At 31.9% G+C, this 72,089-nt stretch overlaps 2 protein-coding genes across 2 annotated transcripts; one reads left to right on the top strand and one right to left on the bottom strand.

The window, feature by feature from the left end:
• Window positions 1–1,992: 1,992 nt before the first annotated feature.
• On the bottom strand, window positions 1,993–54,116 carry LOC132735701 (phosphoribosylformylglycinamidine synthase-like). Its single transcript, XM_060722682.1, has 23 exons — window positions 54,013–54,116; window positions 50,580–50,728; window positions 49,505–49,631; window positions 47,587–47,882; window positions 46,253–46,361; window positions 44,478–44,618; window positions 37,361–37,488; window positions 36,725–36,853; window positions 32,837–33,097; window positions 29,408–29,638; window positions 27,950–28,173; window positions 27,135–27,524; window positions 24,374–24,505; window positions 23,579–23,809; window positions 22,663–22,843; window positions 15,927–16,010; window positions 15,028–15,183; window positions 12,092–12,202; window positions 10,958–11,112; window positions 6,040–6,274; window positions 4,389–4,529; window positions 3,739–3,897; window positions 1,993–2,829 (listed from the first exon to the last, which is right to left on the bottom strand). Exons 2-23 carry the CDS (start codon window positions 50,722–50,724, stop codon window positions 2,501–2,503), a joined length of 4,095 nt encoding a protein of 1,364 aa, XP_060578665.1. The 5' UTR covers window positions 50,725–50,728; window positions 54,013–54,116; the 3' UTR covers window positions 1,993–2,500.
• A 6,259-nt stretch (window positions 54,117–60,375) lies between these two features.
• LOC132735700 (Krueppel-like factor 5) lies at window positions 60,376–64,893 on the top strand. The gene is made up of 3 exons (XM_060722681.1): window positions 60,376–60,660; window positions 61,699–62,836; window positions 63,270–64,893. Exons 1-3 carry the CDS (start codon window positions 60,544–60,546, stop codon window positions 63,521–63,523), a joined length of 1,509 nt encoding a protein of 502 aa, XP_060578664.1. The 5' UTR covers window positions 60,376–60,543; the 3' UTR covers window positions 63,524–64,893.
• Window positions 64,894–72,089: the final 7,196 nt, after the last annotated feature.

Consider the following 72,089-nt stretch of genomic DNA (forward strand, 5'->3'; position numbering starts at 1 on the left):
CCAAAACTTCAGATGCCACACAATACACATGATATAGATAGCAAATTTGTACTTTCATGTATCAACTGATTTAAAATTGTCTTGTTTTTGTGACTGATTTAGTGCCTTAAAACAAAAATCTATTTTTTTGAAACAAAATAATGATGCAATAATTAAAACTAGCAAGAATATTCAGTTATACATGTATGTTCAAAGAAATATGTGTAAATCTTTTAAAGATGTGAAATTTTCTAGCACATTATTAGCAGACAATGTCATTATACAACTAAAACTGTATAAGCCGGATTCTATTATGTCCTTGTACATTATCCAAATTGCACCTACCGTAATATCAACTAAATAGATGTTATCCGGAACTCAGCAAATGTTGTTTTTTTTAAGCTAATCTCCCAATACAAACAAACTTTTAGCGTTATAGCTTCAAGATGCACTACTGGTCACAATAGAAAAGCCAACCTGTTTTGCTTATTTTTGAAGCTGTAACAGTAAAAGTTTGTTTGCACCTACTGGTTAGTTGGGAAAATCCCAAATATTCATAATTCCAGAGTTAGTCTGTTAAAGTTGTTTTTTCTCAAAGTTCACTGTCTCACAGTGTAATCAATCTTCGGCACAAACTTGTATGTTAATATCACCACTCTGTCTCAGATCCATGGCAAAAAATCCTCAAATATTGTACTGTGCTTGAGGTTTTAGAATGTTAAAAGTTCAAATTTACTAATAAATTGGTGTTTACTGGGGTAATTATCCTGTATTGTATGTAGAACATGGCAACAAAATTATTATCATTATATTAACTTTAAAAAAAATAAATAAAAAAAATAACAGATTTTATTCAGTTATGCTTGGTAATGTTATGTAACCTGGTATCTCCATCTTAAAGAATCAGTATTTTACCTTTTGTTTCACCTAGCAGTGCTAGGTCTATGCAATGGTTTTGTTTTAGCACCAAAATAGTGAGGGGATATGTCGCAACATCTAATTCAAGGATTGATATTCTAGAAGTCAGGTCCCCGGCATTCCCCAGTATTGGGGGAGGCAGGGGTTACATTTACCTATACGAAGTTTATTACTGGAAAAAAAAAAGAAAAACTAATAAATTTCATATTACTACAGCTTTGATATTTTCTGCTAATTCTTACAATACATCAATCACGTTCTTCAACAAAACAAACTATAATAGTGCACTTCACTTCAATGCACGACAGTTCATGTAAATGTCAACAAAATACATGATAATATATTAAACTTTACTTGATGATTTTTGTAGGATATTACTAGCACTTAAGGATGGAAATATTAATTCAAAGATCTAGAATTTTTATATTGAGCAAACAATGAAAGATCTGCACATCAGCATGGACATACAAGCTGTCCCCACTCTATTCTAGTAGCACAGACATGATTGTAATCATTGCAGCTAGCATTGAGAGAGAACATTTACTACCCAGTAAATCAGTTAATGACAAAAAACTTCAGTATTCAATAAACACAAGTTCATCAAGGTATATCTAACATTGTAATCAAGTTTTGGTTTCCATAATATACAATATGTGAGCTAATGGAAGATCAGTGTTTGTATTTAAGTGCCAAAATTCATTAAAAGGACTCCACTGTTTTTTTTTTACATGAAATAAAAATTTTCGGGATGTTACATTTGATGTAAATCTAGACAAATAACCTACAAACATAATTTTTCATCATTTGCTCACTCCATTTGCAAGAAAAATATTCTACTTGTGAAAAATGACCCAAAATTGAAATGCGACCTCAGTGGAATTCTTTTAAATATTCATAAGCAATTTGTCTTCCTCCATCAGTTATAGCAGTTGAAACACCATCATTACAACCCTTACACTGTTAGTGCAAGTCCCATCACTTCTTAAAGGAAATATGGAAATAAATAATAACACATTAGTAGATATTCATTATAAAACATTTTAATATAATTTTCTTGTCAAAAACATTGAGAAGAACTAATATTTTTTTTATTTTCTTCAAAATCATAGACAGAATACCACATGAAAAATAACAATAAGAAAACAACATAGTTCTATTTTTGAAACTTAATATTATATAATTATTTTATGTAACATAATACTAATATTATGTAAACGAAAGAGTTACATCTGGAAGAATGTGTTTGTAGAATAACAGCGGAAACAAAATTGGAAAACAATAAGTAAGTACCAAAATGTCAAGAACAAATTTCATCAAATTGAAAATAAAGAACGAGTATTAACAAGAAATGAGATCAATGATATCAGCAAAAGCTCTCAAAAAATGGCATTTGCTTTACACATATAGAATTGTTCATCATGCAAAAACATACATGTATAACAAAATAGTTAGTAGATCTTAGAAAATGTTTTGTTTGTAAACACATCTTCACTGCTTGAACATTGTTGACACAGCCAGGAACATAGTACATTAAAATGTTAACTAACAACCAAGAATTTTTGTTTTGTATTATTTTTTTTAACAATTAAACTCTAATTAAAGTTTATATCTCAGCTGATTCATTAATGACTTGTACACTCCAATCAAATGCATTCTGGAACATTTTCATCCACGGTGATACATCAAGAGACTGTCTATGTTCTACAGGCATCCAGGGGCATTGCCAGGGCAGAAAACACCGCTCCGGGTGAGGCATAATGGCCAGGTGGCGGCCATCTTCTGAACAAAGGGCAGCAACTCCATCAGGAGAACCATTTGGGTTAAAAGGATAGTTTGTAGTAGCCTCCCCTTCATCATTTACATATCTTACTGGAATCAATTTGTTTGTCTTCAGGTTCTCATAAATTGTGTTATTTTTGAAAACCATTTTACCTGAAAATGTATGGATATCATAAATTTTCAAAAATGTAATTTCTTAAAAAAATATCTACAATAGAAAGCCTGTCACTATGACAACTTTCAATTTCTCTAATTGATCTATTCATTTTTGATATTAAGAAAACATCAAGTCCACTTTTACAGCAGCCTTCAGCTTTAATATTCTGTTGGATCAACAATTCAGTGTTGTTTCAAACTAAGTATTTTGGAAAAGTGCATCATATCATTGTTAAGCCTTCTTTAAAAACAGTGTCCTGAGAGCTATTTATAACTTGTCAGTGATGTTCGTTTTTAAAAATAGAAGATTGAGAATCGACCACTTTACTTATTTGAATATAGAGAGCGGACTGGTAGATTAGAGTTATCAAGGAGTTTCATTATTGTTTATTTATCATATTATAGGCAGATTTCATTTTTCACCTTAATTCCTGATTTGCCAATTATATGAAATGATTTATTTTTAACCTATAGAAAATCTGAAGGCCGCTTTATTAAGATTAGCATAAATCATCATTTCAAATTCATGATATTAATCTCATTTTCAATTTTATATTTTAGTTCAGCTATTGCATTCACATTTTATATACAATGTATAGCTTTTGTACAGTCCCTTTAAAAGGGACATAACTGTGTCAAAATTCATGACAAGAGTTATATACTGTCTACGATTAGAGTTGATGGTCACAAACACGTAGTTTTCTTTCCCTGAAGATTGAAGGTAATTTGTCATTGAGATGGGTGAAAAGTGGGAATGTACGAAAAATTTAGTATGGGACATGACACTAAGGCACAGGTGAAGACAATAGTTCTTAGTCTTTGAACAGTCAAGTTAACAAAATTTCTATACTTTCATCAAATGTTGTTTGATGGAGTTTTATCATAAGTGTAGAAGTTGTGAATTACCTTCTCCATGAGCACTCCACATACCAAAGACCGTCTCCTCCATTCCACGCAACATTATAGATGGACTATCGTATATCTTTACAGTGACAAATCTACACTCAAATCTCTCTGACTCATTGTGATCAAGAAACAATCCTTGACTTGTACTGCCAGTGTTTCCTGGAAAAATAATGATGAAGCAATTTCCTAGAAGGAATGGAACTGCTAATGTTTATCAAGAAAGGTGTTTAATAAATTTGGTAAAGAGCGTGCATATCAAATATATTCTCAATAACAAAATGTTCGTCAACAATGGCAATCAGTCCAAAAGCATTGATTTTGGTATTACATTTACACAATTTAAGTTCCTTTTTTTTTCTAAAAGAACTTGTTTTCAATACAAAACTACATTGTTCACGTATCATATAGACCATTATGTGGGGAAACCCAGCCTAATATATCATATATACCATTATTTATTTCATATATACCATTATCTGGTGATACCTAGCCTAATATAATTATCATAAATACCATTATCTTGGATACCCAGTCTGAATTATCATATATACCATTATCTATATCATATATACCCTTAACTGGGGATACCCAGCCTAATATATCATAAATATCATTAACTTGGGATACCCAACCTAACATATCATATATACCATTATCTGGGGATACCCAGCCCAATAATCCCATCAGCTGGCATCCATTACAAACACCGAAGCTAAAAGTATCTTCCCGCTGTCTGAATGCTGCAAACTGATCTCTGATACTTGGATTGAACAAAGCTGTAGCTGCCCAACCTAAATATAACACAGAAATATATCAGTAAAATATGAATATTCAAAGTTGTGTTGAAGTTTTAAACTGACTTGTCCATTAAAAAGTTATGAAGGTATGAAATGAAGCACTGAACTACAAGAATGCAAAGAATGTCATAAACTAAGTCTGATAGATGTAATTGTTAAAGGAGTTCCACTATAGTCAAAAAGCCTAAAAGACATAAAATTTGAAATTTTTACAGGTATATATATCAATTGAAGCGCTTCGAATCGAAAAATAAAGATATACATATACTCATGTTAATTATTTTTGAGTAATTTTGCACAATAAAAATTTTTATACAGGAAAGATCAGAGTAAAGGAATATCTAAAAATTTGCATAAAAGTTACTGGATCAGACCTTCATCAAATGGTACCCAAATCTCGGAAAAATATTTCCAGTCCAGTTACGTCAAAAAAACTCATTAAACACTTTAAACGCTGGATCATAAAAATTTCTGATGATCTGATGATAAGCAAACAAATGTTGACTTGTTCATCTTTGTATACATTGTATTGCTAAAATATTAATCAGGAAGAAAATCCTACTCTCTTATTTTTTTCTGACATTTTATTGCAAGAATTTTCCTACATCCATATATATTTTATCTAAATCCTCAACTTGGCGGAAAAATTACAATTCCAGGATGAATTATCATAAATCTATTGCTCTGCTTTTTGCAACTGTGAATAAAAGACTATGCTTCTGTGAAACATATTTCAAAGGCAATATCATGATGTTGACTAACTGATTGACAAACAGACTGACCGGCAAGCTGACTCCTATATACTCCCCAAAATTTCGTTTGTAGGGGTATGATCACTGGTACGACATTTGCATATATTAATAAAATATAGTCAACACAGCAGTAGAATATCTGAACTATAAAACATATCTAGATCCATTTCATTTGAGATGGACATGCCAGATTCAGTGTTTCAAATTTACTATGTAAGAGTAGAGCTGTCATTGATATCAAGAATATATCGATATCGGATGACAAATATCAAATGATACATCAATATATAGATAATTACCATAATTACTTATCTGTCATTCACTTTCATACCTGTTTAAATGATTTCAGTAAAATTCATGTTCTGTTCAGTGTCTTTATAGATGGCAATTGCATGATTTTTTTTTCCTAACCATTTATTTTGTCATAATTGTTATGAAATATTTCCATTATGTAACAACAACATAGTGTTAGACATGGACACCTGCTTCTGTATATTTTTAGGGTGAATTTTCATAATTTCTAGACATTAAGTTTATTGGTCAAAATTATCTATTTTTATAAATGTGAACTGATTAATGATCATTAACAAATATATCAACAATTTAATGATATTGTTTATATCGATGGCAGCTCTACATAAGATGTTAAAAAATACATGTATGTATAAATATAAAAGAGACAAACATGTTTTGAATGATATGAAATGTATAAAAAGTTTCCTGTTTTTGTAATTGGTATGAAATCAGGATACCTTTAGCAGAACCAAGAACATCTGCATAGCTAAAACCTCCAACAAAAGCAACACCATGGAAACGGTCCAATGTAATACTACCAGAGCACAGGTCTTGCATGTTCACGTCCCAAACCTCAAACCCTCCCATCTTTAGTGCAGCCGCCATCTCCCTGTCACTGTTGCTACCTTCTTCACGAAGTACCGCCACACGGGGACACTTCTTGCCTGCAAAACCTAATAGTGTCAAGTCATTCTGTCATAATTGCCTAAAATTAAATTCTAGGACTTTAAATTTGTCAGAACAAATAAGTCTTTACAATTATGTAAGAAAAAATTAATACACTTCTGTGAATAAGGATTGTAGATCTTACCATTTACCTATTGCATTTATGAACAGTAATTGCCAATCTTTGAATTTGGTATAGGCAATTCAAAGATTAAGAGATTTCAGAATCAAATTACAACAAGAGCACTTGAGGCAGAGTTAACATTTGTCTGCCAAAGGGCCTCCACTGAGTTTTTTTTGACAGGACAGGATGTGAAATATTTTTCTTGATATGTGTACCACCATATGAAGGTCAGGACATTAACTTCTGTGAAAATTTTAAGGTAAATTCCTTATCCTGTTTTTCCAAAATATCCAAAAAATGAAGTGTTGCAATGTTTCTCACACTAATGCAGTTAAGAATCACACAAAATTTTGCGTGTATTTTAGGGAGAAAATTTATAGGTATATAATAATGACCGATATTAAAGTGTTTGCATGAGTCCATCACCCTGTAATAATAGAAGCTCAACCTTTTTCTTCAAAACAGATGAATATTCAGACTTTAGCAAAGGCTAATCACTGGAGGTTCAACAGGTTTAATGCTAAAATATTTATTGAAAATAAGAAATTAAAAAAAAAAATCTTGTCTTTTTATCATTGACAACTTCTGTGGACTGGTATAAAAATGTGTGAATGTCGATATAAACCCATTCTTAACATTCCTTTCCCAATCACTTTCTTATTAAGGTCAAAAAAAAAAACATTGCTTTGTTTAACATTATTGAAGGCAGTTCAAGTCCAGATTAACAAACGTCATACAACATAACATGAGTTAGCTAAAGAGACATCAGCGAACAGGTTTTATAGTACAGCTAGATCTACTGTCACACAATGTCAAAATAAAAGCGACATATAAAGTTATGAAAGCCAAAACTAAACATGAGTATTAGAATTCAGACAAACTCATGAACCTTTTCTTTTATCTTACAAAATATTATAAAAATTATAATAGACAATGTACATGCTTATTGATCAATGAACAAATTTTGGACCGAAAAATTACCCTGAAGCTTAAGGTACATTAATGTATATTCTAATTTTTGACTGAGTCACTAAACAAGCCCCTTTAAAAAAGGAATTACAATTTTCTTACATGTACTGCAGGTTTGAAACAAGACTACTGGTAAAACTGATGAATGCCCTACTAAAATGCCAATTTCTTCAAGCTGAATACACTGCTCTTCTTTCAAGATAAAACAATGACCTTATCAACTTGACGCACATATAAAGTGGCCCATGTCAAACTTATATAAGATCTTTAATCAATAAAATTTTAATGTAGGTGCTGTAAGAAACTGCAAGTAGGACAAAGGAAAACATGAAGGACGGAAAAGTTTGCATAACATAAAAAATACTACCAATATCTCGTACAATGTCAGATTTGTTTGTAGAATTGTCTTTAAAGTTTGTTCCATATAGGGACATAAAAGAAAAGCATTTTGTGGTATAATGGTTAGATGGGCATATTTAGCACTTTCACTGACATGTATGAATTCCAGACTGTGTCTATAAGCTTATAGCTTGCTACAAAATTGAACTAAATAAAACTTCTGCATGAAATAGTTACATGAATTAAAAATTAAAAACTATGGAAAGTTGACTGGCAGTGGTCGCTAAAGGACTAAACAAACCATGTAACTATTTCAGATATGTAGCATACTTCAAAAGACATGAGATTTTATAAATTCCACAAATTTTTTTGCTAAAGAGAAACTCTAATGATCAAATTTATTATCTCAAAGGCTATTTTCCACAAGTTAAAAGGAAACTTATCCAATTGTGAAGTGAAAGAAAAGTTCCCAATCAATTTTATCTATTTCAATATTGCCCTTTTTATACTTAAAATTTAGATGTGTTGTTCTTCCTCCTTTATTTACTTAAATGTAGTTGAAAAATTTAGAAATGAAAAAGAATTTTTTAATAATATTAAATTGTATACCCAGAAATAAATGCAAGGATTGCTGTATACTAGTGTTTTTTTTATTTCTAGTTTTTGTTTTACCAAACATTCCAGTGACACAAGTCATGATATATTTATCCAAATTAGAAAACTCTATGTAAACTGTCTACAGTAAATTTAGATGGGCAACTTTAATAATTTTATGTTATTTTTAGATATGGTAATTTAAAAATTCAAACCTTAACTTAAAGAGACTCAAATGAGTATATTTTGACATGAAGGGATTGTTAATAATTTTTCAGATTAATGTTAAATTTGATTAAGGCTTGAATAAGTAACTTGTTTGCAAAATTTCATATCATTCCCTTCCTCTGTTTTTTCCAGGATAATTATTATACTTGTACACCGATTTTCACTTAAACGAGGCTAAGAATGGCACAAAAAATATCAACACTAAATTCATTTCCAAGTGTACATTTTAATTATCTTCTGCAAATCTTTCTGATGAAAGTGCCCCAGCAGATCTATGTAAGAAACTCAAAATTTATGGGTTTTTTTTATGTTTCTAGTTTTTGGACTTCAGAAGAGTTCCTTTAACCTCCTGTAACCTAGTGATTAGCCTTTAAGCCACTAGTCTGCACATCATTAAAGTATGACCAAGCTCTATACTACTGAAACACGTTGCTCAATTTTCATATTTTGATAATGAAATCCCTTACACTTGAAATGGACTGTTCCAAATTCAAAGCTGGTCAAATTCAACACACACATTCAGGAGGTTCAGGGTTTAAGCCATTTCAAATTTCAAACTATGCTCACAATGTTCACCCTATATAATCTCTAGGAATAAACTGTGTACATGTCAAAACATTGAACTAAGATGGTATGAAACAAACAAAATGATTACATAAAAAGTGCTAACATTCAGTCATTAACACAATTTTTTATTTGCGTAAAACATTATTAACACAATAAATGATGAATCATACTCATAAATTAATATATCAGTTTACAAGTTAGAAAACTGAGAAAATTTTAATATTGAATTTCATCCTGAACTATTCACTTGCTAAAATTGATTAACAGTTCCTAATTTTCTATAGACCAAGGCTATGATATTCTTGAAGGATTTAATAAAGGTCACTTAGTAAACAAGGAATAAAATTGCTGTTGGTTAAACAAAGATCATAAAATCACTTTATGTGGAATGTATCTGAGAAACACTTTAATATCTCTGCTTTAATATAAAATCTTAAACATGTAATATACTTGAGGTAGTAGAGGACAAAGAGAAACCACACGTCACCACCTAATAGGTTAAAATACTTTATTATAGTCTACTAGTTTCGATCAAACATGATCTTCATCAGGACATAATATACTTGTGCATTTGTCACAGAGTAAAAAAAACACAACAACCTACAGGCTTCGTTTGTTGATTGAGTTTTATGTCACAGCAACACAGTACAGGTCATTATGGCAACGTTCTAGCTTTACTGGTGGAGGAAAACCTCAGGTGCCCTTCCATGCATTATTTCAGGCACAAATTGGCATCTAAGTAGAACCACCGACTTTCTGTAAGCTGCAAGTCAGACCATGACTCTAACACAAGACCTTCATAATGTTGTTTTGCAGCAAAACAAACTGAGCTATATGGCAGCTTACATTTTCTTCCCTAATGTGACAGATGGACAAACACTTTTGCCAGTATGTTTATGTAACATTAAACCTTTAAGTACTATTGACTGCTGACAATGACAAACCATCCCCACCAATATACCATCAGGCCAGCCTGCAAACTAATACAACCTGACCAGATATCATCTGCTCAATTTGAAATTCCTAAAACTCCAAATTCAAAGAAGTGCTTATCCATTATATATCTTTTCCATTTTATATCCTTTTCAGGGTGTTAGGGCTTTATATAACAGTATTAAATCATTCCTCAAGCCTCAGAAATTCAAGTATGCTGAAACTTTGTATTAGATAAAGTAATATCTAAGTTTCCACTGAAAAAGCTTAATCTATATCCAAAACACAAACAAATTGCTATCTAAAATTATTGTTTAAAATTTTGCATCACCACTTAAGGGGAGCACTGGCTCAGTGTTTAAGGTGTCTCCCTTTCAAGCCAGGGTTTATTGGTTCGAGATGTACTGCAGTCACAGTACTGGTAAGTTTTTGAGTGGTTCTAAAAGGCTAAAAGATTGGATCACAATCCAGCTTTTATTTTCATTTTAACAGCCAGAACTGTTTTAACAAAAGTGACATGAAGTCTGTTTTAACCTTTATAGCCTCTAAAATCCTCAAAGAGCATTGGTAATTAAAATAATATTAAATCAATCCTTGTATTTAATTTAGTCAGCTGAAAAGACGTAATCAATGCAATGTGCAATGCCACATAACCCTTACCACACTAAATATCATAAGTGGGCATGGCCATCTTGCAATCGGGACAAAACCATTCATCATTTTTAGGGAATGTTTCATAATAAGTGTTGACTAAAGAGTGAACAGTGCAGACCATGATAAGTCAGCAGGGAAATGCCCACTCTTGGTCTGCACAGGTCACATGGGAATATTCAGAGGCAACCATCAGACTAAAGTTTAAATCCCTTGATCACAGTTTACGACATTTTACAATCGTCAATAGAAAATTATAATTATGGCATAATAAGAATCAGAAAAGGGAATAAGAAGTCTTATACCATAGAGTCTGGGCCACCTTTCAGAGAGTGGCCAATCAAATTGCAAGAAATATTCTCTGCAGTGAATGCCTCAGCCACATACTGAGCATCTGCTTCTTTAACTTCCAAAACTAATCCAAGTTCTTCATGGAACAGAGCTTCTATAAAACTTCCATCTGTAAAATAATGTCATAAGAAAACTTACACAAAACATGGATCATACAAAATTCTTACTTGAAAATTCAAGGGATTTAAAAGGATTTGCAAAGCCAAGGTTAATGAAAAATTGATCCACATTATACATTTAAATATCTTCCAATTCAAAATTGGCCGGGTAAAAAATTTTCCTATTAAAAAATTTCTGACCACAATTATTCTTAGCATAGTTCAAAATTCCTACTATGTTTAAATTCTCAAAGGTAAATTACTTTTCGTGCAATCAAAACAGGAATTCATTCATTATCTCTTTGTCAGAAAAGATACTAAGACACACCTTACACCTACATAAATTTGCTATCTTAATGAAAGTGTTGAAAGTATTAAGTGGTGGAAGGAAATAATATAGCAATCATATTTGCACATATCATTTCTCATATTTTTTGTCCACAATGATACTAAGCCATATGAATATGGTAAAGTCAAAGTTTCAAGCAAAGTCTGTTGCCAAAAAACACATCATTTTCTAGATGTCAAGATAAATGATAATAATAGCCGTATCATGACAAAACCAACATAATGGGTTTGTGACCAGCATGGATCCAGACCAGCCTGCGCCTCTGCGCAGTCTGATCAGGATCCATGCTGTTCGCTTACAAACCCTATAACAAGTAGAGAAACTGATAGCGAACAGCATGGATCCTGATCAGACTGCGTGGATGCGCAGGCTGGTCTGGATCCTTACTGGTAGCAAACCCACTATGTTGGTTTTGTCGTGACACGGCTCATATATAATAATAGGACACATCTCTGTCAAGGCTACAATTCTCAGGCAATCATGTATCTAGTATTCTTTCATAAACATGCATCATTTGAGGTAAATCTTTCATAAAAAATTAAATCTTGATGCTGCAGACAAATGATGAAACATTTTTATGTAAAAAAAAACATAAAGTCAAGCTAAGTTTGGAAGAAAAAAAAACACACAAAAAATCTTACATTCAAATGACATATCAATGTCAAGGCCACAGTTTCCAGCAAATGCCATCTCTAGTATACATGTTATCAATCCACCATCACTTATATCATGACCAGATACAATCTTTCTCTCTGAAAACATACAAAGCATTGTCAAAATACCATCTACTACTTTACTATCATTATAACATATATATCTCACAAAACTACATGTACAACACACAAAAAAAACAGAATTGACTACATACAGTCAGAATTGAGCTATACTTTTGTCAATTGTGGAGATGAAAAAAAACGAAACTTAGAAAACACCTTATTTCAATCGAGCACTATTATTTGTTTGAATATCAGTTGCATTAATGGATGTTCTGTTATTCTGCCCTGACAGAGCTAAAATCAAAATATTACACACTTTAAATGGCATTTACATCATTACAGTGATTTTTTTGTTGTTGATTTTGACCCCGAAATAAGGCCTCTTCACAATGCCAAAAACACATCAAAAATTCACAAAAATGTGTAAAAAATTCACAATTGGCAGGATTACTTTCAGTACCAAACAAAATAATGAACTGACAAATGGAACTGACAAATGACAATCTTGAGAATTTGATTGATATATTTGAGGGAATAAAAAGAAGAAAGCTTAAACTATGAACATAATTATTAAATGTATGAATAAAGTGACTACAGGTGATGATTTATTCTGATTCATTTTTTCTCAATTTGACAGATTATCGCACTAAAAATTCACAATTTCAGGGCTATGGGTTGTGAAAAAAGTTTTAAAAAATCACTGCATTAAACTCTGTACTGAACATGTATGTTTTGACAGTCAACAAAGAATACTAAAATTTTATAACATGAAACAATGTAAACAAATTTTTATGGTAACTAAAAATAGAATTTAATATGATCTATTACATTTGCATAAAAATTGGTTATTGACAAAAACAAAATTTTAAAGTTCATTACATAACCACGAAAACAGAAAACATGTTTACTATTCATTTGAGATTTACTTTCAACTTGTTAATAAACAATCACACATTTTTCATTACACACTGCAGCTTTGGTAGTAAACAAAATTATATAACCTAAGTATATTTCTACATACATGTAGGTTCTTTTAAAAAAAATATATTATATTACGTATTTTAATACAAAACAATGCTGCAACAGATATCAGGATGAGGGTCAATGACAAATGTCCTCCTACCATTTTGCTCTAGCCTTCTCATTTTCTCTTACCACTGAGCAGCAAATATGTTGCCCTATTTCTAAGTATTGGGCTTATAAGATATTGTACATTTATTTTTTATGGAAAATGGCCATTCCCATCAAAACCTTTTAATTCACTTTCACCAAGTAACACTTGTTACCTCTAAATATAGCGCATTTAGTCATTCAAGATTTTTAACTGATAGGGCATCTCCTCCTTGCATAAAACATCGAGGCATAATTCTCTTTTCTTTTTTTGCATAAGGCATCTGGGGAAAAGTCTATGTCTTTGTTTATTTGCAAAAAGCATCTAGGCATAATTTTTTATCTTTGTAAATTTCACTTAAAAGACAATTGCTATTTTATCCTTTTCAGGTATAAATGGTCACATGAATAGAGAACCATCAATGTTCTGTAAGCTAGCTGAATAATTCCTCACATGAAAGAATCCAATCGAACCTACAGCGGTGAGGGACAAGTAATTTGAAGTCAACACTCAACAACCTTTACAACTAAGCCACAGACGCCCGTTTCACTATTGATAATTTAATTTAAAATGATAAAAAATTCGCTCTTGCAAAAAAAAATTGACCTTTTTGAAAACCTAGCTAAACACCGTTTTCCGGTACGTTATGGATTAAGCTCTGGGGAATTACACCAAATATACATATATATATATATAACACAGTTACGTGGTATTTCTATTTTTCTATCATTATTTTACTGTTTAAGGTGAAAAAAAAAGAAAATTATCAATATTCTTTTAATATCTATTGCAAATTTTTCAAAACATAAATTGTTTATAATGAAAATCAATAAAATTAAAATAGAAGTAGTGGAATCTTCCATAATAAAAAAGGTTATTTTCTGCGTAAACTTGTGTATTTACATGGAATTATTCATGCAATGATATTTAATTATTTTCTTACAAAGAATTATTTGTTTCATTTCAATTTAATTTTAAAAAAGGCCAAAAACATAGAGTTCGCTATTACACTCCATTAGGTTAATTCCCCAGAGGTTTTCAAATTCGTGAATATGCCTAATAGGATTTTACCCTACCATTTTTTGGACAAAACAGTAATGTACAGTACTTCTTTTTTAACCCTGCATAAATATTGAGTTTCATCTTTCAGCTCCAATGTAATTACTCCGATCCTTTCTTAAGTCTCCTGGAGTGTTTAATTATTTTTGTTTGTGACTTTCTACGTGACTTTACTCAAGAAAGCAGAATCATATTGATGCGTGAAGATATTTTATCCATACATGTGAACTCTCCCACTTAAGGCGGGAGACTCCCACTTTTTTCAGCCATATTTTCAAAGATTTTTTCTTAAAATAAGGGGTATTTTCACAATTTAAAGAAATCTCCCTATTTTTGATGTCAGAACTTCCTTCTTTGTTTATTGCAAATTCTAAAATCCCCCTCTTTTTGAAGAAAAATCTCCCACTTGATTATTGAAAAAAGTTCACATGTATGATTTTATCACATATGTGTTTCAATTTCCAAACCACACACTCTCAAGAAATCAATTATGTAATGAACTTAAGCTGCAAAAACAATGCTTTAGATGTGAGAAAAAACAAAAAGGTTCTAAGAAAAACCAGAAAAGTGTGAAATAAAGATCCCTGCTAAAATGATCTAACATTCCTCAACTAAAACAAACAAAAGGTGATCTTGATCAAAGTCGCCTTTCCAACATGTAAAAAAAAAAAAAAAATTAAAAAAAACAAACCTTCAATAAGCTTCTGGGTGATGTTGAAAACTGACTTCAATACTTCTGGATGATCAAGATCAGGTGACTGGTTACCAAGCTGCTTGTAACACTGAGCAAATGCTGTCCCACCAAGGCGGCATTTACCATCACTTATATCAACATACAAGATACAACCTAAAATAAAGTAAAAAAACTTTCATCAGAAAACATTGATAATTTAATAGTAAATTCAACAGCTTATTTATGAATTATTACTATCAAAACATGGATTATATATCTACAAATAAAAACAATCTAAAAATCATTTAATACTAACAGCAAACCATTATAAACAAGGCCACAACTTAATTACTATGAAGTTAAGGTCATCATATTCCGGATTTGACATTTACTTGGACAGGCAATGAGTTCATAAGACCTTTGATGCTCCAAATCATACTCGTACTGGTTTCACCTTTAAAGGTCAAGGACCATAATGGATGCTTTATATCAAATATCATTTGCCTTGTGAGCATGTAAATGAGGTTTTTTTTTTTTGGTTGCTTAAAATCAGACTGCTATTTGTAGAACCAACACTGCAAAATTTTAACAGTAGCTGATAAAAAAACCAAAAACTCTTTAAAACATTCTTGTAGAAAGACTTTCTAAGAGTTTGATAAAGTTTTTGAAAAATGAAAAACTTCTTCTGCCCACTCTTTAGGCTAGTTCTAGGAATAAAAAACATAGACTAATACATGACAATTTGACATTGTGATAAGGAATTTGACTCAAGAGTTTTACTTCAAATCTTTATAAGGAACCCATCATCAACTTTGCCCTAGAACTTTCAAAAAAGTCTGTAGAAAAAACTTTATATATATCTTGTGTCGACAAGAATGAGTTCCATGATACTATGGAATAGTAAAATACTTTATAACCTTTTCCATCTGGTGTTTTGAGATCTGGAGTAACGGTCAGTGTGATATCTGGACAAGTCACATACGTTGAGATCACCAGAGTACCTGAAATAATAAATATACAAGTTTTAATTGTCTACTTGACAGTTCATCAATCTAACAAAGATTTCAAAATCATTGTATTATAATGTCCTCCTAATGTAACTTGATACGGTCTCTTCAATTTCAAAACTTGTATTATATGTGTATAATTATGTGTACTTGAAATATGATGAAACTCTATCAGATGTTATATCCATATTTATTATATACATGTGTACGATTTTGCAATTAATGAGGTTCCACACTTGTTTGTTTGTTAAATTGGGTTTTACGTCACACCGACACAGTATAAGTCATATGGCAACGTTCCAGCTTTACTTGTGGAGGAAGACCTCAGGTGCCCTTCTATGCATTATTTCAGGCACAAACAGGTATCTGAGTAGAACCACAGACGTTCTGTAAGCTAGCTGGATAGCTTCCTAACATGAAAGAATCTTAAGTCCCTTTCAGGATTCGAACCCACAGCGGTGAGGGGCAAGTGGTTGGAAGTCAAAGACCTTCAGCACTCGGCCACGGACACCCCGTTTCCACACTATCTCAAGAGTACTGCTCAATTAACACAGTGAGCTGAATGTGTTATCGTCGAGTGACCCGTTTTTACGCTGCCCTATTTCGACGCCATTTATATTATGCCTCGTCATAACTGTACTACGCTATGGCAAAAGGGGATTCCTCTAGTTTGTCGGGTAACAATATGTAGTAAGTAAGACACCCAAAGGTAAGATTTAGCATGTTAAACCTTATTTAAGAGATTTTTGTATGATTTCACTAATGCAATTTTGACCCTCACTTTACTATGTCATGTTTTCCTTGAAAAAATCGGCTGGAAAATACCTCCCTGTCTGCTGACCTCATTTCCTTATTCTCAGGTCACGTGGCAGATAAATTACCCAATAGTGTTGTTTTGGGCACATTTTTTCACCCCAAAGCAACCTGTACGTGTTGTATATTTTTTTACGGTTATTAATCGATTAATGAATGTTAATTGAAAATTAATTGGATATGTTTATCTTATTTGGATGGAATGAATTGCCATATTTTAATTAGTTGCTCTACTAAATGTATTATTTTGTTTTTGCAGGTTCAACAAAGGAAGTAAAGGTGCAATTTTCCAACCTATATTATTGAGCAGAGGAGGTCAAACAGACTAGGGCAACCGTCCAAACCACTGTAAAAATACAACAATAGCATTTACCATATATAATTATGCTTTATTTATGAAAGAAATAAAGAATAGATAAACTATTTTTCACTTGTTGATACTTTGCAGGTCTATGCTCTTGATATTGGTGAACAACGTAAGTAAAAGTATTATGGTGTACAGTCTCCTGTAGTGTGTAATTAAATTAGCCAATCAATAGCGTCGTTTTAGGGCACTCTCAATCAAAATGGCCGCTCCCGGATGAAGTGAAAGTAGGATTGTTCATGAAAAGGAATAGCTGGAAAACAGCTTAAATTTACCCATTTCATAAAGGTTAGAGATTTTTTAAAAAGTTAAAACATTTTATACAATACAATCACATGGTTTTTATAGACGCATACAAAACAATCCTTATGGGCGTCGAAACTGGTCACTCGAGGATAACCATAAAACTGAAAAAAATTCTTCAACAAAGTAAAATCATTATAAGTTTAAGTGATTTCAATATCAAAATCAACAGAAATATAGAGTGAAAGTAAGGAGTCAGGTAACATAATAAAGACGATGATGATGAAATCCATGCTTAATGAGGGTCCATCAGTCCTTTCAGATCGCTGTCGAATACGGACCCCATATAGATGTTAAGTTTGAACTGGTTTTATAAAGAAGTCCCATTTTAAAAATAAAAGATTACCTGTAAAAATATCAAAAAGTTTTCACACAAATTTTAGAATGATTGTATAATTCATAAGCTCACGAGTTCCGTTGGTATCTTTACATGATACAGGATATCCGCAATTAAATAACAGCTATGTATGTGGTACAAGAATAGCACCTGGAGGAACATGTGAACAAACAAAATACCAACACGACTGAAAACTATTATTTCTGTAAAGGTGACAGTGAGATAATAAAAACATGACAATCATCGTGAAAGGCTATAATCAACAAACAATATAAACAAGATTCCCTCTTAAAAGAGATGGAAATTAACTTCCTAGTAAATGAAATTCCAGCTCTACTTTGCTTAATTTAACTGCACATTTAAAAATATCTATAATTATGACCATTTAGTTAAAGATTTTCAGTAATTCTGAGACAGAAATTGAAAGTAACTTCACAAAGGAATACTTGACAGAAATTCACAAAGGTTATTTATTCAGTTAAAGTTTAAACCAGAGAAATGGGCCTTCATCATTAACCTACAGGTATAACCCAAAAGACATTTCTAAAATAAAAAGTGAATATCTTCTATAGTTGTAAAATTGGACCAGAGTACCCAAACAAGTTCCACACAAGTACACATGTAAAGCAGACAAACAGAAAAGAGATGATTGACGAGTTAGTGCTCTCAATTCATGAATTTTGATACTAATCCCCTCTTAGAAAAATATATATCTTATAGACTTTAAAATAAACATAACATTTAAAGTTACATTAAATAAATATGTAAAAATATTTTGCCGTCGACCTAAAAATCAAGCATTTTACAGTATCATTAACCTGTTTAACAGTATTGTTGTAAAATCATCAAATATTGTTCATAAATTAGGATTTTAAACGGAAAATCCCACGGTAACACTAAAGTTCGTATACGATTTTTAACATGCAAATGAAGATTATAATCAGCTTGTGTATGCGCTAAGTCACAGTGTTATAGCAGCTCAAATATGAGATTTTCTTGTGCAAACACATTTTAACCGTTTAACTTCACGGTGCATTAGGCCCGAGGTTCAGTAAAATGTAATCATCTCATAATCAAAGCACTGAATGTACTGATGGGGAGGCTATGACAGAATGTTTCAGACTTCTAGTTTCTTTTCGTTTTGCTTAAAATGTGCTGTTATTTCAATTATTACCAAAATAAGAAGATATGCACATTGCGCTATTTATCCTTACTGTTGTGTTCAACCATTCATATATATGGTTAATATGGTTGACTATTCATTTTGCTAATATACCAGAACATTTCATTGAGGTCTACAATCGGACTGTTAATCATGCAAATTTTGAAAAACCTAAACTGTCAATAATAAATGACATACCAGCAAGTATGACGACTGTTCATTATAAGATAACAATAACATTTTACAACTGACGGTTCCTTATCAAAATATTCTAGGACTGTTCATCATAAAAACTTTATGTCATTTTAATATTATTGAATGATAATAACAACTGCAAGTTATGCAAAATTTTTATTGGACATTAAAAATTATACACATTTACATGTACCATAATTGAGATCAATAAGATACTGTCTTGTGATGAGTATTAATATTCATGCTCTACGGACAGAAAGTTGTCTTCTCGAATAAAAACACGTTTCAGAAAATTATTCCCATTTCATTACTGACAGCGTCGGATAATATGAAAGCTAAATATTTCTTGAAAAAAATACATATCTGCAAAGCTTATTCAAAATTGAATCAACCTAATTGAAAATTGATCAGGAAGTTATATCTTCTTTTTTACCGCCAACACTCAACCAACTTATGGTAGTTCGTGTAGTTTTAAACCTCACTAGCTTGAAATATATACTGCGGAAAATCTGTTGTTAACAGGGTTTGCGGTTATCACGTAGGGTTTTCCCTGTCGACCATTTCCCGCAAATAGATAAGAACATCGAAGCGTCAGTGCTATGAATGGTGTTATAAATGGCGTGTTTTGGAAGTTTTTGTTGAAACTTCTCCAAATCCCTCCAGAGGCGTGCACGTCGCGGAGAAGGCACACGGAAGGTCATGGTCAAGTCATCATAAGTACCAGAGGTGATTGGTTGACCTGTCGTGACTTACTCTGGAGGTTTGGCGCTAATAAATGCCGTTTTTGTTGTCGTCAGTCGGAGTTGATGCCTTGACAGTATTGTCGTCTCCTTTACCACCAACAAACGAAGAATGAAACGAAGATTCTGCTTGAAAAAGACGTCCCCGATGCTATAATCTCGGACATATGGTTATTCTGGCGCCGAGTATAAATAAACTTAAAACACACACACTTTTGTTGAAAAAAAAACAAAAAAACAACAACACATTTTCTGTAGTAATTTTTCAGGTGTTGTAAAATGAATACGAAATTCCTCTTATGCCGCGAATTATTTGTTAGAACACAGACATATAAGTTTTTATTGTTTTTTGTTTTTCAAATAAACTTTAATCACTTCCGCGCGCGCAAATATCGTTTTCAAATTAAAGTTTCGTAAGATATGTTAATGACTTCCCGATGCTCGACTGTAAGTCATTCGTATATATATGCGTTTTTTTTCTTTTCTTTTTTTTTCTTTTTTAAAGCTTCTTATTCTTTAATATTTTTTATGTATCTCATAATCTGTATTGAAAATTTGAATTTTATTACACATGGACTATCAAATTATGATGCGTTGCCCTAGAATTGAATAAACTTTCTAATTTCACAATACGGGGTCATTCATTTGATTGAAGACTGATCTTTGCGTCTTTCTCTGAAAAAGTTATTACCTTGTTAAAACATAATTATTTGACCACATATTTCTGTCATTTATCTGTTCACTTTACTTCCGATTTCTGTTGTACGGAAACACATGTTTCTATTTGTGTTTTCTAATCAATTCGAATCTATAATCAGTTTAATGGGATCACCACCGGTACTACTACTAGGTACTTTGGTCATGTTTTTTACCCCAAATATTTGAATGTTTCTATTGGGATTAAAATGAGCGTAGTTAACTTAACAACTGGTTGTATAAATCCCTGACCTGTCTAATTCTAATTTTGAGATAGTGGGTATATTAAGACTTTCACTACAAAATATTCCTAAACAAAAGAGCACATGTTTAAATTTATTCCTATACAAATAAAAGATCAGAGTAGGGATCTGTCAATTGCCAGACATATTTTTACAAGATACTTTTATGTTAAAAGCTTTGATTAATGAATAATGTAAGATGAAAATATAAGTATTGCTTTTTTATTTTGCTAATGTAAAATAAAATCGTGTGCTGAAATTTTGTCGGAGGGTCCTTACGGGTTTTGTAGTTAAATAGTTTTTTTTCGGCGATAATGGTTCAAGAATATAATGTTTTAAAACTATATGTTCATCACCATCAGTGAATTTTTAGTTAAATGTATGCAAAATATTTACTAACAGCTATATGATATAGCGGTTTATGAGCGTTTTCCGCGTACAACCTCCTAGGGTGTACTAATAAGTTAGTTTTCCTTTGTTATCACGCAAGCATGATCCATGTCTCTGATGTAAGCGACAGTTTACAATTATTTGTCTTTAAAAAAATATTAAGGACTATTAATGGTTTATAACAACAAAAGAACATGCATGATATTGAGAATACGGTGTTGCAACGTTCTAGTTAATGACCCGTCATAAACAGTTGGTCGCTGCGTAGTAATTGGAAAATTGTTATCAAAAATAATAAAGAATATTTGCCACCAAATTAAAGCATATACTTATAAATTTTCATTTATGCTTTTTGTTAAAAAAATATTGATAAAGTTATTATATAGAAGGGTTTTCATACCAAAACTATTTATGACCAACGTACGTATGCCTAAACCTGATTACCGCGGCAGTATGACGTCACGGAGTAGTGATTTTGAAAAAATAAACAACTGTTTCAGAGAATTATTATCTTTACAAATTGCAGACATGAAGTTAAAGAATGAAAACATTTTCATATTTAATAATTCATAATTGTAAATGTCTGTGATGAGTGATGAGTCAGCTTAAAAAATCAAGGTACTATTTTTTGACCTGATTACCGCGGCAGTAAGATTTGACAAATGGTATTAACATTGGGGAGGCATAGCCTCCCAAAAAACAGAATGAATTTGCATGAAAACATCCGTTAAAATGCGGAAATATACCGTTAAATTAGAACTGCTACTTATAGTCATGTTTGTTGATTTAATATTGATGTACGGATGATCTGAAGGCGGAGTTTCTCATGCAAACAGATATTGTACTTCCGAATTCACCACAATGAGGTTGTCCATTTTTATGCTTATAAAACTCATTTTGGTTGTCTGGACACCAAAATAAGATCTGGAGTCGATATGAAAACCCAATTTATTAATGAAATGTCACTATTTCTGTTTTTATGAATTTTATTAAATGTAACTTTAAATGTTTTTTTAGTCTTCCTAAATTGAAACAAAATCAAACTGTTCACTAGCGTAGCTTTATTTAAACACTGTGTATTCATAGTGCAAATTTTTCAATAAATGTAAATTTAACAATGGTTACACTATTTACCTCACACTGATAATTTGTAAATACAATTTATACCTATATATTTATATTCTGAAACTGTAAAAGGTCATAATTTAAATTATATACCAATGGCCTGTACCTTTTTACATAGTGGCATAATATTTCTATACCAAATGTGGCTTATGGCCCCATTACATTCAAATTCTTGACAGACCTCTGCAATTCTCATGACAAGGGTGAGTGGGATAGCTGAAAAATTTGAATTGGTAATTGTTTCTAACTTTAAACCGGCTAAGTAAGATAAAAACAAACCTGGAGCTTTAACTGTGTTATCACCAACTCGAGCAGCCATGCTGAGAGAGTCCTTCCCTCCATCTATTGCAATACCAAGTCTCTCCATCACATTACACATGGCTTTACATGCATCCACTAGATTAGCACCCTCACCCTGCAACTTGGCCGACCACATCCAGTTACCACTACATTTCACATCCTGCGAGTAAACAATTACCGTAATTCAGGCAAAATTGAGTCAATGGAAACATAATCTTCTGCGATATATTTTACACATCTTTTAACATTTTCTTATATCATTTTTTCCTTCTAGACAGATACTAATTATCTCCCTTAGACTGTAAATATGATTACCTGTTCACCTCTTCAGGTGGTACAGGTTCCCCTTTGATTTGAATGTAATTTAATGTAATCATTGACATTATTTGATATAATTTTCTTTGTTATTTTCTTACATCTTCGTAAGTTGTCATTTGTTTAGTGGTTTTGTTCTGCTAAAGTTTTAGAACATTTTATATATAAGTGAGTTTGAATAATCCAATATTAACTCTTAGCCTGCATACAGTAACAGATTTTACCCATGTAACCGGGGTGGACCAAGGTCAGTACCACATCATTGTCAGCTAGCATATCTGTACCATCTGATCATGGCCTGCACTGTTCACTTTTCAGTCAGTACTTTTTTGAAATTTTTCATAAATGTAATGTAATGAATGGCTTTGTCCATGTAGAAAGATAAACAAATCCATTAAGTGTGTAAAGTTAAGGAAAGTAAACATAGCAATCAACAGTACTGATCAGTTTTTATCACTTTAGAATACTGCATGTAGCATTCAAATATAAAAAGTACAGTCAATAAGATAACTTTTCATTTTACCGGTCAAGTATTTTGAAAAGAAAAGTTACATTGAACATTTCTGCCCTTTTTGCTTACTTTGAGATCAGACACTTTAGCAAAGACTAGATTTGTTAAAGCCTCTCCTACAGCCATCCTGGCTCCACATGCTGGGTCTATCAAGCCTTTGATTGGTTGTTCTCCAATGGACGTGGCTGAACCACGTTTCTCCATGTATGACAGGGCTGTTACGGCAACATCTGCTAGAGGTATGTGCAGGGGACCAACACACTGTTGCTGGGCAACCAGACCTGTTACACATCTATCTACCTGAGAAAAAAAGGAAACAAAAAGCTAAAACAAGGTATTTAAATCTTTGTGAAGAACCTTAACAGAATAATTTTTGGTCTAAACATGGACAAGACGTCTTTAATGCTATCACTCTTCAAGCCATAGTTCAAGCAAAAAGGTGTCTTAAAAATACCTTTTGTCGGATAACTCAAACATTGAAATTTTATTTCTTTTCATGCAAAACTTTTTTTTTTACTGTACAACTGAAAACAGAAACCTGTCATTTAAATGATTATAAAAAATACAACATACTTTTAAACAAATCTAGCCTCTAGAACAATTTTTAACATTTTCTTCCAAGAAACATTCTTAAACACATAATGAGGAATGAATAAAGGCCTGTAAACATGCACAGTGGATGAAAAGTGCATATAATAATTAAATGTACAAATGGACAGGTTGTCTCTATGAACCGGCAGAGTCACAATAATTAAATACCTTTTAGTTCAAGGTCCACTCGAGAGACCTTAAGTCAAAGGTGCTTTTTATCACACATTTGACACTTTAAACTTTATAAATTGAATTTACTAAATTTTTGCATACCTTATTTGTAAGGTATCTTTTGCTAGCTACAGAAGGCAGTCGGAGGACACGTTCTAGAACTTCTCTCACACTCAAGTCTGGAGATATACACATAGGCTGTAGGGGTAATGGCTCATGTTTCAGATGAAAGACCTGTATAAAATCAATATCACAAATTCAACATGCAAATTATAACACAACCTGCAATCTTTATACTGTAAAAAAGTCAGTAGTAAAAAAAAAAAAAAAAAAATTTGTAATCTCAAAAGTTATACATTTATTCTTTGGCAAACTGCCAGAAATTTGACAAGAAATAAAGACAAGACAATTAAAAATTTTTACAATATTAAATATATTTTTTTTCTTTCCTTTTATATAAGAAATGTAGAAAATATTATCTGAATATTCAAAACTGTTAAACATAGTAAACACTAATATTTTAAGGAAAAAACACCCACCCTAACCCCTTATATAGCATGTAATGAACACTACATTCCTGTAACCTCTAGCAAAGAAAAAAAAACCCACAGCATGCCTCCATATATAAAAGTCTTTTCAGTAAAGTTACACTAGCCCATCACAGAGTACTATTTATTCATTTACTAATTTGGATCTTTCAGAAATTCAAAACAATAAAGATATTGGTTACAGTTTTCACAAAATACTAAAAACAAGCAAGAGTATCAACAAATACATGTGCATTACACAGACAACAAGGGGATAACAAGAGGAAAGGGTAAAATATATAAAGCTGTCTACAAACAGTTTATATACTAAGCTCATCTTTGCGTAAATTTTTTTTTTTCAGAAACTTATTGAAATCTAGTGAATTTTTACTGAAAATTTCTAATTTGAATAAGAAAATACATTAACTATATTCCGGAAGCTACATTCCCAAATACTGGTCATTTTTTTTTGTCCTTTCTTTATAAATAAGCTTTCAGTTTGTTTGTTTTTTATAACAAAACATATCCCTTCTCTGTGGACTCAAAGATGTTTATTTTACATTTAAAAAGAGGTAATATCAGGTTGTTTTTTTCACATATAGTTGGCTTGAAGACAGAAGTTGCTCCTATCTCTTTTCATTGTTCCTTTTGCTTGACTAGCTTGAACCCTAAATTTAGCTTTCAGGTCAGAAAGACATGATTTCAAGAAAATATAATCTTTCAGTATGTTGTATTTGAGAGGACTAAAACAATGCATAACACCATGAAGCCAGTTTATAACAAATAGGTTTTACTGTACTAGTTATCAATACAATATAATGATATACATGCATGATAAATTCATGGCTTTGTTATATAGAGTTTTTTTCCATAAATAACAGCCCCAAGTCCTTTACCAGCAGGCCACAGAGCTCTATACATTATGTCCAGCAGCTTTGCATAAATGTTTAAATGGATATTACACAAATTTAAATAAGGCATTTAAGGATCTGTAATGAATGTATTTGAAATCAATCACTCAGACACTTATCATTTTATATGATTATATATACCACAGCTTCAAATATATCATTTTGTCAAATAATTAAAAAAAAATATATATTTTAAATGCTGTTGAGTTTGGAGTTTGGATTCCAATGGGATAACAAAACAAACAGATTACAAGAGGTTCTAGGATATAACATAATACTGTAAAAAAGCTAAATTTTTACCTTTGGGAAACCTGGCCAAAGATTACAAAAAAAATATACATATGAGTTAACTTCAAAATGTAAAGGTAGCTATTATTAATATATAAAGAACATTGAGCAACATTAACAGACATTTATTATTATGATAAGACAATTAGAGACTTTAGGATGTAATTCAGTCAAAGTATCAACATAGTAAGCCTGCCAAATAAAATCTATTCAATAGAAATAAAAGAATTATTTAAGCTGCACCATAACAAAACCAATATAATGGGTTTGCGACAAGCCTGCGCATCCGATCAGGATCCATGCTGTTCGCTTACAAACCCTATACCAAGTAGAGAAACTGATAGCAAACAGCATGGATCCTGATCAGACTGTGCAGAGGCGCCGGCTGGTCTGGATCCATGTTGGTCACAAATTCTTTCTGTTGGTTTTGGCGTGATGTGGCTCATTTATATTTTATAGAATTTTTATCATCTCTGTACTTCAAGACAATGATATTGAAATGTCAATATGCTGCAATATTAATCAATCCCATTCAATATACACCAATCAGAAATGAAAGTTTAGTAATTATTGTGTTAATATTACTATAGTTACTTATTCCTTCAGAAAACAATGACTCACAGGGTAATGACTTTTCAGGGCACTTAAAGGTCATTGTCATGTACCAAGATTTTGAAAGCTGTTTTCAATTGTTTATTCTTAAAGTGCAATGAATTGATGGAGATTGAGTGGAAGAGCCAAAGTCATGGTTTCGAGTTCAACTAGGGGTGAGAATCTTTTTTGACCTGGTGCCATTGCTGGCAAAATCAAATGCCCAGGAAACAGTTTTCTGACATAACCTTATACCCTGTCTATAACACAAAAGTAAGGCCCCTACATCTATACTATTAAACATATTTGTTTCAATTTTCATAAGATTATTTTAGTACATGTTTACTACATTTCTGAATGAAATAACTAATAACAGTACCACCTGGTACCACCTTTATTATCAAGGTATAAAAATTACAACAGAAAATTCTTCCATGCAATAACAATATGATATATTCCAGGCATTTATTATAAGTTTTTAGTAAAAAAGCAATTCTGTTTGAAATAACCTAAAAGCAGATATATGTTTTTATTATTCTTACTAACCTTTTGAGGCATTTTACCAAGAACATGTTCTAGTTCCAAGTCTACAGGGTATCTTCTGTGGTCCCCACTTGCATTTGTAAAACACTCTCCATTGGCTGTCCCATTTATCACATGACCATTTGCTAAATCACCATTGGTTGCCCCATTCATCACATGACCATTTGCTATATCACCATTGGTTGTTTTGTCAGAATCATGACCATTTGCCAAAATATCATTGGCTGATTTTTCAGTCACATGACCATCATCAACTTTTTCATTGGCTGTACAGCTGTCATCACTGTTCACATCAGCAACTTTACCATCATCCAATTTCTGTTTCTTTGCAGCATTACCTATAACATCTGAAGCTTTTTCTTTTCCCTTTCTATTAAAATCTTCTAAACAGATCTGAAATATCAATTAATGTATTTTAAAAGGAGCTTTATACAACTCTCCAATTACACGATATTAAGACAAGTAATTTTGGCTCTGATCGTCCTTTTCATACATGCTGAGTAGGTTGCTCAAGGATGTCTTTATTTTCATTGGCTGGTTAAAATTATCATTATCACTGAGAAGTTTATTATATCATACATGTATGATATCAAATGTTTATTGAAAATATGTATACCAAACATATTTTCTAAAGTACCTTAAACAAAGATATATTGTTGCAATATAAACATATAACATAACAATTAAGTAACACTTAAATGATAATCTTCATTCAAAAATAGCTTATTATAAAAATGTCTAAATGTTACACTTTTTTAAGTAACTTAACAGATTTATAACAGTGTTGTATTGAATTGGTAAAATATATTGTTTATTACCTTTCCATCCCCTGTAACTGTTCCAACAAATGAAACAGGACAGCGTTCCCTCTGCCCAACTTTCTCCAATACTTGCATGTGCTCTCTGGCCAGCAGTATAGCATTGGTCTCCTGATACTCGGCCCCCCACAGCTCGAGGATACTGATGGTTGGATCTCCTAGCTGGAAGTCAGAAGCTCGTATAACAGCACCTGCTGGCTCTACTATCTCTTTTAACACATTACCTGGATATTTACAATAAATATGTCCGGATCATGAGAATTTTAACAGGGTTGAAATCAGGGCTGTGTTTCATAGGAAGTCCTTAGTCTAAAATCAGTCCTAAGACCAAAAAAGAGACAATTTTGGGTTGCAAAGAAATGTCTTAAATGATGATTACTATTTTAAGACTTTTTATTTAATAATACAATACAAATAAAGGGTCTGTCATTTTATTATTTAACTTTTCTCAGGAAAGTGAATTTAATTATAGTCTACAGTCTTTCACTGAAGGTAAAAACGTTTATTGAAACGGTCTTAAGTTAATCCTAAAGTTTTTTCCATGTCCTAGGACTTAAGATACACAGAAGACTTTCTATGAAATGCAGCCCTTATAAAAAGATTATGATGATAACAATTTACAGCCTTGCAATTTACCTGAATAATAACTAATAACCTGGATATAAGCATTGGTAATACTTTAACCCTCTGCCTACAGGTGGCAACTGAATTACCTATTTGACTAGAGCAGACCATGATAGGGAATCTATGAAATCTGATCAGTCTGCTTTGTTCACTTTTGATTCAGTTACATTTTAAATATTTCCCTTAAAATGAACCAGACTGAAAGATGGATAAGTCCATTTAAGATATGTAGGGTTAATTTCATATGCATTAAACACAGTATTATAACTAACGCAGAATGCCAGAAGAGATTATTTCATTAATATCATTTGATTAAGGAACAATCATTCAATCTAAACTCAGAGCTATTATTGTTTAAAATTTAAACAAGAGGGCCATGATGGCCCTGAGTTGCTCACCAGAAACAACTGCTTTTCAGTGTTGGAAATTATCCATTGTCAATATTTTCTAATATTAAACTTGAGCATAGAATATGTTTAAACAATAATTTGAAGAAATGCCATGACCTGGGGCATTAAAGCTTTAGCTTAAACGGGTCAATCAAATTAATATGAGCAAACTTGATAAAAGACTACCTAAGAATGCTACAAAGTTTGGTGATCATCCATCAATTAGTTCTGTAGAAATAGACGTTTAAAGGTATTTCTATTTTTAGCTTTAGCGGCCCCAAAAGGGGCATATCAAATTAATCAGAGCAAACTTGATACAAGACTACATAAGAATGCTACAGACAAAGTTTGGTGATCATCCATCAATTAGTTCTGTAGAAGAAGATGTCAAAATTTGAATATAAAAGCAACAAAACTTTATTAAAAACTTGCCACTATAACCTACCATTTCCGCCAGCCCCTTGATCATGTATACTAGCTATAGGATTGTCATTTCCCATCTCCACACACGCTCTGATTAACCTGTTCAGTTTTTGTTCCATTTCAGCATCACCACGCTGGACGGCCCCAAAATCCAACTCCGATTTATTGTCACCTTGAACTTGTACAGAAGAGGCTGCCCCACCTCCTACACCAATACGATACACTGGGCCACCAACTTTCGCAACTTCCATACCTAACAGAAAAGTAAACAAACAGTTATGATTATTTACTTGTCATAATCTTGTTATGTTAAATCACATAAAATGTTACAGAATTCAAGGTATAAAATTTCAGATGTGCAAAACAGCTACTGGGAAATGTATATCCTAAAATCTTTCATTCATAGAAAACATGAAATACAAGTTCTAACATTCCTTGTAATTCTGTCATTTTACACAAAGAAGAAAAAAAAACATTGATAAACTGCCAATAATTACAGGTAAGGAACTACATAACTACACAAGTATATGTGGCTGTTCTTTTTTTATACATGTTCTCTCTCCGATAACAGGGATAAACAAAGCCTTTAAAGGAGACATCTAAAATTTTGTACCAGTATTACCTGGTTTCACTTCAAACAGTTGACAACTTCTCCACATCAATTATTTGAAACAATGGTCAAATAAAAGATCTATCCAAATATCACAAAAAAAAACCTCACAACAAAACAACACATGGACTTGAAGATGCAAATACAAAATTTGTAAACCAAATGCACTTGTTATATAGCTTAAAACATCATTGGCCTGCAAAATCATTTGATATTAATTCCTTATTTTCTAAAAGAATTATGAAAATATATGTCATGGTTAAAATTTTAAAAAAAGGTCTGTTGTTGGAACTTGTGAACAGACAATATGCTCTTGAAGCGAAATTAAGGAAAAGAACTTTTTTCTTTAAAGTGAAGTGTGACCTTGACCTCTGACTTACAAGCCTTAGTTTTACATAAAGCACATCAGCTCAATGTGTCAAACATTATGATTATTTCAAAATCGATCATTGGATGACTAAGTCATGGATCATACACATGCATTTTCCACAATTATATGACTTTTGATGTACAGGTGTGACCTTGACCTTAGTTAAGCCATGATTTTATGCATGTGCTATTTCATCATAAGGAATAATACAAACATATTCCTTTCAAAAATGCATTTTAAAATTATTTTTCAACAAAATTCAAACATAAGTTTTGTAAACTGCACTCAGTAGAGATATAACCTTATACACTTTAAGTTACCAGTAAAAGTCTTAAGTTACTTCAAAGACTTTTGTCAAAATTCATGCTAGAGTTAAGGGCCTTGGACAGTGACCTATTATGATTTTAAAAATGTGTGTGAAGTTACAAGGAAATTTCTTTAGCGTTTGCAGAGATTTGATGCTGTAAGGAAAACTTTAACCAGAGTTACACTGACGCCAGGTGATTAAGATAGACCAACTATTCTACAAATAGTTGAGCTTAAAACAATATGCTTACCTTCAGGAGCATACAAAATGAATTGATTAAATTGTGTATGACCACAATGATGTAAGAAGTTTGAAAGTCAATCCTTGTAAAATGAGTGAGCCTGGAGAAAAGGATGAGCTCCTTGGCCAGGTTATAAACCCACAATTTTATATAACTTTAATATTAAAATAATCCTTTACTTTTGAAGAATATGACAAAGATCCGTTGGTAATTTTGTAACTGCTAATTTCTGACTTTGACATCATTGTCTTATTAACACATGAAGAATATACGTACATAACAATACACACTTCACAGTTTGGGATGAGCTCCTTGGCCAGGTTATAAACTCACAGTTTTTATAACTTCAATATTAAAATAATTCTTACTTTTGATAAATATTACAACCTTCCGTTGGTAAATTGTAACTGCTAATTTCTGACTTTGACATCATCATCTTATTAACACATGGAGAATTTACGTACATATCATCTATACACACTTCATACTTTTACGCAATCCTTAACCTCAAATGATGTCTTTCAAAGGTCATATATTATAGAGGGTCATTCAATATAAAATGTCATCTGATTAATGATTTCACAACTAAATAATCTAGGGTTGCTACTTCCCTTCATTCCTTCAAATTAATATCCCTTGTGATCAGGCTTCTAACCAACTCTTTGGAAGGTTATCCATGCCTGTTGCTAGGCAACTATTCTCAAGAACCCTCACCCTTGTGGCCACGGAAAATTCAAGTTCCTATAAATTGTTATAACAAATACCCATTAAGTCCTTCTTCAGTTTGGAAAAAAGGTCAAAGTCACAGGGACTTAAGTCTGTGGAATAAAGGGAATGGCCCAGGATTTCCCTCTCTTAACGCTCTTGCAGTAACATCACATTGAATGCTGATCAGGAGCGTTTGTAAGACAAGGGACATTATTTTGAAAGCCATATTTTGTCTGTGTTTTAGTTCTAATTCTATTTAATAGTCATTTAATATATAATGCAACTCATAATATCCCCATTCAAAATTGTCATTGTCATGTAGATACTCCAATTAAAATGCAGCTAGCCCATAACATCACATGACATCATGTTAAAGATCCTGTATGTTGTAATTAAGATTGGTACTACACTTAAGTGAAATTTTATATATGTATATAATTATGCTTCTACATCAATTTGCACACATCGAAGAATATGTAAAATATGTACTGCAGATATTTGTGCACATTATATGTAATCATTTATATCTATGCATTCATTTGTTATTGAAAAATTGACTAAGACTATAGAAAATAAAATTCTAATTACCTCCTTTAATTAACATGAAATGTTAATTCGGTAATTTCTTTTCAAATAATGCTTTTTCGAATTTACAATATTGATAAATCTTCATTTGAGCGTTATATTTATGATTTTAAACCATAAAAAATTGAGTCGATATCTTTCAGAGTTTCAATAATTAAAGTTTTTGCACCACCACAACAACTACAACAAGAGCTTCGCTGAGGCCAGGCAGCATACCAACTATGCATGTTAAATATGGCACAGATATTTTTCTATCAAAATTAAAAAAATAAAGTCTAATTTTTAAGGTAACAAGCTAGAATAGTAATATTATAACTTAATTGAACTAACTTGAATTTTATTTTGATTGAAAATAATCAATTAAATCAACTTTGCAATTAGATGATTGCAGAGCATATCAAACATGATCTCTGTTTTGCAGTCATTATTATATGCTTGCATGCCAAATATATTACAATCACTGAAATCCCTGAAGTTTTTATGAAGAAACCAATAATTTCACAGAAAATTTGCTTTAAAAGAGGCATAACTCTATTAATAATAAGTTGATTGCAATGAAAATTGAACTTACTTCATTCTTTGGACTGCAGTAATATTTTAGACATGTTTGAGATTCCCAATATTTTTTACCTTTCACTGGAATTTGCTTGTTAACATGTGAGCCTTCCAGCTGACCTATTCCCCCACTAAACATGATGGGTTTTATATACTCTCTTCTATCACCTGGCACCACCTCCATACCAAATGATCGTGCAAACCCTGCAAGGACCGGCTCTCCGAACTTGTTACCGTAGTCTGATGCCCCATTACTTGCTTCAATAGCTATCTCTAATGGTGATGCAAAGTTGGTCGGGTATTCAAAAGAACTGTCTTCCCAGGGTTGAGCATAGCCTGAAAATATATAGTGCTGTAGCAAGTAACATTCTATAAATAAATCCCCTTTATCAGCAATGATATTGATCATTGTATCCAGATGTTTATAACTCATTGACAGTTTTCATCATCTAATACCCACGGCAAACCATTAAAATTTATCAAATGCTACAAAAAATAATGGAATATTGATTAAATTAAACTATAATAATGGAAACACGATGTTGAGATTGAGATTGAGAAATGTTCTATTCTGTTTGATACTCCAAAATATGAAAAGCATAATGCTACTCTATAATGCTTATCTTGACAAACAAATAACATATATTATATACAGTCAACATTGTATGTGTACATGCATTAAGAGACCACTCAATGAACTGTCAAAATGTAGTTTTTTAATACAAATAAGGTGAATTTTGAATGAAAACGATCTTTTATGTTGTATGTTTATGTATGTATACATTGTATTACACAGTTCATGTCATTTATATAACAAAAGTGTCTGGGAGATTGAATGTTTGCTGAATATCAGAAATTTGTTGGTTTACTGTCAGTTTATGTGTGGATGCCATACTTTGATAAATATTATCAAAAGAAATCAAGATGTTTACTTATTTGTTTATTGTATGCAAACAAAATGTCCACATGAAAAGGAAACATTTATTCATGATAAACACCACTAAATAGAATGTACTTACATTGAGTATTAGCAAGAAAACATTTATTCATGGTTGCTTAATAGATTCTTAAGCAAGTTATCTATCATCTTTTGGAAGTGATTTTCTGTGGCTACTAACCACATGACAAGTCACCTAATAGAATGTATTTACTTGACTATTTGCATAGTGCCTGTAAGTTATTACTAGATCAATATGGCACGAAAAGTCCTGATTCCATTACATATATCTTACCTTAAATGGTCAAAAGGATCGGGCAGATTTTTTTAATGGTGCTTTAAAACACTAGGACACAAATGTACTAAATTATGATCTTTGACCTTTGAACTTCAGACCTGGGCCCTGCATGTGACCCATCACCTTCTTATGTATGGTAGACTTTTGTACTTACAAATTTTGAAACACTTCATGCAACACTAAATCTTCTCTTACTGTAGAATGTTATTGGCTCGTAGGATGGTATCATTTTAATATATATCTAAATGAAGACATCACACCTTTCCTTTCACAACTGCTATATTTTAAGATACATCCACGTAATTCACAAAACAAACAACCAAGTGTGAAATTCTATCCCTGAAAGGAATCAGCGTTAAAGTCGCCTTTACCGCTGTTGTTTCAGATCCTACCAGGAACTTTAGATTCTTTCATGTGAGGAAGCTGTCTTGCAAGCTTACGGAACATCAGTGGTACTAATCAGGTGCCCGTTTGTGCCATAAATAATGCATGGAAGGGCACCTGAGGTCTTCCTACACCAGTAAAGCTTGAAAGTCATCACATGACGTATACTGTGTAGGTGTGACGTATAGCCACATATCACCAGAAAAAAAAAACAATCTTGAGTGAGAATTCTATAACAAGTTTATCTATATCCCAATATTTATACAAACTTGTTCAACAGGATAAACTCAGTTTTACCAGACTATGAACAGTATTGGTGTGATGTAAAACACAACCAACAAAAAATAAATCCCCCTCCACCCAGACTATGAAACGGTATTCTTCAAGTTTATGTTCCTTAGTTCTTGCAGTCTCTGAGCGTTTGAGCCAGTTTGAAAGAATAAACTTGAGAAAAAACTATTAATGCTTATCACAAAAAATATCTTATATGGACTTGTCAATCTTTTCATCTGGACAAAACCATCAAATAATTTTTTGGGATAAAAAAAGTATGTATTGTCACATGAGTAGATTCAGTTTCCTCTTGCAGACTTATAGTAAAGGATGCTGTACAACAAGTAAGATTATGCATAGATTAGTCAGGTCATGACAAGATGTTTGTCACAGATTATTTAGATGATTAAACTATACAGATCCAAATGCAGTTCATGAGAGTAAACCATCAAAAGGCTAATCATTTCTTAGCAGAAAAAATTCTGAAAAAAAAAGGGAATGTTCAACAATATTAAATGTTTTAATTTTCAGACCAGTGTTTCTTATAATGATAATTGTGAACGTCACTGATGACGCTCAGTGCTTAAGCCATAAACTACTCCTTAAAATTCACACTTAACATTTCCTCTTTTAACTCAAAAGGATAGACGCTGCACTTTCCAGAAACAGATTAATATTTAACATTTACCCATCCTGTTAGTATATTGTACAGGGTGGTAATATTTAAACACTGTCATAGAAAGTTATGACGAAGGTAATAATAGAAATACTTTTATTAACAAACTTGGGATGTATGGTGAATGTTGGAATGTTCACATAACAACAATCGCTGTAAAAACAAGCATAAAATATTTGAAATGTTTTTCCAAGCTAAATCATTAAAATGATACAAATCACTTGATTGACATTTCTGAGCATTATGAACTTCAGTCTTATTACGATACACTGAAAGTTGAGAAAACTTGATGCTGAGAAAATCCTAATTCTCAAAATACTGAACACTGTAATTGGTCCTAGATATTTCCTTCATGCTCCATTGAAAAATACTTGAATCTGTAAAAACCAAATATTGGACAGATGATGTGGTCTGATTATGCCTATGATATATAGATAATTACTCTGACAATACTGGACGATGGTGGCGGTGTTGGTAGTGACAGTAAGCCACACTGTATTTACTAGAGCACAGTTCCGCCACCCCATCATTCCTTGGCAGGCTGTTAGCAGTTTACCAGTACTAGTTGGGTTCACTTTCGCAAGGAACTGTTACTTCTGTACATGCTACAGCAGAGGTAGAGTGTGAATGACCGTAGAAAGGATTTCATAATAATTACAATGGAAGTGACCTGCATCGTCTGGGAATCAACCCAGGTCACCCAATTCACAGTCCAACGCTATTGAGCTAACAGGACAGCAATGAAATTGTTTAACTCACCTAGATATTCAAAACCAACTTTAAATAATAGAAATTCCTAAACTACCTGGACTATAGAATTTTCCTCACTCTTGAAAACTGAAATTACCTGACCCACTTAAATCATGGAGATTTGTGAGATTGTATATACATTCAGTGATTTTTTTCACTGCATTTTACAGCCGAATAAAGGCTGTTTCCTCTAGCCCAAAATAGGTAAAATTTCCCCTAAAAATGCCAATATTTTCCCCTAAAATGCATCGTGCTCTTTCTGACCAGAATTATGACTTAACAGCATCTGACTATAATATCAGCTAGAAAACAGAAATCTGTCCCTATAGATAGCCTCTGCTATAAACCTTGCATGTTAAATTGAATTGAAAGCAAAATTTTATATAAAATGTGTGGGTAAATTACATTTTCAGTTGTTGGAATTTGATTTCTGGTTTTCACCCTTTCGAAAGCCATAGGTTGTTTTGAAAATTGGAAAAAAAATCCCTGCCATTCTGATGATTTTTTCTTATGAACTTCTTGAAATCTGGAATAATTTTTCTGAAATATTGAGATTTTCTACAATACTTGGAATAAGATTTTATAAAATTCCTGGAATAACGAGATTTTATAACATACCTGAAATAATAAGATTTTACAACATACCTGGAATATTAAGATTTCCAAAACAGTACCCTGCAGTTCCTGCCACAACATGTGCTCCTCTCCCTGTACAATGTACATCTCTGATTCTACCCCCTGTCCCTGTTGTTGCCCCTGGAAACGGGGCTACCCCTATAACGAATATTTCAAGAAAGACTATTACCAAGCATATACCATGACTTTCTGAATACGAATCAGAAAACAATGTGTGTAAGATTGCAGAAAAATAATACAGAAATATCAAATTACTGACCTTCAGTAAATGTACAATTTCATTCAGCAATGCCAGTTTTAGAAGCTTTTCTCTCTATGTACCATTATTACTGATTTAATTTAGTATTTAGTGTTTTTTTTAAATATCATGAACTTTTGTAAGCATGAGTGGGTACGCTGAGTAGAACCAATAACCTTCTGGCACTGGAAATCCGAGTAAATCCACAAATCTTCTGAAATGGGTATCCCGTGTAGAACCACTAACCTCCTCAAGTCAGTACCCTGAGCAGAACAACCAACCTTCTAGAGTGGCTACCCTGCATAGAACCACCAGCCTCCTGGATTGGGTACGATGCGTAGAACCACCAACCACCTGTTAGTTTCTTGGGTTGCTGTATAAAACTTACTGTTCATAAAAATACAAACCGGTTGGAAAATTGTGAGTTTCAGCAGTAAAGATGATATGTCTCTTTTCTTTATTCATCTCTATCATTTTACTTGGAGCTGCCGGATCTGAAGGTTTAAACACCATCACATCATAGCCTTGTATACCACTGAAACAACAAATCTAAACTTTAACATCATAGCCTTGTATACCACTGAAACAACAAATCTTAACTTTAACATCATAGCCTTGTATAGCACTGAAACAACAAATATTAACTTTAACATCATAGCCTTGTATACCACTGAAACAACAAATCTAAATTTTAACATCATAGCCTTGTATAGCACTGAAACCACAAATCTTAACTTTAACATCATAGCCTTGTATAGCACTGAAACCACAAATCTTAACTTTAACATCATAGCCTTGTATACCACTGAAACAACAAATCTAAACTTTAACATCATAGCCTTGTATACCACTGAAACAACAAATCTAAACTTTAACATCATAGCCTTGTATACCACTGAAACAACAAATCTAAACTTTAACATCATAGCCTTGTATACCACTGAAACAACAAATCTAAACTTTAACATCATAGCCTTGTATACCACTGAAACCACAAATCTTAACTTTAACATCATAGCTTTGTATACCACTGAAACACCAAATCTAAACTTTAACATCATAGCCTTGTATACCACTCAAACAACAAATCTAAACTTTAACATCATAGCCTTGTATACCACTCAAACAACAAATCTAAACTATCTACTTCATATACTCTCATTCTATTCAAAAACTAAACTGAAAGTTCCATTTGATCTAAAAATTACACAGAACATGTGGAATATTTATAAAATTATATTTTTCAATGTGCATAAAATTTTTAATTTATAATTTCTTTTTTAAAGGTTGTGGTTTTGTTCGTTTTTATATGGGGTTTTCTCCATTCACTGAGGAGAAACAATTTGTGCCTTTGGGATCACTTTTGTCTTTATTTAAAAGTAAAAAAAGAACACAAGATATTAAACAAGAGCCACCGCCGGGCGGGGGCAACGCTCGACTTTTTACTTTTTCTAAACGCAAACATAGAAAGGTTTGAACATATAATGATGTTTCCTTTTTACAAATTTAGTTGGTCTGTCTTGTCACATTAGTTTTGTTTATATATTTTGTATATATATGAATAGAAACATTAAGCATATTTCTAAAAATAGCAACAGTACGCAATTTCTAAAAATAGCAACAATGACGCAATTTCTAAAAATAGAAAAAATGACGCAATTTCTAAAAATAGAAAAAATGACGCAATTTCTAAAAATAGAAAAAAATGACGCAATTTCTAAAAATAAAAACAATGACGCAATTTCTAAAAATAGAAGAAAAAAAATGACACAATTTCTAAAAATAGAAACAATGACGCAATTTCTAAAAATAGAAAAAAATGACGCAATTTCTAAAAATAGCAACAATGACGCAATTTCTAAAAATAGAAAAAAATGACGCAATTTCTAAAAATAGAAAAAATGACGCAATTACTAAAAATAGCAACAATGACGCAATTTCTAAAAATAGAAAAAATGACGCAATTTCTAAAAATAGAACAAAAATGACGCAATTTCTAAAAATAGCAACAATGACACAATTTCTAAAAATAGAAAAAATGACGCAATTTCTAAAAATAGGAAAAAATGACGCAAATTCTAAAAATAGCAACAATGACGCAATTTCTAAAAATAGAAAAACATGACGCAATTTCTAAAAATAGAAAAAATGACGCAATTTCTAAAAATAGAAAAACATGACGCAATTTCTAAAAATAGAAAAAAATGACGCAATTTCTAAAAATAGAAAAACATGACGCAATTTCTAAAAATAGAAAAAAATGACGCAATTTCTAAAAATAGAAAAACATGACGCAATTTCTAAAAATAGAAACAATGACGCAATTTCTAAAAATAGAACAAAAATGACGAAATTTCTAAAAATAGAAAAAAATGACGCAATTTCTAAAAATAGCAACAATGACGCAATTTCTAAAAATAGAAAAAAAAATGAAGCAAATTCTAAAAATAGCAACAATGACGCAATTTCTAAAAATAGAAAAAATGACGCAATTTCTAAAAATAGAAAAACATGACGCAATTATATATATGTATATATATATATATATATATCTATATATGTATATATATATATATATATATATATATACATGCATATATATATATATATATATATATATATATTTATATATATATATATATACCTGCATATATGTATATATATACACACACACATTTATATATATATATTTATATATAATACATATACTATACATACACACACACCAATAAATGCACAATCTGAGAAAATTCAGTAATATAACCTTCAAGGTCAAGGTCATTAAAGAGCCCAAGCAAATTTGGGTTTGATAAACAACAAGGTCTGGTCCTTAAGAATGTTCTGTTATAATATGAAGTTTATCCCTTCAAAAATAGCAAAGTTACAGTCAGTTACTGCCAAAACAATGAAAATTTCAATAATTTGACCTTCAAAGGCAATGTCATTAATGAGTGAAGGTCAAGGTCTTTCGGTATATTTTTAACAGTTATCTTTGAAGATTATTATGTTCAAGTTTGAAGACAATCCATTCAAAAATAACAAAGTTACAGCCAATAATAGCCAAAAAAATGAAAATTTCAATAATTTGACCTTCAAAGTCAAGGTCATTGATGAGTGAATGTCAAGGTCTGACTGGTTATTTTTAAGGGATATCCTTGAAGATTATTATGTTCAAGTTTGAAGACAATCCATTCAAAAATAACAAAGTAACAGCTAATAACAGCATGAACAAGCAAAAATTGGACTTTTAACCTTGAAGGTCAAGGTCATTTATGGATGAAGGTCAAGGTTAGTGTGGTCTACTGAAAGGTCTTGTCCCAAGGGTTGTTGTGGCCAAGTATGAAGACAATACACCAAGAAATAAAAAAGTTATGATCCAGGTACAAGTTTTCGGACGGCAACGGCAACGGAGACGGCAACGGCAACGGCAACGCCGACCTGACTATAACAATACCTCTACTTTTTTTTTTCAAAAAAAAAAAAGTCGAGCTAAAAAATGTCTGTAAAACAGTTCACATCATCAAAACAAAATATTTATACAATTAGTTCTGTTGTCACTCTTTATAAAACTCTTATAACATGTGAAAGTTTCTTTGTAAAAGCTGATTAAAATAAATCATTTTAATATTTTAAATTACCTCCCTTTTGGCATTTTCAATTTAAAACTTCAACCAGTTTACAACAAGCTCCTGTCTACAGATATAAATGTCATCCAGCAGCTAGGTTAATATTGGCTTGAGCGGATGAGGCGTGTTGAAACATTATACAAATATCTACTTATCTGACTATCAGGGACCATTAACTCAGTTATTGTAATCAAATACATTTTTCAAGTAAATGACAGCAATCAGTAATCAGGGCTCTTTTTAATTACATGTAATTATTATTTTACAAGCCTAAATTTTGATGTTCTTACTGATAATATTTCTATTACTTTTAATGACTATTAATGTATTTATAAGAATAGTTGATATTCTAACTGTAAATGGCTAGTCCTTCTGTTTGACATTAGAAAAAGCATTTTTCTTTGCAAAAAAAAAAAACAAAAACAAATAAAACACTTTTACTTTAAATAATATTCTCTCATAAATGAAACAAGCAAATTCGTTGAATTTATATCCCCCGCCGAGTACTGGTTATTACTAACACAACAACTGAAGACATAAGGCTTTATTTATATATTTATCATGGCATAAACAGTAATATTCTTTGAACTTGATAAATATTCAGGGCAATAACAGAGCCATAACTCTGTGTTAAATAGTAATATCTGGAAATGCCAATGAGATGTATGCATACTGCATAACTAATCAAGGGCCATAAATCTGAGTTATATGTGTCTGACTGGAACAAGGCGACTATATGCACATCTCCTCTTCGTATCCCATAAAGTTTCATTGAATTCCAGCCAGTAGTTACAGAGAAGTAGCACGGAAACGATTATTGCTCTGGTTGTATACTGCATAAGTTATCAAGGGCCATAACTCAAAGTTAAAATGTCTGACCCAAACAAGGCGACGATATGCGCATCTCCTCTTGGTATTGAAGGTTCCAATAAAGTTTCATTGAATTCCAGCCAGTAGTTGCAGAGAAGGCGCAGAAACAAATATTTTTCTATATGCATACTGCATAACTAATCAAGGGCCATAACTCTGAGTTAAAATGTCTGACCCCAACAAGGCAATGATATGCGCATCTTCTCTTGGTATTTAAAAGGTTCCCATAAAGTTTCGTTGAATTCCAGCCAGTAGTTGCAGAGAAGTAGCGCGGAAACGATTTTTACTCTATATGCATACGTCATAACTAATCAAGGGCCAGAACTCTGAGTTAAAGTGTCTGACTGGAACAAGGCGACGATATGCGCATCTCCCCTTGGTATTAGAGGTTCCCATAAAGTTTCGTTGAATTCCAGCCAGTAGTTGCAGAGAAGTAGCGCGGAAACAATTTTTGCTCTATATGCATACTGCATAACTAATTAAGGGCCATAACTCTGAGTTAAAGTGTCGGACCGGAACAAGCCGACGATATGCGCATCTCCTCTTGATATTGATGATTCCCATAAAGTTTCGTTGAATTCCAGCAAGTAGTTGCAGAGAACTACTCCGGAAACGAAATTCGGACGGACGGAAGGACGGACAACGCCAAAACTATATCCCCCTCGGACGGACAACGCCAAAACTATATCCTCCTCCCGATTCCATCGGCGGGGGATAATAAATTGTAATTCTTAGCAATTTTACTGACAGAACAATACTACATGTATCAACATACACATATCCCATATATAAATGTGTCAATCATATCAACTTAAAATTATTATTGCTAGTTTTTGTTAGTAACAAGCATGTGTTCACACATAACTGATTCAACTATATCAATAGTCTTCCTTTAAATTTATAACAAAAGGAGTGTTAGATTATCAAACAAACTGTTATATCCTGAAGAATTTAGATCAGTTGATTATATTTTGGAGGTGAGTTTAAGTATAGTTGTGGTACTGTACACTACATTTCTTGCAAAGACACAGGGATCATACACAAAGCTGAAATGTGAAAGGCTTATTTTAGACAAATGCTGGCACCTGAGTAGAAGCACCGGACATTTGTTAGCTAGCTGGAATGCTTCCGCACATGAAAAAATCGAAATCTCAAATAGGATTTGAACCAAAGGCTATGAGAGGTAAGAGATTCAATGTCAGTGACAGTAATCACTCTGGTTACTGTCTCACAGATGCCTTACAGTATTAACTTTATTGTAATAGATATGTAATCAGGACATAAATTAGGGTTGCAGTTCAAATTAGAAATGTGTCCATAGGACACAGGGTGCCCCCACCGCGCCACTGTTCTGTCAATCTTATGACTCTAGGTCAAATATTTTTTGAAAACTAAAAATCTTTTACTAAAGTACAGGGCAAGAACTTTACAAATACTGAATAAATCCACAAGCAAACCCCAAGGTGCATAAGTACACATGCTGACCAACATTTTTGAAAACTTTCAGGCCTACAAGTGAAATACTTTTTGAGCTATGCGTGAACAAGTTGAAAATTGCAAATTTATTCTACTGTAAGTCAAGGGCAAAAACAATAAAATTGAAAAAAATCCACATGCAAAATCCCAGGTGCATAGCTTCACAGTGATGTGAATCATTATTCCTGTATTTTAGTGATGTTGATCATTATTCCTGTAAAGTTGGTTGATTCTAACTCAAGCACTCAAGGAACAAATAACAACATAATGAAACAGTTTTTACTAAGTCAAGGGAAATAACTCTACAAATACTGGATAAATCCACAAGCGAAACCCCAGGTGCAAAACTAAATATGCTGAGCAACCTTCCCGTAAGGTTTAATGACTCTATGTCAAATCCTTTTTGAGTTACATGCGACACAAGTTGAAAATTGCAAAAAATTTCTAAGTCAAGGGCAATAACTCTAAAAATACTAAATAAATCCAGACGATAATACCCAGGTGCACAACTACACATGCTGATCAATATTCCTGTAAAGTTTCATGACTCTAGGTCAAATCCTTTTTGAGTTACATGCGACACAAGTTGAAAATTGCAAAATTTTACTAAGTCAAGGGCAATAACTCTAAAAATACTAAAAATATCCAGACGAAAATACCCAGGTGCACAACTACACATGCTGATCAACATTCCTGTAAAGTTTCATGACTCTAGGTCAAATACTTTTTGAGTTACATGCGACACAAGTTGAAAATTGCAAAATTTTACTAAGTCAAGGGCAATTACTCTAAAAATACTAAAAATATCCAAAGGATAATACCCAGGTGCACAACTACACATGTTGTTCAACATTCCTGTAAAGTTTCATGACTCTAGGTCAAATACTTTTTGAGTTACATGCGACACAAGTTGAAAATTGCAAAATTTTACTAAGTCAAGGGCAATAACTCTAAAAATATTAAAAATATCCAAACGAAAATACCCAGGTGCACAACTACACATGCTGATCAACATTCCTGTAAAGTTTCATGACTCTAGGTCAAATACTTTTTGAGTTACATGCGACACAAAAGTGAACGGAAGGAAGGACGGACAGACAAGGGTAAATCTAAATGCCCGCCACTAAAATGGGGGCAAAATAAAGACACACAAGACACAGCAAATAAAGTATGTTTCTAATAATTAAAAGAAATCAGAATTTGTGTGCCTATTCAAGATAATTTGATCAATATAAACCTATCAATTTTATAGACACAGATTTGTAGTTTTATGCATTTTGGTCATTTTATTTTTAATATTGTTATGTCATGATTTAGCATCAGATATTGGAATGCTTCAATAAGCTCGTTACTGAATATATTATTTTAAATTTCTTGTACTGCTACCAGTTATAAGACTGTATAATGATGTGTATATTGCTGAAATGAGCTGGTTGCCAATTAATATCAACTAAAATATTACTGTAATATTTTTAAAAATCTAAATTTTACAATTTAAAAAAAAACCAAACTGTATTACCATTTCAGAGAAAGAATAAAGAAGACCCAGTACCTGCTATTGTCGTTGAACTTGATGACATTATTACCATTACTATGATCCTGTGTTGCCATGATCATCTTAAACAGGGAACCATCCTCTTCTATATCATCAATTATCAACTTCCCACGGAAAAACCAGTGACGACTGTGCTCACTATAATAATTAAAACTTTAACAACTTACTTGATAACTTTCGTAAAAGACCATCCTTATTGTTAAGGAAGGCTTCGAGTAACTGATTAACAGAGTACTCGATAAAACGTTCAAATATCTGTCAACAAATTTTATACTCCAATACTAGTTATGTAAAAATATCACTTCACTTTTCCGTTGTATATAATATAAACAAAAGGAAATAATGTCCGAAATTCTGAGATATATGTCCACAATAGAAATAATTTAACTTGCTTAAAGAAAACATATCATCTGTGTAGAGGTGTGAATATTTTAATGCAAGTTGAAAGTTGTTTACATCTTTAAGTCAACAGTTTGACAGGGGAGGTGAAAGTCATTAAAGCTACATTTAATAAATTTCATAAAAAACTAAACAGCGCCATTTCATTAATAAATTGGGTTTTATATCGACTCCAGGTCTTATTTTGGTGTCCAGACAACCAAAATGAGTTTTATTAGCATACAAATGGGTAACCTCATTTTGGCGAAATGGGCAGTGCAATTTCTGTTTGCATGAGAAAAACTCTGCCTTCGGATAATCCGTACATCAATATCAAATCAACAATCATGACTATAAGTAGCAGTCCTAATTTAACGGTATATTTCCGCATTGTAATGAATGTTTTCATACAAATTTAATCTTTTTACGAGATGATTACTTTCACTGAACCCCAGGCTTAGTGCACCGTGAAGCTAAAACGGTTAAAGTGTGTTTGCACAAGAAAATATCATATTTGCTGTGTTCCGGAAAGCAACTATAAAAGTGTGACGTAGCGCATACACAAGCTGATTATAGTCTTCAATTGCATGTTAAAATTCGTATACGAATTTAGTGTTACGGTGGGGTTGTCCGTTTAAAATCCTAATTTATGAAAAATATTTGATGAGATTTACAACAATACTGTTAAACAGGTTAATGAAACTCTAGAATGTTTGATCTTGAGGCCGACGGCAAAATATTTTTACATATTTATTTAATGTAGCTTTAAAAAACCTCTTTTTATATAACTTTCGGCCTCTTGAGTACCAAACAGTGTGTTTAAGGTTATTAATTTGTTTATATATATACTGCTTAAATGCTATAATATCACTTTTAATAATATCAGATTTTAGTAATTAAATAGACATAAATCAACACTGATTTTTACTTACAAGGATTTATCATAGAACTTGTCAATTTTGTGTATCAAAATAGAAAACTAAAGTGGATTGCGGCTAATATCATTATTATAAAGTACTGTCAGCCTTATTCTCCTGAATGTTTGTCAGAAATTAAAAATCTTAAATAAAATATTCCAATAGTTGTATCAATCAGAAAAATTACCAAGTTCTCGAGTACTGAAATCCATACATGTTGCCTTCCTTAAGAAATTGTATTTAATAATTCTTTGCATTTAGAAATTCTACGAAAAAAATTAAGTATGGAATAGACAATCACATCTTAGGAGATTAAGAACTACTATAATCATTTGAACAACTAAAATGAAAACAAGCAATTAAAACAAGTAGATTATTAACAGAACTTGGCATGGTATAAATCCTTGTTAAATTTCTTGTTTTCTGTAAAAAATAAAAACCCCATAGTTTAAAGCATATGAAAGGGCTGATTCTCACCTATTAGATTGTGCAAGGTCAAAACATTCTACACTAGTTGGATTCCTCTTGACTTTCTCCTCAAACAGTTTAGTATAGAAATCAAGGTCCCAGTTATCAAAAGCTAGACCTACAACATAGAAATAGGTATCACATCATGAAATACTTTTTTCCTCTTTTCATTACTTTCTTTTCATTTAATATTGACATTTGAGCCGCGTCACGACAAAACCAACATAATGGGTTTGCGACCAGCATGGACCCAGACCAGCCTGCCCATCTGCGCAGTCTGATCAGGATCCATGCTGTTCGCTATCAGTTTCTCTACTTGTAATAGAATTGGTAAGCGAACAGCATGGATCCTGATCAGACTGCGCGGATGCCCAGGCTGGTCTGGATCCATGCTGGTCGCAAACACACTATGTTGGTGTTGTCGTGACGCTGCTCGTTTTTTTTTACCTATTTGTGTCATTGCTTACAAACATGTGGTGCATATTTTGTTGAAACTAAACCAAATTTATCCTTCTTAAACCAATAAATAACAGTCACACAAAGATATTTCAGTATGCCAATAAACAGAACATATTTTAACAAAAATGTCTCTATAGTTTACACCCTATGCCATGCACCCAAGAATGCAAAACATTCTTTATATAGGGACCATATTTCAACAGCATTCTCATCTATCAATTTTGTCTTTGTTAACACAAGAAGGCAATGTTTAGCCAGCAATAGAAAACAGGTAATGAGAACACATTTTAAAGGTTCTAATATCAATGTATAACTTGTATTTTTTTCTTCTTCAATAATCTTGATTTCCTTATAACTGAGAGAGATAACATTCTAGATGCATTTATATTTTAATATTCCTTGTATATTTATTCCAATGATTTAAGAGATTTATGATGCTTACTCCAACTTGAATTTACAAACAGTTTTTGTACTGTAAATTATGAGCTTTAATAAAACATTCTTCCTTTTTAAATTTCACTCAAGAAATACTTAAAAACATTTTTTTCTTTCAGAATATAGAAAACAAAACCCACTATCTTTGAAAATGAGAAGTTTAGTGAGAGGTTAAGACATCTTTTATTAGAAATTTACATGCAAGATGGTCACCTAAATAAGTTGATCAGTTCCAAGTATGAAAACTTTGCTCCGTTTTTGAAACGAAAACAAATCATTTATTTATTTCACACTGGGCTATAATTAAAAGCTATATTTGTGCATTTCAATGTAAGAAAGGTAATGACTGTCATACTTTTCCTGATGTAAGAAATTTTCTTAAAGTATTTAGTAAATAGTGATGCCATGATATATGAATGTTTTTTTTTCTTTCACTTTTTAGTATTTACCTAGGTCTTTGTTTGCTTTTTCTAAAGCAGAACGTCCTTTCCCTATTATATCTACATCATAGACTGGCTCAGAATTGATGTCAAGCTCAAAAGTTTCGACTGGTTTCAAATATCTACACTGTGTCATCTTATCATGCAAACAGTGTACCAGTCTGTCTTCTAGATCATCTGAAGGCTTGTTACCATGGAAACTGATCAGGTATCGTACAGATGATTCAATTCTTGTTACCTTTGATAAACCAACTGATTTACAAATAGACACTGCATTTGTAGACATGGGTGTAGAAAAGTTTAACCTGAAACATATATTAAAAAGTTAACAGATGAATTGAGATGGAAATAAAATGCTGTCAAATCAACTAAACAACAAAACAACACAAACTGTTAAAATGAAGAATAAAAAATCCATAATTTTCGTATTTTAATTAAACGGTGAATTAATAACAAAAACGGGTGTCTTAATTCATACATTATAATTAGATTCTGGACTTAAATTTAAAACAGTATGCCTCCAGATGAGCCAAAATATTTCAAGAAAATCAACCTTCAGAAAAATGTACTAAGATTTTTACAAAAGTAACAAGAGGGCCATGATGGCCCCTGAAATCGCTCACCTGTATATAGGCCCCCAGGGCAGGGCCAATTTTAACCCAGGGGCTTTTATTTGAACAAAGTTGGTAGACACCCATTGAAAATGTTTCATGATAAATATCTAAGCTCTAGCTGTCAGAAGATTTTTTAATTTTTTACTATACACATATAGGGGAAAAACAATGACCCCCCCCCCCCTCTGGGCGGGGCCAATTTTGTCCCCAGGGCTTTTATTTGAACAAACTTTGTAGTCACTCACTAGAAGATAGTTCATGCTTAATATCTAAACTCTAGCTCTTTGGGTTTTTTATAAGAAGATTTTTAAAGTTTTTACTATGTACATATAAGGAAAATCAATAATCCCAGGGGCAGGGCCAATTCTAACCCCAGGGCCATTATTTTAACAAAAATGGTAAACACCCATTAGAAGATGTTTTATGCTAAATATCTTAGCTCTAGCTCTAAAAGAAGATTTTTTAAGGTTTTTACTATATATATAAAGGGAAAAACAACGACCCCCTGGGGCGGAGCCAATTTTGACCCCAGGGCTTTTATTTGAACAAACTTGGTAGACACCTACTAGAAGATGTTTCATGCTTAATATCTAAGCTCTAGCTATTTGGGCTTTTTAAAAGAGATTTTTTAAGTTTTTACTATATACAAATAAGGAAAATTAATGATCCCCGGGGCAGGGCAAATTTTGACCCCAGGGAATTTATTTGAACAAACTTGGTAGACACTGACTAGATGATGTTTCATGCCAAATATATAAGCTCTAAGTCTCTCTGTTTTCTAAAAGAAGATATTTAAAGTTTTTTCTTTTGGTTGCCATGGCAACCAGAGTTCTGCTTGGAATTAAATTCTTTGAACAATTTTTAAAGTTGACTACCAAAGGAACATTCCTGTGAAGTTTGGATAAAATTGGCTTAGCTGTTTATGAGGAGATGTCGTTTAAAGTAAAAGTTTACGGACGCCGGACGAAAAGCGATCACAAAAGCTCACCATGTCACTTTGTGACAGGTGAGCTAAGAATATTCACAATTCAAGAAATTATTAGCATATCATTTGCAATTAATGACTGACTTTACAGTATTTATTACCATATTTCAACTGAGTGACTAACACACCAAATGGCTATCTTTTTTGCATGTTCTAACCTAATTGTGGTGATTTTCGTATTAAAATTTCAAGTGATGTTTGCCATATGTAAATTACTTTCTTTGCTCACTTTAAAATCAATACTTTACTTTTTTTCATACATTTTAAATTTTTTTATGAACATTAGCATCAATCTGGAGTAAATATCTGTCATGAAGGAATGACTAACCTTGGACCTATTTCGATCAGTAATGATGATTCATTGTCTTGTAAAGATGTCTCCTGTGACAACCCCTTCTTTTGAAATGGTGTAGACAGAATCCATTCAAGCTTTTCTCTATTATCTGCTTCTAAACCTGCATTTTAATATTGGCATATAGTAACATTCATTAATGAAAAAACAGCATTACAAAAGGGAATAACTCATACCAATAATGAGTTGATAAAAATAAACTAAACCCTTGTTTTGATGTATACCATAATTGACATAAAGAATATAATTATTAAAATTCTAAGACAACAAAATCACAGAAAAAATTGAAAATAAAGGTGCATAACTCTATCAATAATAAATTGGTTGCAGAGAAAATCAAACTTGTCATTGTTTTGACATCACATACTTGCATGAATGATTAATACTATCAATGAAATGTTTCAAAGTTATCCTGATGAAACCAATAACTTCATGGAAAATTTGCTTTAAATGACCTATAAACTCTATCAACAATATATGAAGATTGCAGCCAAAATAGAATTTAACTCATGTTTTGATAAGACATACTTACATGTCAAATATAAACACAATTACTGATATCTCCTTCAAAAGTTATTCTACAGAAACCAATTGTCGATAAACAGACAGATTTTCTTATGGAGTTGACTTCAAGGGGTTATTCCTTTGATCTTCTTTAATTTGTAAAACCCCATAAGGAACCTATAACGTACCAGTATATCCTATAGACATAGAGTATCAATTTCTGAGGACAGACAATATCATACCATAATATTATCATCTTAGTGCAGTAACAGGATAACTCCTATTGAATTTAATACGAGTTAATCTTTTGCTCCAATAATGTAAAGATATGTCCGGAAGAATTTTTCGGGCTTACAAAAAGATGCCAAATATTCAAAACAGACAAAACGATTCCTGCAGATGCACATGGTTTAACCTGAATCAGTATGTGTTTCAAAAGCGTAGACAACGGTGAGTGAACTGGATGCAGAACAGGCATTCAGACTAGTCTAGCTAAAGTTCTGAAATCTTTATCATCAAAGCTACAAAACTTAGAGTATATTCCTACCTTGAGTAGTTTGGATATAGTAACATAACTCTGTCTGAATTGTGTCTAAATTTTCCACCACCAATCTTATCTTCCTCTCTGCTGCAAGTAAACCCCCTCTGCTTACACCAGGCTGCTTGTAATATCGAAATATCATGACTTTCATTAGCCTATTTTGAACAAAAATACATAAAATATATTTTTTAATATTCTTCTTATCTGAATTCATCTAATATTTTAACAAAGTTGTCAACACAGCCAGCTCACCTTTATAGTAAAACAAGCCCTTTGTTTAAATGTATGCCACATACCAAAAAGGCGACATACACCTTTGAAACTATGGTCTCTAAGTGGTTCTGGCAAGTAGATATCATCAAAGTGTATGCACCTATGAAGCAGGGGTGAGGAAAAATGAATGTTTGCCACTTGCCCACAGACAAGTTGGGCAGAGATTTTATTTGTCTGCAGCTTCACTTTACTTACCGATATAAAAATATAAAACATTAGCAATAAGTTTTTACAAATATTAATGAGCTGTAAAAGTGCCCTTTCATGAATAAGACAGGAAACCAGAAAAATTGTTTCCCAGTGTGATTTAATAAATAAATGTGTAGGTAACATGCTGGCAGAAAATATGTTGAATTCTATACCTATCATTGAAACTTTCAGTATCATTTCTTGTGAGGCGCCGTAACATAATGATAAATGGCGGGGTATTCCTATAATGGAACAATAGCAACTTTTGGACTTGCAAGGTAACAATAAAAGCCGGAGATTTCTGATTGAAAACTGATGCGTAGACTTGTCTCCTGCACACTTCTATGGGAACCATAATTGTACAGGGAACCAGATTAAACAGAAGCAGTGCATAAAATACCGAATGACACTTTTAAAATGGAAAATTATGTAAAATAAAAAATTACGATTCTTGTATCTGAGTCTGACTTCCCAGTTCATAGGTTTTGCCTACTTTCGCATTTTTTAGAAATGTACCCTGAAGTGTCAATGATAGGGCAGGGCGTACATGTTCCCTTACTCATTAACAGTGCCAGGTCTTTTGATACAGAGGATGTCAAAGACTGGGACTGCAAAGCAGGCACGGGCTTTGTCTTGCCCTGCTATAAACTACATGTGTATATTTAAAAGAAATCAAATAAAAAACAACTTAAGAATATATAAAATCCTCTACCTATCAGCGAAATTTTCAGTGTCATTTCTTGTTGAGTGCCGTAGAGCAATGATAAACGGCAGTGTATTCCTATAATAGCGAATCGCAACTTTTCGCAATGTTCATAAGCTATTGCCTTATTTCATATCATGAAATTAGGCAAAGCCTTTGAACGGAGAAGTCTGTTAAAGAAAATTGTTAATTTTTCCGTTTTAAAGGTGTCATTTGGTATTTCATGCACTGCTTCTGGATCTGTTTTTACTCAGAATACTTGACGATTATTACTAATACGAAAAGTTGGGATTGTTTGTTATCGGAAAACCCTGCCTATTATCATTGAGTTATATTGAAATGGCGGCGCCCAACTAGAACTTACACTGAAAATTTCATTGATAGGTATAAAATTCCATATATTCTTTAATTGTTTTTTATTTGATTTTCTTTTAAATATTCAAGTATAGTCTATAGCCGGGGAAGCCAAAGCATGGGCCTGCTTCGCAGTCCCTGGTTTTGACTTCCCAGTATTATTGGTGTTGAAGATTGGTGATCAAGAATAACTGGATTGTTTTAGTGTTCAAATCTTTTTTGTAAAAATTAAATAAGCAGTATCTTTGTTGTGTTGTGAATATCAAAATTACTTTTCATTTTAAAGAATAGAACACAAGATTAGTGTACAGGTGGTGTGATAGCTTAGTTGGTTAAACCACTGATTATCACTCCACATAATTATTGATGTTTACATAATCATTTATCATCAGTATTATGTATAAAAGAATTATTGATGTTTATATAATCATTCATTATCACTATTATGTATAAAAGCCTTAACTGGTGCAATTCAATTACCGACAAATTATAGCCTAATGTTTTCAATAACTTTATTATATGGCTTCATTTGGTAAAGACCTAAAATATATCATTTATAGACAAAAGCGAAAATGAAAGAAGCAAAATATCGTCTAAAACATAATAATTTATTTAATAAAATATTCTCTGAAAATCAATTTTGGGGCTGGATTGACCATATTTGGGGCCAGGTTAACTGATTTTAGGGCCGGATTAACCGATTTTAGAGACGCATTGACCAAATAGAAATTGTGTGGGGCCGGATTGACCAATTTTTGGGCCGGGTAGTCCAATATATTAGACGTTACAGACTTGTTATAGCCTGACGTCTAATAGTTATTGCTCATAAACGCATAGCATTTTTAAAAAATCTAAAATGTCAATTGTCTTGCCTTTCAAGCTTTATTCAAAAGCTTATCTTCTTTTCTTTCAATTTCATGCTCAATCATTAACAAAAACTCTCAAACAATGTACTTATCAATTAAAAATAACATATAAATATCAATCTAGTTTTGCCTATCAGCCATACTGGTTAAGTAAAGCGCTTTACAGATTGATTCCAAATTTTTTGAACAGAAAAATATATTCGAACATGCTGACGGTGCATGGGCAATTATTTCGTTGAAAAAATATTCCGTTAGAAACTTCTGACTCATTTAAACGCTTGCATTTAAATTAGCCAATCAGATTTCGTGCACTGTATGGCGGCCATTTGTTTATCGGCTGTATAAGGAATTTAATTAAATGAGAGGATTTAATCATGATTTTTCAGATGTGACAGTTTAATTATTTTGTTAAAAGGTATTTATTTTTTAGTTTTGTTCATAAATAGGTCAAAATTAATGTAAATACACGCTGTCTTAATTGTTTAAATGCATTTGATCTAAATCGATGTCTAATGTCAATTTGTTTGCTACACAATTTTGCAAAGATCTGTTAAGACCTAACATAACATGGAAAATGAAAAATATCAGATTAATGAATGATCAATATGAAAAAGGTTACGTATAATTAGGACTAGGGACCTGGTAGACTAATTTTGGGGCCAGACTGACTTGAGGCCGGAATAACTTGGGGCTGGTTGACTGTAATTTGAGGTGAACTGGTAAGAAATCCAGGCATCAGTGCTATACACTGGGCATGTAGGTCTAAAAGAACCAAGTGGTCTAGTCAATAATAGCTAGAGCCTGTTGTATCATATAGCTGTCTCTTTAATGTATACCTGCTTAGGGTGATAGTAAACGATTTTAAAGCAATATGGTGTAGAAGTAGAAATACATTGGCCAAAAAGTTAATATCGCGAAATCTAGTGACAATTCATTTGGTAAATAATTATAAAATCAGTGAACGGACAGGGATGTCAAATAATTATAAAATTAACTAAACATAATATTTCTAAAATAAAGAAGAACTATCATTAATGAAAAACAAATATAACACCTTTCAAAACTGTTTGAAGGATAACAAATGTGGCGCCACGATCAATTATTTATCTCCAATTTGAAGATTACGATAGATTTTCTAACCCAACGCGTACTTAAATGAAGAAAAGTGATGTAGTTTTTTTTATTATTTCTTTTTTTTTCTTTTTTACCTTCTTCTGATTATTTTAAAGAAATTTACCTTGTAATTGTTAAGCTGTGGAATCCCTGTAAAATACCAGAAAATCGAAATCAAATTCAAGAAAACTTTATCAAATTTATATGATCTGAGCAAGCAAGCATGTTATACAATTCTATAGTTCATGTCAGTACAAAATAATCAAAACATTTATCCAGTCATTGGAATCAGTTTAGTAGGCGTTTGAATTGTGTCTATATTTAAAACACAAGTTATGTATTGCAAAGTCATGCTGATACATATAATTATTTCAATGTTGTTTTTTCCCTGGGTCTTTAAATTTAAAATGCATCTGCAATGTAAGTGGAAAAAATGACTACAAGCGGAGTGCGAGTATTGATAGATAATCATCTTGAAAAACGAATAAATAGATAAATAAGTAAATAAATGGATAAATAAAAAGATAAATAAATAAATAAACGACTAGCAATAACTGTTTCCGACATTACTTTGATACGATGTCAGCTGGTTCAAGCTCATCTGTTTCTTTACTTTGATAAAACTTAAAGCTTATAAAAATCACAGAGCTATATATATTTAATAGGCATTATATCTAAATGTCTCTGATAAAATCAACAGCATAAAAATTAAATCATGAATGCATCATACATCATTTATAGAAATTGACTGAAATAGTATCTTAAGTTACATTTCGTTTCTCACTTATAGTAAGTTTATTAGAGAAAATTGTTGTACTATTAAAGCTCTTTGTCGTGAGCTCAATTCCAACTTGCACAAATAAAACATAATCTCTGCGAATTATCGTTGTAAAGAAGTCTGTAGGGGTTAGGAGAAATTACCATACTTGATATAAAAAAATAAACGTTTGTTCGACGTCATACTACTTGAAGATTGTTACAATATAGTATTCCCTACAATAAGCATCACTTCGTATTATAAACTACATAATTATGTACAATCACCGTTCAGTTCAAAGACTGCGTAATTTTGTTCTACTTATATAATTATAATATTTTCTCTAACCCTTACCCTAACATTGACGCCATGCATTTTACATTAACTTAGTAGTACTGTAGTTCTCTCTTGAATTCGATATTTACTGACTCAGAGCAGTCACTGCTCAAACTATCTCACTTTTAAATAATTTAAGTAGATTATCATTTGGAGCCATATTATAACTACTTCGACAACATGACACATCTTTGCATTTTGTTCACGATATGTTTATTTCTTCTTCTTCTTCTTTTTTTCATACCGGCATACAAGATATCAATAGTCGCTTTCTCTATGGGGGTTAGAGAGAAGTACTTTTTTCATACAATAATTTGATTAACGACGGTCTCTGAGTGCAAATCACTAGAATATCGGTTCTTATTTTGTATGATTCATTTGTTCATAAAGTTCGATTTTCCCAGCATCAGCTTATACTGTCAATAACAAACATGTAAGAGAGAAAAAACAGCTGGTCGGTGCGAAGTAATAAATCATATATATGAAATATTTTGACAAACAGAGTGAGACCGTACTTTAACGGCCCATTAAACCGAGACTGTAATCGAATGGAAATAACATGTTTATCATATAACGCTCAGAGACGTGAGAAATTGCACTATTAAACATCATTTCAAAAGGGTAGTTACGCGTTTATTTATTATATTATTGGTGTCGGTATAGCTTGATAGGCATATGAATTCTAAAATTTAGTTTCAGGCTGTATTTTAACCTAATTTTCATCTCCTGCTGACATTTCATTTTAACATTATTAATGTTGTAGTAATAATTATCAAACATAATTTAGATTCTAGTAGAAAATTTAATTTTGTAGAAAATAATTAACGGTAAAAAATACTTATAACTGTCGAGGAATCAGACTGAAATATGAAATATGGTTTCATATTTCATTAATTAAAGGAGAAAGTTTCAGTATTATTTGAAATAATCATTTTAAAATTTCATGTTCTTTAACAGTGTAGTAATAATTATAGCGCTATAAAGTTTGTGGTAATTATAAAGCGTAGTTGTTTTATCATTCCCTGAAGATATATCATGGTTCAACTACATTTTGTTTATTTCCCCTGCCTATACTACCCCCTCTCAATGATCTATATATACACGTTAATATTCAATATTTCTATTACAGCACATAAAAAATAAGCTTCATAAAGTCATGTCATCAAACCATATTCTGACCACTATACCAACGGGTTTCATCAGTTATCAAGTCAAAGCCTGTCTGAACTACTTTAGAGACTCTGAATTAAGTCGTCGTTAATAACGCAGTCATAAATAACGTTCTATTGCAGTGTTATATTTTTTTTTAATTTACAGCACACATGTTGTTACTGCTATTACTGCTAAATTCAAACACACCAAAAAGTCCTGAAATTCTACAAATGTGAGAAAACTACAATAATGTGATCAGGTGATTATTAAAGGCCCATTGTGCCTCAGAAACGAATAAATGTTTCCTTTTTTGCACAAACATAACCTGTAAATGATAGTTTAAGAACATGTTAGATCCTTATTACCTGAAAAAATAGTGCTGAATGTGAAATTTTGTGTCATTAAAATAGAAAAATGTCAACAGTAGTAGTTTGACTTCCATACAAAATACCATATCGCTATAACTGTACTAATTGCCAGAAAGCAACAGGAGCAGAAGATGTAAGATATATTTGGCCAATGGATAGTTTTATGGAAACTATCACCGAAAGCTTTTGCAAAGTGGATATAAAAGGATTTATGGGATATAATGTGCCCTTCAGGTTCAACTGACGGGAAAAATCTGTAAAAAGAACGCGTGTAATGTATTCAAAGATATAAATAAATGCCCAGACAAATTCTTAGCGAAGATACAGAAATGATATTTACGTTTAAAGAATACATTTTAACCTTGTCCATTTTAAATTGATGTTGATACATTAGCTTAGATTTCTATTTTGGTGTGTAAACGCATAAATGTTCCCCTTAATATGTTGCCCATGTCTCTTCCAGCTCTGTTATACATATTCTAAAGTTCCTTTACTTTGCTTCTGTAAACGTACTCAAAATTAAGGACTTAATATATACGTCTCTCTATCAAAACGGACAAGAAAATAAAATTGTGTTTATCAAAATCTAAGATAAACTTTAAAATGCTTTCCTGCATTTATATAACCACTTTTCTTTATTTTCACTATTTTATACTTATTATTAAGGTATAAATAGTTTTGCACGCAGCGTCATGTCTTTATTGTACCGCAATATTGCTTTTAAAACATATGATACAGCGATAAATTCTGCAGTCAACTGTAAAATAACAAAATGCATGAAAGTAATATACATATAATCTGTCTGTTGTACATTGTCCTTAAATTTTTAACTGTTTATTGTACTTGTAATATAATATTGATTTTAAAATATACTTATCTCTAAAAATTGCATCACATAGTTAAATTTGACAGAGGCATGACATTCTTTGTAATTTTCTGACTCTAATGGGGTGATGGCTATACATATTTGATTTGCGCTATTTGGAACATCCAGACAGATGCTTAATAAAGGACCGGAAGTTGTGATTGGCAGATGTGCTAGAATTAAGTCTAATAAATTAGTATCAGCATAGAACCATTTATAGCTTCACGTCTATTGGCAATGAGATTTATAAAAATGGCTGTAAAACTTAAATTTTCCGGGCTCGTGATGACACGCACCAGAATCCGTACATTTTCAAGTTAAACTACGGCATTCTTCTGTCATCATTTTACATAGAATTACTTCTTCTGTTTCTTTGTACATCGTGAAGAAGTATTGATAAAAGTCATCATATTAACGCTTCTGAAAGGTGCTATATAAAATTATTAGGATATTCAACGACTGCTAATTTCTTTTCTACTTACTACTTTAATTTGAAGTCGACAGGGCAGACTTACTGTCTTTGAATTTCCCTGCTTATGAACATTATATCTGTGTCTTTCTTAACGAATTGTCAATACATGTATCTCTTAAGCATTTGTTCAAAGTCATTTTAAAAAAAGTCATTAATAACTCACATTTAAATAAATTGTCTAGGAACAACATGTATGTAATACATAGTCAAGATGCGACAAAAATAGAGCTAGTAAGCCATCACATGGAAGCTTAGCGATTCGGACGATGCAAAGTTTGTGTGCACATCGACCGTGCTATGTAGGGTGGTTAACAACCAATCCTGTGAACAAAAATTCATTTGTTTTATAGTTTCAGAACTATTGCAGTTTCTATATAAGGCTAAGAGATATAGATATATACAAAGAACTTAATATCTGTGCAGTCATATATATATCAACACAAAAATGAGACTTCTTTGATGATACTATCTATAATATTTTACTATAACATACTGCAGTAAAAACATGGATAAGATCTTAATGAAACATTGAAAAAATTTGTACTTTAGTAACTGTTTCTATAACTACAACCCAAGAGGGCACACAAACGCATGGAAATGTTATACGTATATTCTAAATGCCTCGTAAAAGCGGTGCATTTCGAGATATACACATTGTATTACTCAGCCTCTTAGATAACCTATGAAGATAATGGAGCCGGAAGCTGAAGAGCGAAGCGTGTGTTAATCGCGGGAAATTAACTCTCTGCGCAATGACGTAAATCACTAAAACACATGTTCAAGTGGTTCACTTCGTACAAACAAACAGCAGTTGCAAGTAAAGATATGTAAGTGTTTTTAATAAATAAACAAAGCGTTGTCGGAAATGGTTACACAAGGGTTGTTTATCTAAACCAAATCTATACGATTCTATTATTTAACTTATTATTTTACTTAAATTTACTGCATTGTCGTGTACGCAACTGACAACTGAAATATTCTGTCGAGTTTTATCCTTACTTGTAAGTGTCAGCAAACGAACACTTTATGTCAACGTTGTTTGTAACATAGTTAATGATATAAACTGAAGGTAAAAAATATTTTTGAATGTTTATACAGGTTCAACATTAAGAAAAAAAACAACAACATATATTAAGACATCCTGTATAGATCTATATGCATATATTCACTTTGATCACGTTCGATTAACATATACAGTACTCGTGTTCAACTTGTATGGAATATAGATCTATTCAGAAATCTAATTTTATACAACATATACCCCATCTTCTTAATTATCGTACATGTAAATTTATTAGGTTTTATAACAACTTTTCTATATTGAAAAATATAGACTCTAAGATTATAGTATCATATATTCATATGATAATATTATATGATAATATATATTGACGTTACCGCGTAAACGGACGTCACGTCACCTTGTATGTTCTTGATTTTCAATTCTATTGAAGACGTATTAAAATCAAAACGAGAAAAATGTGGTGTCTTGATTTTTTTACATTGTTAGCATTGCTATTATTCTTTTACAAAATAAGAGCATTTTACTTTCTTTTCTATACATGTATTCTTTTTGTTTAACTTTCATAAGACGTGTTTCTCACGATTTCACTCTTAAAATGCTTACAAATATATTCTAAAACAGCGTGAAATATTTTAATCTTGTGCAAGGACATCAAAAGTAGCCGAAATTTGTGATAGTCATGCGTTTATTTGTATAAGATATTTTGACGATGCCGCCGCCTGGTACATGTATGTATGCGAACCACGATTGATATGATTGTAGATTTATATTTAAACCTATATGTAAAAGTAAAGTTTGGAAAACCTTATATAACTAGAATCTACGCCGTTTGAATATGACCCTTATATCAATAAAAACAGATTAGCTTCCAGTATTATAATGACGTGAAAGAAGAACAAAACCACTCAGTACTTTATAATATTAAACCATGTAAAACAGCGATTCGCATGAGTAAGTTTACGTTCAAGTTGTTTACGCTAAAAACTCTGTTCATTCATAAAAATTAACCCTGTGACCTTGATGACGTGTTTTCTAGTGACGTAAAATGATTGACGCGTCCTACTTACAACTAAAAAGCACAATTGTGATCAATTGACGATTTCTTTAACATTATATATACACTAGTACATCTTGAATTTGCAAAAAAATCTGAAGATCTTATTTGGCATTAAAGAAAAAACCTAGTTTTAAGGAGATAATTTGATTTTTTACCTGCTTTATAACATAATCACGTGATTGGCAACGTATCAATTTTGAGGCGTTACTAATTCATGAAAGACTGCCTCATTCTATTTTTACACAGAAGGGTATAAAAACACCGCTGACGTCAGGTTTCATTCATAAGTCCAGTGGACAGCGAACAGAGCAAGGATAACGTACATTTAAGTTTGCGGAGAGAAAAAGGGAAAAATAGGACTGTGATTCGAATTTTATAAATAAATAAAGTCGTGTTTATATTTATTGTGACTTACTAATTTAAAATATACTGTGATCTGGAATGGCCGATAGTTGTTTCATTAATCTCGAAAGTGAAGTCTTCGATGATCAAATCGTACCTGACACAGACGACTGTTTCTTACCTCCCAGCGAACCGCAGCTGGCGAGTACATCCAATGTAAGTATTTAAATAATTTTAATTAATTTACATACATGTGTCTGCTTATTTGTTTCATATTGAGTCGCTTTTTTAAGAAATTTAATTTACAAAAATAGCTACATTAAAACTCTTTTTATTAAGCTCTACTGAAATTTAACTGTACATTAATTGTTTAATATGTTTAATTGTATCATAATATCATGTAAATGGGATTAGTAATGTTATTAAACATTCTACAGGTTCTTTGATAATTGCGGATTATGTATATGCTTAAATAGTATTCCTGAAAATCAAATTCTGTGTTTGTTAAATTTGGCCACACTTATATCAGTAACGATATTTAATATTATTTCAAGTCAATGTAAATGGTATAAATTCTGCTGACCTAAAAATACTTTAATATAAAATGTCCGTTACGAGACTCCATCTTGAATTTATGAATGAGATAAGAATTAGGTCAATCTGGTTTTAAAACGTCGCGAAACTGCCAATATTCAAGGTATAGTTCAAGCCGTATAAACATATTTGGACGAAACGATCGTAAATATCAATTTCGTGAATAAAACTTTAATTTCTTAGGTAGATAAATGGTAAAATAGAGATAATTTTCTCGTCTGAATCGGATTTTTAGCGTAAAAATAAATGGCGGTCGAGAAAGCCGTGTTATGATTGGCTGTTCTATCAGTCGTTTTAGTGTACCCTTTGAACTTTCATTCATAATTCGCATGTATTACTGCGCAGAAAACAAAGCTGTTCCGCTTCGGAAGTACGTAGGCGTCATTGATAAAAACGGCGCAAACAACCGAAACCATTAACATTTCGTTATCTGATAGAAATCATGTAGACGATAAACTCTGTCTAAAGTCAATATTTGTTCGAAAGATAAAGCCATGGAGAATAACACATGTTTAAGCACGTATAAGAACTGTGAACCAAATATCTATAAATAACTTCCGACACTTGGTTTAAAAATATTTGATTTTTAATGAATATAAATTGGTAAGTTTAAAAGCCATGGGGTTTTAATTAAACATTTTTTTGTTTTGTTTCTTGCAGCTAAAATCTGTAGATGATTGGGATAAATACATAACATTCCTAGACATACCAAATGGCAAGCCTTCAAGGAGAGAGAGCTCTTCTCTTGTCGATGAGTTCTTTGGTGACTGCAAGGACAACCCAGAACTTCAGGCGGCCAAAAAGATGATTTCTGCTGGTCTTGTAAGGGGTACCGACATGAACATGCTCCGAACTGGCTTACTTAACGCCACGAAACAACAGATAATTCAGCATGCTATAGAAGGCCCTCGCAGAACAAGTTCATCTTTGGTTGACGAGTTTTTTGGAAAGGATGTCTCGCCAAAGCCAATAGAAAATAAATCAAAGACGCCCGGTCTTCACGCAACAAAGTTCCAGAATGGATTTGATATGGATGCCACATATGTCTCCTACGAAAATGGTATTGTCAACGGGTCACATAAACGCCCAAGTGGAGCAACGGCATCATCGGGAACATCAATGTGGGACAATCTAAGAGCGTGTATCAATATAGCAGATGATGACAGAGATAGTGAGATAGAAATGGACGATACTCCTATAGTGCCTATTATAAAAGTAGAGGACACTAGTGATAAGCCATCGTGTCAGTATCATAATTCCAGCTTTGACAATGTTCACGTTAAACAGGAAAATCCATCAAGTTGTATGCTAAGTGAAAGTTCTAGTTCTGATCAATTTATGGACAGGCCGAAATCATTAAACATCCCAGTGCCGAATCCATGTTTATTACCGACTTCATCATCTCCAATGGTACAGTACATATCGCAATATAGCTCTGGAGGTGTTGTAAGAAGCCAGACCCCAATGTCTCACAATTACAGCACGACTCCAACACCACCCCACACAGTTCCGGTCCTGATGCCACCAACACCACCTAACTCACAGCCAGGCAGTCCCAGTACTGGTCTAGACTTACGCAGAACCCCACCTCCTCCATATCCTGGTCTTATACCAAGCCGAGTATCAATGCCAGGATCGGTTATGAACATGAGCCCGATGCTGAACGTTCCAGGGCCAGGAAGCATTCACATGTCAAAGAAGTCTCAAAAGACCCACCCTGGATGTTCAACAATAAAATACAACAGAAAAAACAACCCGGACCTGGAGAAAAGACGTATCCACTTCTGTGACTTTCCTGGTAAGTTATCACTGTATTTTTCTATTGATTAACTGATATATACTTAAGTGAAAATTAACTTACTTTACTAAGTCAACATAAACATGGTGATATTTGCCCTAGGCAAACTATAAAGTTTAATTTCGCAAGTTATGGTCGAATGGGTAATAATTGCTTACATGTAGACGGATTTGACTAACTTGGCAGTGTTATCTTACCAACAGTTTTACTATTTCGAAATAACAGAGCCTGATTTTCAAATGTCTTATATAGAATTCAGATTGATCTGTCAGTTTCATGTATAATGCCAGTCAAGCACAGATGCCATTAATGTGTTAATATATCGTAACACGTAATCCGAATTTGGTTTCTGATGTGTGAACTAATTACAAACAGTTGCTATAAAGTTAGTGTTTAGCTTTGACTTATGTTTTGTTTACTTTGTATATTTCAGGTTGTCGTAAAGCCTACACAAAGAGTTCTCATTTGAAAGCGCATCAGCGGATCCACACTGGAGAAAAACCTTACCGGTGTCATTTCCAGAGTTGTCAATGGCGATTTGCGCGCTCTGATGAACTTACACGTCACATCCGGAAACACACAGGCTCAAAGCCATTCAAGTGCAAGGTTTGCGATCGGTGTTTCGCCAGATCAGACCATCTTGCTCTCCACAACAAACGCCACGAACCCAAGAGTAAGACCACGTGACTTGTGGAAGAAAATACAGCAAGTTTTAAGGGAGAACTTTGTGCTTCACTTGGCTCCATTGAGCAGAACTTTGTTGATCACGAGCAGTCCTCGCACGGACATTTTAGTTGTTGTCATGGGCACGAACGTGAAATGCTAGAGTTAGCAGACGACAGTTGCCTGTTTGATGAAGGGGGTTGAAATAACCCAGAGTCTGCCGAACAGACTGGAAGACTTTATTTTAGGGAAGGTCATTGAATGATGTATTTTCAAAGAGACATGAATGACTTTGTTTTAGTATGCCAAAGTGCTCGTCTTACGAATTTATTTTGGTTATTATTGTGATAGTGACGGTGTTGTCATAAAATAGTTAAAGTTTTAGAGTTTATTTGTTCACAGTAAAGTCACAAATGTAAATGTGAGTTTTATTTAAAGCAATCACTTTAGCTGTTGTTTTGTCAACCTTTAATTGACTTTAGATATTGTGTAGTGCTTTCAATGACACTTTTCAGAGCACTTCGCTTGTTTTTGTTTCTTTAAAAAAAATGATTTCAGCCTTTAGACATTGTTAATGTTTGCATATCGTTTTACATTTTCTTTGTTAACATGGTTTGAACGGCGAACGATTTCATTAAAAGAAAGGTTCCTTCTTTGTTTATGTGCTATTCACAGCCTTTTTGTAAAAAAAAATAATAAAAGCAAATATTTATGTTGTTTTTTTACTGTTTGCTCAAAAAAGGCAGATTTTTATTATGTGCTAAATGTGTATATGACATAAGTTTATATACTTTTTACTGTTGTTAACATCATATCACTTCATTTTACACCTCTTTCATTTATATATCATTGATGTATGAATTCCACTCTATAAACGGGTCACTACCCCCAATGTGAATATTTATTATTAACATTTGTACTTAAATGTTTCTTTGCTTTTTGGTGAGAATAAAATTATTTAAATTGGCATTTTATTTTTATTGCTTTTTTAATCGAGATGAGCTTTTGGTGATTTTTTTAAAAAAAAGAGATATAATTTCCGGATAGCTCACTTACCTCAATCGCATCGCATTTTTACGCATACTTGGTACAAATCATTAGTAGAAACATTTCTTTGAAACCTTTTTTTTCTTTGGTATCTTTTCAGTCTTTTTTTTAACGATGAAATGTGGTTTTTAGCGGGAAAAGATAACTGTTAAATAAGCTACTGATATGCCTTGTTAGTAAACTGACTTAAGTGTTGTTGTGATAAAAGAATTCTTATAGGAGCTGGTATAATAACGTTATAAAGTTTTCTGATGAAATAGTTTTATATATTTTTCCAGTATGTGCTTGTAAAATTTATGTTTGAAAAAAAAAGAAATGCGGAATTAAAAGTTGAATATTTTTACAAATCATCTTTGTCGTTTTATATTTCCCATTAATATTCATCATCAGAACCCCCGTGCAGTCTGGAACTGCGTTTGTCAGCGTTTACCGATACAGGTCAATTATAATAACCCCATGAAGTTGATGTAATTTGCTGGAATTGCGTTTGTAAAAATGTTCCTTGAGCAGGTCTTTTATAATAATATGTCATGGAAGTTAGAAATGCGCTTATCGCAGCGTTTCACAGTACAGGTCTTTTAAAATATGTCCTGGAAAAGGAAAATGTAGCCTGAATTCCGTCACAATTGGACATGTATTTTGAAAGTAGCCAAGAAATTTTAATATCGTTGAGTTCAATCATTTGAAGTTTAAACTATATTTAAAATTTTCTTTTCCCCCTCGGGCATTTTAAAACGAGACTTCAATAAAGTCTACTTTTTAAGGTAAGATTCAATAAAAAGTGAAATTTAAACAGCTACAGGCGAATACAGTCTCATATGTTAAAATTATGTGTCGAAATGTCTACTTGCTTAAATGATACAAGTCAACCAATATAAATAAATATATATAAATTTTTCTACACTTTGAAAATAGACATATACACTTTGAAAATAGACATATAACTTGTTTAAGATTTTCACAAACGTTCCCTGGTTCCCAAATTTTAAGTTTCCATTATCACACTCTACAGCTCTTCTATTCACGTAAGCCTCCCCCCGTGCATATATCTATATATGTATGTGACGAATTTTGGGTTAAATCGAAAAAATGCATATGATTAAAATTCGTTCAGAAAAGCGGAAAGTGTGTTTTAAAATAAATATAAATTGTTAAAAAAAACTTTTCGAAAAATGAAATACAGGAAAAAAATGAAATGCGGGAAAACTATTTACGAAAAGAATTTAAAATGTGAGAAAATTTTCAACGAAAAACTCCAAATGCTTGATCCCAAAATTACGAAATGCGCTAGGGCTATGGAATTTCTCAGAAAAGAAAATTCCTAACGACATTTCATATATGTGTCAACCTCTTATATAATTGCTGAAAATTATTTTCAAAAAATTGGAAAAAAAAATGTTTCTTAAAATGTTAATAAATGAATTGCAAAATTCGTGGTTTTTTTTCATGCAAAAATTTTGTTCGTCTTTTTAGGGCCCAGTGCCTTATTTTTGTTAGAGATTCCTTTAAAATTTCGAAAAAAAATGCTCCGTTTCAAGGATTAATTTGAAAAATGTCAAAAATATAAAAAAAAACCATTTTATTTATTTTTAATTAAGTTTCCCTTGAACAGTTAAATAATCGTCGGCAAAAAAATTTGTTTGTTTAAAAAATTTGAAAATTCGTCAGAAATTAAAATAAAAAAAAATTTAGGAATTCAAAATGATATTTTTTTAAATTCTATTTGTTTTAATGAAAAGTAATACAAGAAGGAAAATACTGTTTTCTTCACCTTACAGTTTGGTGTACGTAAACAGGGACACGATCAATGAGTAATTGTTTACTCGTAACTTCATATCTTAAGTATAAATCATAATTGTTATGTAAATTTATTCGAAAGATATATTTACGTTTTAAAATCCAAATGGCGATTAAATATTTCTTCTTTACTTGTGTACTGTACAGACTTTTTTTCAAGCCATTCTCTTTGGAAACGAACAAAAGTAATGTGTTCTTTTAATAATGGGATAAATATTGAACGGGTACCATATATACATATATCACACATCATAAAATTACATTACTGTCTTTTACATAGAAAGGTAAAGAAAAGAAGAAAGATATTACAAAGTAGATCAGAAATTCGTTCCTTCGGCTTCTGTAATCTATAGTTTTTTATGTATACTACAAAGACATAAGTGAATTAAAAAGTAATTTCGTACAAAGAACAAAGACCCCGTTCTATACCAAAGGGAAATATACTTGACATTTTAATGGTATGTGCACTAGAAAATAAAGAATAAAATGAATTATTTACTTTTATAAATGTAAAATTTCTAGATCTAGAGCTTTTATTCTCAATGGAGGTGCTAAATGATTTTTCGTGTAAAAACTTTAATGTTTTATGAGGACGGAATTGGATAGATTATCTTTGATAATGTATAAAAAATACTGTTGTTTTTTGTTGCTTTTGAACGCTTGAACAGCTGTTTCTGATCGGTTATTCTTCTGTAAGAAAAAAAATAAAAGACTTAATTGTACACGGTTCTTAAACCTCACTTTGAAATTAAAAATGTTCAATGAATTATTGATGTTTATTACTGTAAAATCATTTCACTTAGTTTATTGATATGTTTCTTTTGTATACTGTAGGAAATACTTGTTGTGATAATGGTTGTTGGAAACCTGTGGTGGTAAAATGTGTCTTCATTACAACTGAGGCTTTTAAAACTTGACTTACATTTGTGTAAGCAAATATTTATCAGGAAAAACTCTATATTCCGGAAGTCGATCGAATACAATTTCCTTGTACCAAAATAAATGAATGAATGTTCAAGTATTCTATAAGCAAGGGATTCATTGAGAAAATTCTTGTATTGATTTTGTGCTACTGATACGACAGGCCGCCAAAGCGCGTGATGTTACGATCTATTTATAAAAGACTGATCGATACATAATTATGTCGGGTTGAATTTCTCGCTCGCAGACAAATTGCTAGTTCGAACAAAACTGACCTAATTCTGATCACAGCAGTACATTAATGAAAGAAGATTAAGGTTATTATATTTGACACCGTATTAACATCAGAATATTTAAGTAATCCTTGTTAACGAGAAGATAATGTGTTAGTATATTTATAGTTAATTATCTCTGAAACATGTTCTCTTCATATGTTAAATATCTTAGAATTAACATACATTAGATCAATCAGTTGTGATTTCTGACACAATATCCGTTTTTGAATTAATTATTTGTTCATTATTTTGTAATTAATTTCTGTAATTGTTATCTCTGAAAGTAAAAAAATGAAATTACACAAGTGTGGTTACTTTGTTTAATGTTATCAACATGCACGGGAAAATTGACAGAGGATCGGCGCATAGTCTAATTGAAAAAAACAAAACGAAAAAAAGTAAAGAAAAAAAACAACAACAACATTTCTACGACAATACAATGTTGATAGGATAGGCTGCAGCAATGAATTAAATTCCAATGTAGAACGATGTAACTGCTTCCAAACTTCTGGATCCTTAGTGTCCAACATTTCAACTTCACTCTGTCTCCTATGAGCCCCGCAAAAAAAATATGAAACTAATTCCGGCAGAAAAACCAAAATAGCAAATTACTTAATCTCCGTAAACGGCTTTATTGAAATTTTAAAAACCCAAAAAAAGTCGAGGCATTGTTTCATTACAGTTTTTAAAACCCCCAAAAATGAAGAAAAGGGTCCCCCCCCGTATTAACCAACCCCCTGACCCACCCTTTTTTTGGGTTGGGCATTTAATTTTTTAGTTATTTTTATACTGAAACCCCTTGAACTTTTGAATGGGCAATTCCAAAATTCTTTTGCTGGACAGATCCATTATAGAAATATAGAGATTAAGAGTTAATGGACGTACGGACGAACGAACTGTTCTATGTAAAAAGATACTAGAGGTTACAGTGATCAGTAATTCAATCATGCACATGGACGGACCACTGTACATTTTAAGAGACTGGCGATGAGAAAATATCAGACAGACGACACATTGCAAGTAAATGCGAATATGATAAGAGTCGACACGTACGCGGTCAGTAACGAAACTGATATATAAAGACAGAAGAAAAAAATTCAGATGTCCACTCCTTAAGTTAATGAACGAATGTTATAAGGTGTCATTTCACGTAACAAAACATCATTTAGTTCCTCCGAGACAGGAAACAATCTGAGATTGGTGGGTGCGATATAACTTAATTTACTGACCACTGATGCATAATTAAGATAACGCTTAACATTCAGGCCATGACTTCTTTAGTTTTAAAAAACCTGTAGGACAAATTAATAAACAATAATAAACGACTTTAAATAATGGAAATAAGGAATTAAAAATTATATTTAAAAAGTTTTTTATAAAACATGAAACCAAAATTTTTAAAAAAAAATTTATTTAGGAGACTAAATAATTATAGAAAAAAATCCATAAAAAGGGGGCTTTGATGTGGGGTTAAAAGGGGAAACCCTGTTTTTTATAGTAAAATTGGGGTTTAAAAAAAAGGGTTTTTTTTCCCGAAAAAAAAAAAAAAAATTTTAAGTGATTTTATTGACCTTGGGCAAAAAAAAAAAATAACTAGAAAACCGGAAAATATTGCGTTTTTAAACATTTTAAAAAGCGCAAAAAAGGTTATACAAAATGATATAGAAAAATGAGTTATGATTATATATTTTATATATGTATTAAATAAGATTTTTGTAATGACTTTCTTTGTTTAAAAAAGATAATAAAAAAGTTTCACATTTTTGAAACTTTAAAGTTGTTTTATGGTCCATACAAAATTGTTTTATTTAATGTATATGTGGTAAAATTTTTATCTTATTTTTTCCCTTTTTTCATCCCCGGGTTTAAAATTTTAAATAAATTACCTTTTTTTAAAAACTTTTTTGGGCCAAAAGGTTTTTTTTTATTTTCAAAAAAGAAAAAAAAAATTTTGATGTTTTTGGGAACCCCCTTTTTTAAAGCAGCATCCCCCCCAAAATCTAAAAATTTTGGAAATGAAAGGGGCCTTAAAATCATTAGTGGTTTAAGTCTCGAGTAAAATATAGATAAAATTTTGCATATAACTGGGAATTATTTTTTTTTTTATATTTTTTTTTTTTTCTTAAAATTTTCCTTTTTTTAAATTTTTTTATTCCCCTTTTGAACTATTTTGGCTCTCTGGAGACATGGCGCAAAAAAAATTAAATTTTGTAGGGAAAAAAAATACCATTTTTATTCTTTTTTTATGAAAAATTTTTACATTTTTAAAAAAATAAAAAAAAATTTTTTTGAAACTAAACTTTTTTTATTTTTTTTTTTATTAACACCCGTTGTTTTTTCTTAAAGAAAAGAAAATGTGCCTTTTAAAAACTGTAGAGTGACAGGTGATGAGTAGCAAACCGGTTTTATAGAATTTTTCAGAAAATAAAAAAACTGTCAAAATTCGTCATTTACATAGCCAAGTTTTTAATTGGAAATTTTTTGTTTTTAAATAGTAAAACAGTTTAAACATACGAGAAATAACCCATTGCACCAAATATAACTGATATTTGCAAATTTTTAGTGAAAACAGTGTCTTGTTTTTTTTTAACCCCATATTTTGAAAAAATATGATATCAATGTTTTTCCTTTTTACACCATATATTGTACCCACGTGTCTGCAGGAGTTGGCTAAATATACGTATATATTACAAGATATACCATAGCTCAAAAGTTAAAATTATTTATTATTATAACAATGTGGTATATATCCAAGCCGATCGTGATAAGGAAAATTTAAGTTTTTTTTCTGGATATATCAAGAGGTCAAGGAGAAAAACCTTATTATTATGTATGTGGGACTTTACAATATACAGAGATGATCTTATTTTGCGATGACCCCTTTATATAAGCAGAAAAAGCTGTATATACATGTAACACTGTATATTATAAATGTACGTGTACATGTTTTAAAACGATTTGGTATCATCATAATTATGCCGACGACAATTTTTTTTTACTTTTTTGCACTCAAACAGGTCACATTTTGAAATACTTCGAAAAACTTGTAAACATCCTATTCATTTGGAAGTGCTATCAAATTTTGTCATATAAATGTAAGTTATGGGTATATCAAGTGTCTACTTGTACTTTTATCAAACTATAACTTTGACATGTAACGTCGCGTGTGTTATAGTAAGGAAAGAAGACAGCGGACACCCCCAGTATTGTACTGGCCAAGGTAAAAAAAAGTTTGAAACCGACCCGGTTAACAAATCGAGTGTGCAGTCGTTATATCAAGTACTCGTGCTATAACCACACACAAATTGTGGTATTATACATTAAAAGAAAATCACACTTCCTCGCATACGAACCTACATCGGTCGTCTGCTAAAAAAAGAAAGAAATATTGTCTAATACAAAAACCATATAAACAATGAGTGCACTTGAGTGCTTGTACTTTAAAACTGTGTTATCTTGACGATCGTCATGACTAAATACTTCATCAAAGTGTTTTCCTGCATATTTGTCGTCTGCTGATTGTGATATAATGTGTTTTATCCTATTCATTTCCAGATTACACTGGCGGTTAATTACTTTGTTTACTTTAAAATTAACAAAGATGAATTAGGAAAAAAGTATTGACAAATTTCAAAGTAGTCATGATTATAAATTATCGATGAAATTTGAAATTTTATTTCTGAGTTTGAGGTACAAATGTTTTGTTTACACGGGACCTTATTATAATGGAAATATCTCTATTGTGAAACAGACTTTACGCACACTATAGAAGAAATTTGGTTTTTGACAGCATTTCCCCCCAGAAACACTATTAACAAATTTATATTTTGATTAATTTTGGTCAATCTTTATCAACGATGTTTATGCCTACATACACGCCAAGTTTCATTTTAATACATTTGGTAATTGATCTTAAAACTTTGAAAAAGGTCCCTGAAGTGGAGCATGCATAACATTAATAGGAAACCTACCCTATCGCCATCTGCTGGCTTTTATAGTCCACTTGTGCCTTTAACATACTAGCGGCAATACGAACTGTTCAGACCTTGATTAGAACTTAGCTGAACATTTCTTTAAAATGATCAATAGTTTTGTCCGGATTGAAAAGTGGACAAATACATTTAAGATATTTAACAGGAATCTGATTATTGTGGAAAAGGCGAGGGTGGTACATTTATATATGTGAACTGTCTTCAGCCATGGAACTGGAAAACTATCTCCTGTAATATGTTATATAACATGCGAAGAAAAACAACATAATATTATTTGATAAAGATGTAAACAATTAATTAAAGTATTTGTCGGGTTTACTGGAATATGATATATCTCTGATAACACATGACGTAATTCTCTAACAGATCAAAACAATCATTGTGACATGCTCATTGAACGATTCATCAATAAATCTGCACTAAAACACAAGAGATCTAACAAACAAACTTCAATGTAATACCAGAGATTACGTTCAGAAATTCAATAATGACCTTTTTGTTAAAAACGTACTCTCAGCACGTTGATAAATTTTGTAGGGAATTCTTAATCAGAATATA

The sequence above is a fragment of the Ruditapes philippinarum genome, unplaced genomic scaffold (genome assembly GCF_026571515.1).
Source record: "Ruditapes philippinarum isolate M1 unplaced genomic scaffold, ASM2657151v2 ctg2234_1_1_1_1, whole genome shotgun sequence".
Taxonomy (NCBI): Eukaryota; Metazoa; Mollusca; class Bivalvia; order Venerida; family Veneridae; genus Ruditapes; species Ruditapes philippinarum.

What these genes read in the sequence shown, in the direction of transcription:
- LOC132735701 (XM_060722682.1), bottom strand. Translation starts at nt 50,724, where the DNA reads ATGAAAGTCATGATATTTCGATATTACAAGCAGCCTGGTGTAAGCAGA. An exon ending in TGGAAATCTTAATATTCCAG is followed by an intron (nt 33,098 to 36,724) that starts GTATGTTGTAAA and finishes ATATATTTTCAG; the next exon opens with GCTATGCTCAACCCTGGGAA. An exon ending in TAACACAGTTAAAGCTCCAG is followed by an intron (nt 16,011 to 22,662) that starts GTTTGTTTTTAT and finishes TTATTATTTCAG; the next exon opens with GTACTCTGGTGATCTCAACG.
- LOC132735700 (XM_060722681.1), top strand. Translation starts at nt 60,544, where the DNA reads ATGGCCGATAGTTGTTTCATTAATCTCGAAAGTGAAGTCTTCGATGAT. An exon ending in AGCTGGCGAGTACATCCAAT is followed by an intron (nt 60,661 to 61,698) that starts GTAAGTATTTAA and finishes TGTTTCTTGCAG; the next exon opens with CTAAAATCTGTAGATGATTG. An exon ending in CCACTTCTGTGACTTTCCTG is followed by an intron (nt 62,837 to 63,269) that starts GTAAGTTATCAC and finishes TGTATATTTCAG; the next exon opens with GTTGTCGTAAAGCCTACACA.